Here is a 72,089-nt window from a genome sequence, read left to right on the forward strand (position 1 = left end):
CCATTGGAAAGGAATGACCCCCACAGTAACTAAAACAGCTATGTGCTGCAGTCTTAAGGCACACGCTGCATTGGAAAATCCAATATTCCTGAACTAAGACAAAAAAGAAAGGATTAGAACCCAAAACAACACTTACAGTCTTTTAAAGCCATAGCTAACAGACTAAGGATTGATTCTATTTATTTATTTATTTATTTATTTATTTATTATTATTATTATTATTATTATTATTATTATTATTATTTTTGTAATATTTGAAATACTTGATTTGTTGTTTTTCTTTGTGCTTCTTTACGACCTTTGTTTATGAGATTGGGTATTGGTTAATGGTGAAAACATTATGCTGAACTTTACTGGAAGTCATTTCAGTTTTATTTTGATTTTATTTTGATTTTATTTTTATTTTTTAATCATGATGTAGAGATTAAGCAATACTAATTCGTAACTACCAGTGTTAGTCTTTTACCTTTTACCTGGTTAAGTTTGTGTGTACCAGAATCGCAGTAACAGTTTCTAGTAGAAGGAATGCTAATCTTGAGACTGCAGTGTGTCTGCACACAATCACACTCAAGGCTAATGTGTTGAGTGTCAAGCTTCAGGTGCCTAATGCTCTCAATCTGCTGCTTAATGGTTGCAGAAAAAGGTTTTGTTAAACTTCAAATGCCAAAAGTAGGCCATCTTGAAGTCTATTTGTTTAGGTTGCTTTTGTACTATCTCCAACTTCAGTTTTTCAGTGTTAGTTTAGAATGAAGATGTCACCAATGTGGTTTCTTATGCTAGCTCTATGATGAATAGATAAAACAGTTATTCTGTGCTTAATAGTGCAAATCTTCCAACACTCCGCAACAATAGTCTTTTATTCCCCGGTGAAACTCATGGCAATAGCCTTTTGTACCAAGCAAGCTAAATTACATTTTACAACTTTCAAAATATTTCACATATTTATGTTAGCATTTGAATGTAATCTGCAACTTTGATTCATGAGGATCCAAAAGGTGCACCAATTATTTAAACTGACTGAACTAATCAAAATAGACACTAATTCAAAAACTAAATAGTATATGCACGCCTCAAAGAACACCTAACAAAGATAACAAACTGAATACCTCAGCCCACAAGACAAATCCGCAACCAAGCAATAAGCAAAAGCCAGCAACAGCAAAGTAACCTGAGAACAAAGAAGCATAGCATGAGCACATCAACCAATACAACTAATTCATAGTTTTCTAAAATAGATCATTCTAAAACAACAATGAAATTGCCAAATAACACAAAAAACTGTTCCCTTCATTACTCGGAATAAGATTGACCCAAACGAACTAACCCCAAAATCTACAAGACATGGTGAAGGGAATTCAACATATTTCTCAAAGGGGAAAAAATAAACACCCATAACCTCAACTTTAAATTACACCTGCAATACCCATCTACCAATGAAACCCACAAAATGTTTCTGTTCAAAGAATTCAGTTCCACACAGTGGAGATCACTTAAACGCAACAGACCACATGCATAAAAAAAAACAGCAACTACTTAAAACCCATTGTTGTTGAAACAAAGCCAAGACTTACGATCACTAAACAACAATCAAAAGATAATTAATACCTAAACCACATCAAAAGAACTCCAAATCAAACTCCCCCACTGAACAAACATTGACATCTTAAAACTAACTACCCCACCAGCACCCCCCACAAATTCATAATAACCCCAAAAACAGCAGCAGAAATACAATACACCACCCAAACAATTATCATAATTTTCATCAAAGCACAATGTATGAATATAAAAGTTCTGAAGTTCAAGTCAGTAGATTTCAGTTCAAGTAGGTTTTAGTTCAAGTAGATTTCAGTTCAACTAGATATCAGTTCAAGTAGATTTCAGCTCAAGATGAAGATTTCTGGTATCACGTCCCATAATTAAGCAATTGTTCAAGCATTTTAGGCAATTGGGAAAATGTACAAGACTACTTTAGCATTTTCGTGTTAATTTACAAAGAATTCAAAAGCAACTATAGAAGTAAAATATGGCATTACCTAGATCAAAGTTCCCAGAAAACAAAGGCAAGATAAGCTGCTCATATATATAGCATAAGGATTAAGGAACCTAACCCTCTCCAAATAAACCCACCCCAGAAAAAGACAAAGTATGGTTATAACCCGATGGGTAAATGTAATATCCAATATTTTTTTCTTTGGAAAGGAGGAAACAAAAGGATGGTGAACCAGATACAGTACAAGTAAAAAAGATTTCCTAAATAAACAAGTACAACCACCTCAGTACAAACAATTTCCTAAAAACCCAATAAATCCATAACATCACTATCACCATACTGCACAATTTATGGACTTTTTCCCAACCCAAATTGAACATCAACAAAACTGATCAAAATCAAATTTCTCTTAATACTAACTTAATAATCCACACACAACAAAAATTATTACCATAACTCACCGCATAAGCAAGCAGAATATGTTTAAAGTAGAAAGACCTATGCACTAACCTCATTAATAAAGACAGACAATCGCAGTAAGCTCCTGCGCATGTAAACCGCCCAGTGGAAGCTCTAACTCCATTAAATAAACCTTCCCCCCAAATAAACATGAACAATTATCTGCAAACCAAGAAAAAGAAATTAGTACCAAAAAAAGGAAAAAAACACAGAACAATTGTTTTGTAAAAAAAAAAAAAAAAAAATCAAGAACAACAAAGAAAGGAAAAACATCACCATGTACAAAATTCAAGCTTTGAGAAATAACTTACGTGTCAATCACACCAAATTATCAAAGGAAAAGGAGGAGAAAACAGCTGAGCATCATACTGGGTTAGTACTAATTTTTGTGGGTTTAACTAATTTTATGTCTAGTTGTCTGTATTTTACTAGTGATTTTGTTGTTAATTTGCAGTTGTTGGTTTTTTTTTATTATGATTGTGTGCTGCTTTGATGTTCTGTAGTGTTAAGGTAGTGGAGAAGGAACAATTGAGCTTAACTGATAAGTAAGTTTTTGGGTAGTTCTATGTTTTTCCCCACAATTTGCTCCCAAATGATACTGGTATCGGTTTTATTCTTTGTTTTGTTGAGTTTGTGCAATGCACCAACCACCACCTCCACACATTCTGACGTACAATAGAAGAAGAAGACAAAAACAGCAAGCAACACAAGGCAACACACACCCACTACCATGAGTGGAAACAGTTTCTGAAATTGCAGGCAGCCTTTTATCTTTCACTGTGGTAATTTAGCTAGATGACAAATATTAGTAAATGCTTAACAATCAAGGCAGTAGGCCAAAGCTTGTAGAGTTGTAGCAATCAAGTAGTATAAATAGAATAGCCTAAGTAAGAGGGAGGAAGCAAAATATTATTGTAGTGAGTTCTTAGAGAGTGATGGCCTAAAGCCATTTACGTTGTACGCAAGCCTTGTGCATTATCTATCAAATTCACCTTCCGACCATTTATTTTCAGTTTGTTGCAATTGGTATCAGGGCCAACACGCCTCTAATGGCGCCGATAGTGCCGTGGACCGAGTTGCAGCCCTCGACGAGCGTTTAGAGGAAATCAGCGACAAGGTAGGGGATGGAGAGAACTCCATTCAGCAGATCTTGATGACGACGATTCGCGAAGGAATGTAAGCCATTCAAAACACTTTGATAGAGAGATTCAACAAGAATCAAGAAGAGGCAGCCCGCAAAAATAGAGAAGCTATTGAAAAGTCCAACCGCAAGAACATGGTTGCCATTAACGAAGCAACCCAAAAAATTTGAAGGTCGCGTGCCCTGAACCGATTAGGAGATACCAAAACCAACAAAACGCTCTTACGAAGAAAAACCAAGACAAATTTTTTGACGAAATCAGAGGAATGATGGTGTAGGGAATATTTCAAGCATTATCCCAAACTTGAACCCCACTGTAATCATAAACTTAAGTATGGTGGCGTCCAAAGGGAAGAAAACAAGAGCAAAACAGTCGCCAATAAGTTTTGGACTAACATGCAATCATTTGATTAACCCTAAACCTTTTTAATCTATGTTAGTTTAATATTAATGCACAAACAAAACTATTATTAGCGATCACTCATTTGATGCTATCTCTCAAGGTGCAAGGAGTAATTCATCCTAAACTATCTCAATTGTTGACTCAATGATGAAAGTATTTGGGTAACTTAGGCGCGGAGGATAAGCACTTCATACTTTTTGATACAATGATGATTATGAGTGATGTGTGGTATGACAAAGCATGCTTCAACGTTATGTTAAGACTTCATGACAAAGGGTTCCTAATGGGAAGGACTATTTGGTCATGTATCTGTGATGTGTGTGAAAGTGACCCGAAAGTTAGGCTGCAAAGGCTAAGTGTATGGAAAAGTATTATTTGATAAGAGTCAAATAATGATGACTCTTAGGCTAGGTAGGCTAATGATGTAAGGATCAAGCCCCCAAGTCTAGCTCTAAGTAAATAGGGATGAGCATTGGATATCCCTTGACATGATCATAGCGTGAGTGTGTGAATGTGAATATGAATGCATTCTTATTATGGCCGCACCTCATTGTGAGGTTGCCTACGTATCCGTTAGGAATCAGGCCAAACGTAGCTCTAGCCGAACCTCGCACAAGTGTGTGTATTCCTCAAAAAGGTCTTTTTAAGAGTTGTAACGTGGTTAGGCTAAAGGTTGAAGAAGAAGGGGATAAAGGCTCAAGACCCTAGATAAGCCCCCAAGGTATGCAACCTTGCTTTTGAATCTTTGTATTTTTATGCTTGAGGTTTCTCATTTTTTAGCTCTCTTTCATTTTTTGTTTATTTTTGCTCTCTTTTGCTTTTGTACTTTTTTTATTTTTATAAGTGTGGGCAATCCCGATCATGCGGTCTATCACTCATTTGGCATTCATGTTTCTCGGGCACGGTACCGAGCACTCGATAAGAGACGCAATCTGAGACATGTTCTTATCAAAGACATTTTCATATCAAAGACATTGGAACACTTGCCCTTTTTGTACACTTTTATTTATTTATTTATTATTATTTTTTTTGTTTCACTCAAGCTTTGTTCTTTTGAAAATTGCATAAGTTGCACACTATCCCTATCCCAAGGTTAGGTAGATGTAGGTTGAAGAAAGAAAGGTCTATCGTTAGACGAAGCTCAAAGTGTTTTATCAAAAAAAAGGGATTATATTTAAAGGGTAAGAGATATGATATGGCTACAAGAGGTGCCTCTAATCATTACTATACCTTGTGTTTAATTCAGCGATTTTTTTTTTTTAATAATGCAATGCAATGATCATATACAAGAAATTAAAATGCTCATTTTATTAAAGGGGAACAAAATAAAAATACTATGTAATAAATCTAAGGTAGACAAAGGGTGTCTATGCTAGACTTATTAGGGAAAGGTTTGAAAAAAGAAGAAGAAAGCATGAAATCTTAGTGAGAAGCTTGCCTTGTATTTTGTCTCATCATTACTTTTTTCCTTGTCAATCATATGACTCAAACTCGATTCAACATGAATAGATGGGAAGAGATCATGAAAGAATGAAAAGAATGATATGCATGGGGAAAGAATGTAGTGAGTGGGAAGATGATGTAGATGGAAGAATTAGGAATAGGATGGACCCCCAACTCAAATGACGGAGAAACGACTCATACATGAACCTAAGACATGGTCATGGTGACATATACAAAGTGTGTGCTAAGACTAATGAGTGTAGGTGACATGTTAAGACTTGTGTCATGACCATGTGGCTAGACTATGTGACTAGACTCAAGCAAAGACTAAATTAAAACTTCACGTATGTGCACTAAATTGGACAGGCTGTAGTATTTTAGTCATAACTTTTAATCTGTGACTCTGATTGGGACGAAACCAACGCCAAATTAAAGATAAAACTCGGGGCTACAGATCCATAGATTATACGACTCGTAACTCTTCGTAGAAATCCGGCTATGACCAAAACACGTTGACGCATGTGCAGTATACGGGAAAAAAAATCCGGGTTGACTTAAAGGAACTATGACTCGACTTAAGGCATATTTATTAGTTCAAAATAATTAATTAATTAATCAAACAAAGTCCTTTAGTCATTGGTTCGTTTTTTTAAGCATATTTATGATCACAAGTCAAACCAAACGGTTAGTTTACCACATAATAAGTATGCACAAGTAAGGGATGCACAAATAGTCAAGTAGTCACAATATGATGCAATGAGTTTGCAACCTAACCATGGCTCTAGTTCTCTAAAGTTCAAGGATATGGGTTAAGTCAAAGAGGGTCCATGGTTATGAGTCCAGATGCATCGCGCGGAAGCCTAACCGTGAAGGGTTGGCGCGTATGGATGGGATCCCGCAAGTTAAAAACTTGCTTCCATGGTTTGGTGGATTCACAAACTTGCATGTACCCGTCGTTGCCAGGAGCGTTCGTTTGGGTAGATGAAGCGTGAACCCCCAGAGGGTTATGTTCATATGTAGAACACATATGGGTTTCAGAAAAGTGAGAAAAGCTCAATCAGGAAGTAGAATCGAGCCAACAGTACTAGAAATGGTCAAAACAAGAAGGCAGAGTTCTGGCTCGGTATTGGAAGAACTTGGCGCCAGACTACAGGGACTGTCGCTGCAAAAGAACCCAAGTCGCCAAGCGACAGAACTGTTGCCAGGCGACAGAAGCTCTTTACAGGCGACGGTCTCTGTTTTCTAGACGCTAGTTCCTACATGCCTCAGCAGGTATCTGTGTTCTTAGAATTTTCCAGATTTCGCAGTATTATTTCGATTCTAGTTGTGAAAGAAATTTCTCAAATTTCCTACGTGTAAAATCCTATGTTTTTGACTCATTGGTCTATCCAATGAGGACCTTTTTATGCATATGACAATAATGTTAATCAAAATTACTCACATGAAATACTTAGAATTTTTCGAGTCTCATCCGCTCATTCTAAATCATTGCCAAAATAAATTTCAGGAATTAAAATAGAAATCCTCCCCAGTGGAGTCTCCAAAAAACTGTAGGGAATATTTCAAGCACCATAACCCCAAGCATGAACCCCACTGTGATCATACACTAAAGTATGGTGGCGTTCTAAAAGGAAGAAAGCTAGAGCAAAAGAGTCGCCAACAAGTTTTAGGAACTTGTAAACCCAAAAACGATCCAGAAGATCATCAACTCCATAAGGTCTTGAACCAAACAGGGTTTGGGGATGAGGGTACGAATCCAATCTACAAAAGAAAGGACCCGCCCTATAAAATAGGCCACTACTTTGTTCTACTCGTATTCATGTGCGCTTTTTGACTAACATGCAAACATTATATTAACCCTAAACTTGTTTATCTATGTTGGTTGAACATTAATGCACAAATAAAACTATTATTGGCGATCACTTGAGTTAAAATCACATTAGCCTAAACCAAATTATTAATTATCCTATTAAGTGTTATTTCAAGTACAAATTCTCTTTAACATGCGCAAAAGGCGTGATCAAGCAATAACAATAAAATAAATAATATAATATCAAGCAACATAATAATAATCATAATCATAATAACATAATCAAAATCATGTTAATAATAAAGCTTAAATGATAGCAAGATCCTAGGCATGATACTAACAAGATTAATAACAAATCCTAACATGTCACTAAACAATAAAGATCAAAGCTTTAAACCTAACATGCTACTAGCATGCTATCAGAAGAAAGAAAAGGCACCCTAAACATGATACTAGAAAGCATAAAAACATCCTAACATGATACTAGGAATTAAACATTAATAAACATGCTTTCTACATTGTGAAAATAATAGGGAGTAAGCTAATCTACTTACTTTGAAGCCTCGTACCTCTTTCTAATAACAAAATACACAAGTTAGTTAACTTCAATGAAAATAATAAAATTAAAGAATTAAATAAGAATCAAATTAAATAAAGTTTTGACTAGATTTGGACCAAACCCTCATAAAATATTAATCCTTTCACGTCTAGGGCGAAGGCAACTTCGAACTTGGCTAGGTGTTTTTAAGTATTGTGTATGCGGAATTGTGTTTAATAAAAGACTAGTTTAGAAAAAGAGAAAGAAAGAAAGCATATATTGCTCAAGAGAGAGAATAGAGAGAATTAATGATTCTGAATGAGAGTTGATGATTGAAAAAGGGGAGATATGACCTTTATTTATAGGAAAAAAAGGTCAAAGAATAACGAAAATAATCCGAATTGGAATCGAAATAAAACTCGTTGACAGCAGTTTTTGCGTATTTTGTTTTAATCATATCTTTTGATCCAGAAGTTCAAATAAGTCATATAATATGTCGTTGGAAAGCTCTTGAAGTCTACTTTCCAATGCAATTGGAATCAGATTAAAATCTTTTGTAGATAAAAAGATATGGCCAAAATAGTAAAAGGTTGTCAGTTTTGGATAGAGTTTCGTATTCCTTTCATATCTTTTTCGTTATAGCTCGAAATTAATATTATAATGTATCATTGGAAAGATAATTTCAAGATCTATCCAACCATATAAAATTTGTATAAAAAAGTAAGAGGCACGAATATAATATCTGACTGTGTTTGGAAATTTTTAAATTCAAATATAATTAGGACTTTAAAAAAGAAAAGTTTTATAGAAAAGAAAAGTTTAGATTTAAATTAAAATTCCATGATCTTATCTTTTCAAAAAAGGATAATTAAGATCTTTTAAAAACTTATAAAATATTCTAATCGATCCTAATTAGTTTAGAAATAGGATTAAACCTTTGGACCCTCCTCATGATCATTGGGTCGTAGGTAAAATCCGGTTTGGGCCCAGTTTAGTATTTTGGCCATAACTTCCTCATTTTTCATCGGAATTGGGCTTATAATATATCGTTGGAAAGGTCTTTTCAAGTCCCATCCAACTACACTATTATTGGACCCTTATCATGGACCAAACTAAATTGAATTGGACGTTTCATTAAAAACAGAAAGAAGGATTTTTAATAAAAACTAACCGGAACACTAGACTTTTCACACTTTCACCTCATTCGATTATGGTTCGACGCGAAACGTATTCATCACTGGGTTTGGTTTTGGGGAGACACAAATGGGTGTCTACAATAGGTAACCTACAGAAACGCACAAAATCCCTTAAGCTACAGAACTCAATGACTAATGACAACATCTACGTATCCAGTGAAAACTTTTTAATTTACATCGCCAGCATAATGGCAGATAGTGAAATCACAACGAGCTAATGTAGGCTTGCTGAAACGCTTATGGTGTTTGAACGTCTGGTACAGCTTTTGGGCAAATGTTTCATGCGCAGATCTTGGGAACATACTGTCCAAAAGGGGAAAATTCATCAAAAATATAATATTTTTTAATCAAGAGAATGCTAAATTCCTGTATTTATAAAAAAACATTTGTCACTCTGCTTACCAAGCTTCATCCAGAATGGAAATGATTCCACCAGGTTTCTGACAAAGAGAAGTTCACAGATGAAAAAGACGTTACTTGTGAGAACACAGTATAAATTCGCAGCAGTGCAAGATACTTAACAGGCTATATCATACACTGCCTATACAGCAAAAGAGTATTCAACCATTCGCCAACCAAATGAACAGGAGGAAGATAAATAAAAAATTAAAAAAAAAAAGAGTAACCAAATATTCACAAAGCGACTGAAGGGTTTTGATTATGTGTTCAGTTTTTGGGACTATCCCTACTCCCTAGAGAATAATTTTAAAGGATTACAAAAAGGACAACCCCTCCTTACAATACCAGGAAACATTCAGCACACCAACCTTTTCAATAAGATCCAGAACATCTTGATTATCAATGAATTCAATGTAGCTCCAATTTATTTCTTCTTTTCCATATTCCTCCTATTCCATCTTGAAGACATGCTGCATGACATATTTTCGATGTGTTGCCAAAACATGAAAAAGGGAAGGAACAATTCTCAAGAAGGAAAATGTTCACTTAATCGCTTATTGATACAGAAACCTGGTTAAAATGTTGCTGAAGCTTCTCATTGGTTAGATTAATGCAAAATTGCTCAAAACTGCAAAGGCACCAAACTTAGTGGTCACAATGACTTATCATCAAAATTTAATAACAGGAACAGGTAGAAAAGTAAAGAGTAAGACTTTACAATTTCAACTGACAGAAGAATGATCTTAACATAATTCCATAATACCATATAATTGAATACATACATTTAAATTAAGATCAACTAGATATAAATTATAAAGTAATACTTCGTATCCAATTCTTTCCTTCCCTGCCTTACACTCAGCCATAATGACATGGGAAGGATAAAGAAATAGAAAGTGAGTTAAGAGTTGAGTGTCCCTAAAGAGCATGCATCATTCATCACAGTAACAAATTCATTAATACAAAAATTCTAAAAAGACAACAAATTGGATGAACAACAAAGGAAAATTTGTTAATTACTACCTCAAAAAAGGGTCTTTGTGAATTACTACCCCTAAGAAAAAAAGTTGTTAATTATTACCTTAAAACTGATTAATTCTAACAACTACTACCTTTTTTTACTAATCAGCCTACTTAAGCTTTTAATGAAATTATTATTTATCTAATTTCTAATTAGTAGCTCTTAAACCTTAATTAATTAGGTAAACCCTAGCACCACATTCCCACCACCATTGCACCACCTCCGGCGGCCCCCCTTTGGCCCCTTAACACCTCCGAAAACTCCTCCACCATGAAACCCATTCCCCGCGCTCAATCCCCCACCACGAAACCCACCCTCATGTTCCCCCACCACAAGATCCACCTTCTTCCTGTTCCCCCACCACGATTTTCACCTCTATTCTGCTTCCCCGACACACAATTCCCACCCCCTTACCTTCCATCACCACAAAACCCATCCTCCTCTCATTCCCCACAACGAAACAAAGCCCTATTACGTGGCTGGGCTGTTTTCGGGGGCTAGAAGAAGGGAGGGGGTGGTATTCGGGGTTGAGGAAAGGTAAGGAGATGGGTTTTAAGGGTTGGGGCAAAGGGAGGGGAGGTAATTGCGATGGATTTCGCGGTGGGAGTGAGTTTTGTGGTGGATGACCAAGAGGGGGTGGTTTTCGTGGTGGAGGAGCTGCCGGAGGTGGTAAAGGAGGGCTGTCGGAGGTGGGGAGGCGGTGCAAGGGCTTATCAAATTAATTAAGGTTTAAAAGCTATTAATTACAATTTAGACGAATAATGATGTCGTTCAGAGTTTAAGTAGGCTGATTAAGAAAAAATGTAGTAGTTACTAGAATTAATCTGTTTTAGGGGTAGTAATTAACAACTTTTTTTTTAGGGGTAGTAATTCACAAAAGCCCCCTTTTAGAGGTAGTAATTAACGTATTTTCCAACAATAAATGATGAGATAATCATCCACAAAGTGGCTACTACCATTGATTTCCATATATGTGTTAAGAAATGCATAACAAATCTTTGAATGATAAAAAAGTAGTCACTCCATTAAAAAATATTGGGAAATTCTCTTTGGTGAACTCCAAGTTTTTAAGTTTCCAAGTGGTAAACATTCTTAAATTTTATTATCAATGGTAAACCTAAATTTTGATTACCATTGATAAGTGTTATTTTAATAAAAAATCCTAAACTATAGTTAGTTTTTTTTTTTTAATAATTAAATTATTATAGAAATAATTTTCAAAAAAAAAAACAAAAAAAAAACCCCACCCAACCAGCAGCCCCGACCACCAGCCCACTCACCAACAGCCCCTCCCCTAACGGCGGCCACCGGCCACCTCTCCCCCACCCCTACCAACGTCGGCGCCCAGCTCTAGCTTCGCCGGTGCGCCGGCCTTCGATCCCCCACCTCCACCTCCTCACTTTCTCCCAACCATGAACCCCACCACCCATTTAAGGGTATCGAAACCAAACCCGGAAAATGGGTTTTGGTTTTCTGGTTGTTTTGGGTGGGTTTTAGGGTTTCCGTGGTCGGCTCATAGAGGAGGGGGTTTGTCGAGGAAGGGCGGTGGTTTTTGTGGTGGTTTGGGGTGCGATTAGGGCGGCACTCCCCTACCTGAAACCCGTAAAAACCCTCCCCCAACCACTTTGAACTCCGAATCAGGCCCTCCTCCACCCTCGAAACTTCGTCGCCTAGGGTTTCGAGGGTGGGAAAGGGTCGGATTTGGGTTTTAACGTGGTCGGGTAGGGTATATTGAGGTTTCGAGTTGGGTGTTTGGGAGTTTCGGGTGGTGGAGTTTCGGGCTGGGTGAGAGAGGTGCGGGGTGGGCGACGGTGGGGGAAAGGAGAAAGAGAGGAGGTGCGAGAGGTGAGGGAGGCTGGGCGTCGCCGGTCGGAGGTTGGCCGCCGGCGTGGGTGGGTGCAGGGGAGGGGGAGGGGGAGCTGGAGCTGGAGCTGGCAGTGGGTGGGGGGAAGGGGTGATTAATTTTTTTTTTAAAAAAAAATTTAGTATAATTATTAAATTATTAAAAAAAAATAATTAAAAACCTAACTATAGATAAATGTTATTGTTAAAAAAATAAAAAAAAACCTAACTATAATTAAATTTTTTATAAAATATAATAATTAATGGCACCATTAATAATTATAAAAAGTTTAGGAGTACCAAAGATAATTTTAAAAAACTTTGTTTACCACTTAGAATTTTAAAAACTTGAAGTTCACCAAAGAGAATTTCCGAAAAATATTTGATCAACATCACATAAAGGTATATGAGTTCACTTTTACTTGCAATATATCCAACAAGGTGTTACGACTCAATTACGAATTGTTTTCCTTGAAATCATTAACCTAATTTATTCAAAAGCATTTAAGTGAGTTAACTCCTCTATTAAGATACGGATACGCACCATAAATCCAACGCAAACATATAATGCCTAATAGGACGGTATCTTTTGCACAGAAATGATATTGTTACTAGATAATCTCATGCAAAGCTGTAGTCTTTTTAGAAGTTCGGCTTGCAATTCTAAGCTGCTGTTCAGATTTTACAATAAACAACAAAGCAGCCCAAGCACTTAAAAAGTCCAAGTAAGATTCCATATCAAAACAGAACGACAGAATTTTCCTGATTAGGAATTCAAATTTTGAAACTTCAGTCATATATGGACCAAACTTGATATTAAAAAATTACACGACTACAATTTTTTTTTTTTTTTTTTTAGATTTTCCATTTCTAATTGGCACAGTATTTTAAGAATAATGGGCCAAGTGTAACAATTCATTTGATTTGACAAAGCATCGGCTATGTGATAGACTGATAGCATAGCCCATGTGGCCTACTCATAAAACTTACCAAAAAGACAAGTGAAACAACTATTTTAAAATACTCAAATAAGGGGTACAGAACAACTAAGAAAACGAAGATACGTAGTAATAGAAAATTAGAAACTTTTCACATTCTCTATTGTCAACATGTTCACTTGATTTAACAAGCATAACTGCAATATGAAACGATACAAATCACTATGAGAGAGTAATTGCAGCAAGAAAATGTTAGTAGCTTCGGGACTGAAGATCTATCAGTCTAAGAGCAAGTCATTGCATAATGTGCACCATGGATTTCAACTAAACAAGCAGATGTTGTTGCCCCATGCTCCACCACACATATTCCCGTTAACCATAAAAAGTAAAGGCATACCGGTTAAGCACCTGTTTGTCTTGAAACTCTCAAATCCATAGATGTCCAGCACTCCAATTATGAACTTTGAATTAGAATCTTGACCAATTGATGTGTTAATATTAATAACAAGCCTACAGCATAAGATGACAGAGAATTTATACGGAGGAGAATCTAATAATACCATGATACTAGTAATCACAAGTCTAAGTTCTTACCAGTCAAACAGTGTAGAGTATACAACTTTAGCCAAGGCATCTCTACTAAGGGCAGCAGACTCCGGATCCAGAGATTTGGTAATGGTTTCATCACGAGTAACCATTATGCGTTTATAAAGAGAATCTTCAAATGCTTGTGGATCACACCTGAACAGCATAACATGTTATAATTCCTGTTTGAAAATAACACTGAAGAAATTTTTTTGCTTCCTGAATTGGTGTTCAACAAAATCAACAGAGTGCATGTTTTACATGAAAAGCTCAGCAGCAGTTTGCAGATGGAACCGGGACTTCTCATCTTTGGGCTCGGATGAATCCATTTCCCTCCCCTTTGCAAATTCAATGTTTCCTAAATGAAGAATTGCTGCCACAACCCGAAAGATTCCATCCTAAAAATCAAAAATAAAAATTTAACTCATGTAAAATTTCTACAATGTGGGTTATCAAACCAGGGGAGGGGGTACAGAGGGAATATAAATACCTGCTCATCAGGACTAAGCCCAACCACATCCATAGCTCTTCCAATTGCAAGGTATTCTTCGCCATCATCAACCCCCTCCAGCTTGATACAATTCGTTTGATTCAGATAATGAAATGTTTTCGGATCTCCCAACTTGTATTTTTGAACAACCTGAAACCAAGAGCCATTACTGAACATAATTTACATATAGGAAAAAAAGTAATAATGCACAAAAATTCCTCAGCAAAAAAATTTCGATAAAGTTTCAAGAGTAGCTCACAGCAGCATAGCATGCTTCAAAGAAATTGACCATATCAATTTTCTGAAAACCTGTGATCTAGTTCTTACAAATGCACAGCTGCATGCTAATCAGTGTGTTTATAATCAAGACTAAAAGAAATGACACTGCAATAGATGAAATCCTTTTGCATAGCGGCAATGGTAAGTTTTGTTAGATAACCTCACCCAAACAACATACAGGTCTTACATCATACAATCCTGGTCCAGTTACGAACAAAAGAACATAATATGGCCCAGAGATAAAACCAAGACACTCCTCTCTCTCTCACATCAAGGTATTACCAAGATAAAGTGACACAGCAAGAATTAAACATCTACATCATCATAAATAGGACAGCTATCTATATGCCAATTCAAAAGGTGATGTAGAATAGATCTTTTAGACATATTTTTGTCAAATGAAGACGAGAAAGAAGCTTTGGATAGCAAGGGGTACTCGCCTACAATAAATTTACCAGACTGATATAAGTCATTGGAGGCCTGCCTTCTACATTTTCCTAACTTATAAATGACAGCTAATAGCTAATATTAAAGAGGGAAGCCATTGCAATCTACTTACCTCTGTTGGTGCGGCACAGAGCATGTAGAAACAATGATAATTTCTCTCAGGATCAGATACTTGACACACACGAGATCTTTCCAACAAATATGTTCTTATTGCTGCTCCAGAAATTCTTCCAATCTGGTCAAATTGGAGCTCCACAAACTTCCCAAAGCGACTACATTTTTGACTCGTTAATCAAACAAGTGCTGCTTCAAACGATTATAGCATCTACAGAAAATATTTAAATTAAATTACCTGAGTTGTTATTTCAGACAGTTTTGGCATTGCCAAATGCCTACAGAATAGGATTAGACTGCAATATGCAATTTTATGAACAGATTTATTAATAAGTCAGACAAGATGAAGTCAAACGGCAACTTACCTCATTTTCCATTCTATAATAGACATGAACTTAAACCAATTAAAGCTATATTTAATTGAGGGGGAAAGCATTATTACCTCCAGAACTTTCTGTTCAATACTTCTTCCCTCAGATGCAGCAACTTTGTTTTTTCTGTTCCCCCAATATAAGCAAGATAACGCATAAGCAATTTTGTTTTTTCTGTTTTACCTGCACCACTTTCCCCACTCACTAAAATTGACTGGCTGATTCCCTCCTTCATCATAAGCCTGTAAGCAGATACAACACACTGCTGAGCTTCATAAACAGGTACTGAAGTGATGTTCCATAAGCCAATACTCATCACCCAACAGGTTTTATTTTTCAAAAGCATCCCAAATGAGTAAGTAATGAGAAGTTGCAAAGAGAAACATGCAGGTTCAACTCCATATTCCCTCTTGGTATATTTCTAGGATTGAGAGCAATAAGAAACAAATAACCTTATACAAGATAAAACAGTATACAGTACCTGTAGGAAGCGTCTGCAATCGCAAAAGGATGTGGACTTAGCTCACCAAAACTTGCCCCCTTGTATTGTTCCATCATATGTATGTCATACAAGTGAGGCAGTTTTCTGAATGGATTTACAGCTATCTAAATGTTCCCAGTATAAGTCTGTAGACACAAAGTTGTTTATCAGGACCAATGAGGTCAAAAGTCACCAACAGATTGTCAAGAGACATTGCGTTGATGCAATGGAAGGGATCACATCACACTAGAGCTGATAACACTCTAAGGTTATGCTCTGTAGCTTATTTTAGGTCCTCAATTACTATGGGAAATCAAATCAAACTACATAAAACAATCAGATCAATTAATAACAAATTATAGCACCTAATTATAGAATAATACTAATCTCATCATCCACAATTCAACACCATTGTTATAATTTAATAAAATAATATTTCAAAAAACAATTGTTATCAGGACGTCTATAAGTCACTCAACACACAAAAAGTCCAAGTGTGAAATTAAATAATTAATTACCAGAAATTTCTCAGTTTGAGTGCCAAAAAATACCCATTAATAGCATGTGTAACACCCCATCAATAATTGGCGGTGTGCAAGCGACTAGTTGAGGCTAATTTTGTCTAAAAAATGGTCTAAACATTCAACAGAGATTGTATAGATACATTCATAGAACTGATCACATTCGCATCTCAATAAAGTTGATAGTTGATGCCATTATTCATCAACTACTCCACCACAAACATGAATGATACAGCTAATTATTTATTACATGGTAGTATGGTATACCTATAAATTTGCACTTATACAGGAAAATATACACTTACATATATTTCATTGATGTATCTAGACTTCAAATTCTGCAATATTCCTGACTCGTGTAAATAAGCCAGTTTGTCATGTCATCTACTCCACATGGAGGGGCTTCTGAGTCCTTAGGGTAAACATTTGAAGCATAAACTACAACCTGCATATTACAAGGAAGCACAAATTCATCATAACAGACACTATAGAGTATTAGAATTACAGAATTTACAAAAATGAACATTGCCATTTTTTTAGTCACTAAAACTCATCTAACAAGAGAAAAATCATTCTCAAAAATGAAAATAAACAGCCAACAAAAAGAACTATAAACAATGCGAAACATAAAAAATATTCAAGTGGAAAGTTAGCAGCCGTGTGCACATGCACAATTGTGTACAGCTCATGGTCCACGAAAGTAGAGAGGAATCATATATGCCTACTTTAAAGAATCCTTTACGTTGTAACCAAGGCCATATACATTAAGATATATCCCATGAGACCAGGAAATTCAGCACTCACTGTTTTTCCTGAAGTACAAAGGACCTTTAAATTTTCACCATTAATCTCAACTACTTCGCCATCTATACAGACAACATCAGGGTCCTCAATCCAAACAAGATATCCGACAGCTAAACTGACTGAAGCAGCCTGAAAAATACAATAACAATATTTAGTTCCATTTGGGGTTGTAGCTCCATCTCAACTTGAGCACCAGTTTATATAGCATAAAATTTCTAAACAGTTTAAAGTATGCAAAAAACATTAAATGGCAAAGTAAGAGAATAAGAACATATGACTAGAATGTCAAAGAGGTAAGAGTATGCTTGTTATATTTAAATGAATGCTATTTTATAGTCACTAAAGCTTTTCACATACCAGTATAGCACATTAAAAGTTTGAACTTTAGTTGAAAATAACTGTGTATTGCATTTTATATTTTATATTGACCCTCCATTAATCACCGTTCAGCTCTAAATCAACTATAAGGGGTAAGAGTAGCCATGTTATCTATAGAGGAATGTTATTGTATAGGCTAGTAAAACTAATGCCTTTCATATAGCATATCAGCACTATATGCAGATCATCCTCTTTTGGAAACGCGATATCAGGCATAGCATTTACGAGGTCCACTGACCCAATCATAAGGTGCAGGGTCATTGGCACCTAGGAATTTCACAGCCTAAACTCTTGGTTTAACAACTAAACAGTAAAGATTGGCTCAAAAAGGCCCCCGAGCCCCTAGTTGCAGGTTGGGTCGATATGAAAAGTTCTGCCTTTCCCTTAGTTACGCCCAAACTCTACCACCCCCAATATGTAAACCTTTATGATGTAATGGGAGGAAACACCAAAACTAGGATCAGGATTCAGGAACAATAATAAACTCTTCTCTCCTTCATCCTTTCTATCATAACTTCACGAGCAATATAGAACTACGACAAGCTCGAGAAATAAATGCTAATCAAAATTCCAATTAAATTCATTGGGCAGCTCATCTAACTCAACATTCTCAAGTACTCAACCTTCTACGAAAAAAAAATCATAACTTGAGCACCCTTCCTAATCAATAGATACTAAATGCTCAAAATTCAGATATTCTTCGCTTTCATTTTGGTAGGAAAAAAAATCTTTCCATATCAATTTACAGAACACACAAAAACAAAAAGACGGAAGAACTTTAATGAGCATACTAAAATCGAAAAATGAATGATAGATCAAAAGCAATACTCCAAGAAATCAAAATGTATAAATCACTAAATTTAGCAGCGTGACATTAATAAAATAAAATTCAAAGTAAGCTCAAATTATTCCTCAAATGTAGTAAACACATTGCTCAAATGAAGAACAGATCAGTCAAATTAAGTCAATAAACAGTGTAAATTTGTCCATTAATCAACTCTAATTAAACAGATGCAACTAAAATCAACAAAATCACAAAAATACAAAAATTCAAAATTATTACAAACCCTATAATTAAAAACAATTAAATGAAATTATCATTTTGCTTTAATTCGGATCGAAGTCCCCTAGTTGCTTCTCGATCTGGGTTTCTTTTTCTTCTTCCTACCAATCAATCCCACTTCATTTAAACTCCAAATTTCCAATATTTTTCCCAAAAAAAAAAAAAAAAAAAAAAAAAAAAAAAAAAAAAAAAAAACCCAAATCAAAACTTCAAAAATCGCTCCTTTTTTCTTCAAATATGCCCAAATCCAATCAATGTTGAATAATTTAGAGAATGGGAGACTAAAATCATGGTAATTAATTAAGTAGAAAAATGGACAAGAAAAATACAACCTTTGCACTTTATCTTTTAAAAATCCAACATTTATTTTATTCCTCAAAAATCCAATTGTAAAAATTGAACTTTGTTTCGTCCGTCAAAATTAATCCAAACTTTTGTTTATTATCTATCGCTCCCAATTTTGGGTATTAATTTCTATTGCACCTAAATGACTTGCAACCGGTCAATCACGTAAACATTTGTGAATAAGTTTTTTTTTCACACATATAAATATGTAATTGATTGAAAAACAAACAGAAAAAATAAAAAGAAAAAATATAAAAAGAAAAATGTAAAAATAAAAAACTAAAAAAAAACCTAAAACCAAACCCAGCCACCAACGACCACCCAGCAGCAACCCCAACGGCCAGCCCAACGCCCACCCCGCAGCACCCACGGCCAGCCCAACGCCCTTTCCCTCGTCGCCGCCCAGTCATCCTTCCACTATCCTAAGGTCGGCGACGCCCGACCACCCAAAACGACCACCAGAAAACGCACCCCCATCTCCTTGAAAACGACTAACAGAAAGCACTCTGGGAGGAAGGGTAGGGTAGGGGGAGGGGTTTTGGGGGTGGGGGAAGGGAAATGGTGGCTTGGCGGCGGTTTTTAGCAACGGGGAGGGGATTTTCGGGGGTGGGGGAAGGAAAATGGTGGATGGGCGGCGGTTTCCTACAGCGGGGGAGGGGTTCGAGGATGGGGCCGATTTTTTGGCAAGGTGGGGGTGGGGGTTGTGGTGTTATCCAGGCTGGGCCATGGGTGGTTTGTGGGTTTTTTTTATAGCCAGTTATAGGCTGACATGTGTTTAGGTAACCTGCTATATCAGGTTGGGTGACCTGTTGGGTGCAATAGAAATTAATACCCCCTAAAGTTGGGAGTGATAGATAATAAACGAAAAGTTGGATTAAGACGAGACAAAGTTCAGATTAATGGGAGCAATTTTTCCAATCCAATTTTATACTCCACCTTCTCCAACAGATCATTTGACCTTTAAACAAGTTAAAAAGTTTCTTTTTTTTTTTTTTTTTTTTTGGGATTTTATCACTGGTACTCTCAAAGATTTGACTTTCATCAATGGTACACATCATTAAGTTTTGACTATCAGCGGTGCCCCTAATATTTTCACTTAATTGCTACAGTGATCATTAGGTCATTAAAACGTTAATTAAACGTTAAGTTGGGGTTTTTGGCGGGTTTAAACGGTGCGGGAGATGAAAATACTGAAAGGCCCCTACCCTAAAAACTCCCTCCAAAATTCTGTTTCTTTTTCCATCCCTTTTTTTTTCGATTTTTCCCTCTTTCCTCTGTCTCCTATTTAAACTCTCTACTTCTTTAGAATTCCCCTCTTCTCTTCTCTTCATTCCTCTTTTAAACTCATACACTTCAATGGCTTCTTGTGGCAAGGATGCATCTTGAAGGAGCATTAGTTGTGAAGGTGCTTGGTTTAGAGGCATGAACTGCAATTGCCAACCACCAAGATATGCAGACATTAGGTTTTTGAACTCAATATCGAATCCTAGAAGGCCCTATTATTAGTGTATAGTAGGCTTTGTGAGTTCTTTATGTGGGTAAGGGAAGACCAAATTATAAGGGACATTAGAGGGAGGCAAGGAGATGCAACATCTTTACATGCATGAAGGGCTGAATTTGCAGAGTTTATGCACAGGACTGATGAATTTGCTGATTTAATGTACATGGTGGTGAAATTAGTTGTGATTATGTATTTGGTGTTGCTTTTAGTTACTTTGAATTAGATGAGCTTAGTTATTGTCATGTAATTGCTAAACTCTAATGTACTTGCTGTTTTATTTTGGAATAAAGACATGGGGTTTTTTGTTTATTTGTGTATATTACATCAAATTATTTGCATAGTGAATAGCAGCAAATTGCAAGAATGAAACTAGTGCATTAGAAATGGCTACTTTGCAAAAAAAAAAAAAAAAAATAAAAAAAATAAAAAAAAATAAAAAAGAAGAAGACTTAATCATAAGTAATTGATGCCAAATAAGCAAGGTCAAACATGCGCACAAAACTTGTTCCAAAAAACAACTTAATCATAGTTTTAAGTTGATGGCTAATAAGTAAGATCAACAACAGTGCTATAACACTTGTTCCAAAATGATGAGCTTTTAAAGAATTGTTCCCATCCAAAAGTAATTAGTTCCCTAAGATTGTCATTATGAGTAAAACTAGCAGAACATGACAGTTTAGGCTAGCATGCTCCATGGCTGTGATTGAGACAAGTCTTGAGGTTGGCTGGACATTTGAGATGATGAGATCTCTGTTGCAGCTTCTTGAGCTCTGGACTGAGCAGCAGCTTCCTTGCAGCCTTTGATTGATCCCTCACCCTTGGATTTTTAACCACTAATGCCTCACTTGCTTTCAATTCCTTCCCAGTTAAACCCCCTTTACAAGTCTTTTTGTTGTGGCCAAAATTTCCACAACTGCTGCATCTCACAGTTCTTGCCCTCTTGCCGGGTTGTTCTTCACTCTCTTCCCTTCTTCTATTTCTGATGGGCCTTCCAACACCTTTCTTCATCTTTTGTGGGGCAATCTGGTTTGGGTGGTTAGGATCAGCAGGTGGCCATTGAGAGAAATCAGGTGAGGCTGGTACAGGTATAGCAGGTGGTGGGTGTGATTCATTTGTAGGAGGTGGTGGTACATCACCTAAAGTACCAACTAGTGTGGTGGTCTCACCATTAATATCCTAAAGAGAAGCTTTAGGTACATAGCTTGGGTCATTTAAAAGGGGGGGGGGGGGGTTGAGTCTGGTTCATTTGTGGGAGGTGGTGGAAAGTCCCCTACTTCAGCAACTAACTTGTTTCTTCTAAACTCGGAAACTAGTTCATTCATGTAACTAGATTTCAAAGGGTTAGTAGCAACAAGAATCTAATTAATTTTAGCCTTAGGGAATGTCCTAAACATCCTCTTTACACCACCACCATCATCAATAGGCCAATGTTTCCATCTATAAGCATAAGCAAAAATAGGATTGACTATAACTACACCTCTTTTCTGTAACTCATCCTCGAAGTCTATGATCAAATCCAACAGATTACAACAGTCAACATCCACTTCAATACCAACTTTATGCACCTTATACTTAAATCTGAACAAAATTGTGTCATCCATTCTGCAAAATTATATTACACTACCATTTAAACACTACACAACACAACAAATCATCATAAACTGAAGAACATCACTATAATAAACCTAGGTTAAAAATTTGACAGTGTTGTAGCATGCATCACACAAACACCACATAATCAAATTATATATGTAAAAAAAACATACTTTAAGCATCCACAATGCATAAATTGCAACTCTAGCATGAATTCAACTAAAATCAAACAACATTACATCATAATTCCATATTCAAACTCATAATTGAACCCCCTATCAAAATAGCATTCATTACACTAAAACATAAAAATTTATACCAAATAATTAACAAAATCAAGATTGAAATTGAGTACTAACCTTAATCCGCAATTTGTCACAGCGATTCTTCACAAATTTTGCTTCAATTAGGGCTTTCTTGCGAGCTTTAGAACTGGGGAGAAGTTGGACGATCAAATTTTTTTCCCTTCTTTTGTGATAAATGGTGTTAGTTGGGCTTGGAGGGATAGTTAATGATTAGGGGCATTATCGTAAACTCACTCGCTGACCTTATTCCTCACAAAATACCCACACTTAACGTTTACAAAACGTTTTGGTCAATTATGATCACTGTAGCAATTAAGTGAAAATATTAGGGGCACCGCTGATAATCAAAACTTAATGATGTGCACCATTGATAAAAGTCAAATCTTTGAGGGTACCAGTTATAAAATGTCTTTTTTTTTATTCTCTCACCCTCCCTTCTCACTCCTCTTTCTCTCTCCTCTCTCCTCATAAACTAAAACAACATAACCAGCACACACCTCCGCCGCCGTCACCTCTTCCACCACCACATCTGACATCACTTACCCGACGCATGGCCCCACCCCGCCCCATTGACATCCCTACCACGCTACCCAAAACCCAGAACCAAAACCCTTTTCCCACTCCTACCTAGGTTCGAAACCTGCGATTGCTCTAATTTTGGGGATGCAATGGTTAAATGGTTGAATGGTTGATTGAATGGGAGTTGTTGGGTGCGGTTTGCGATTGGTGGCGATGTGAGGCAATAATGGCCGTGGAGGTTTCCTTAGGGTTGGTAAATTGTTGCGTGAGGTTGAGCTTGTTGGTAAATTGTTCGAATGGTGGAAACAATTGGTGGGATTCAATTGCGTGTGGTGGTGGAAATAATGCGGCGGCAGCCGAATTAGTGGTTAGTTTGGGATAGGTGTGTGTATTTTGGGGAATTGTTGTGAGTGACATGGGCTGTAATTGGTGGCGATTGGTGGTTGTAGTTTGGGGCAACAATTTGGTGGTCGATTGTTGGCTAATATCGGGCGAAATAGGTGGTTAGTTGCTGCAATTGCGCGAATTGTTGGTGTTGTTAGCGAGTTGGTGTTGTTGGTGAAGGTAAATTGGTGGGCTGAAGTGTGTGGCTGTGCGGTTGTGTTGCTGGTGTCGAGTGTTGGCGAGCAAGGCGGCTGTGGATTGGTGATCGGTGGCTGGTGGGTGGTGGGGATGGGGTTCTGTAGTTGAAGCCCACCAAGCGTGAAGGTGGCTGGTGGTCAGGGTGGGGATGGAATTTGAATTTCTTTTGTTTTTTTTTTTTTAGTTTTTTCTTTTAATTTTTTTTTAAATTAAAAAATAATTAACCTATTAATAGCTAACACGTGGTAACTTACAAAAACCGGTCATCAACAGGTAATGGATCTGTTAGAGAAAATGAGGTATAAAGGTTGGATTTTTCAGGAATAAAATAAAGGTTGTATTTTTAGGAGGAAATAGTGCAAAGGTTGGATTTTTCTTCACTTTCCGTCGCCCATCTGCCGCCCGGTCTAGGCTGTGCTAGACCGACCGAGCGCGAGAGTGCGTCTGAGTTGCTGTTCTGCCGCCCGGTCAGGCAGCCGCTGTCCTATCGGGCGCGAGAACGAAGATATTAAATCATTGCGCTTTTTGCTCGATCGAGCCACCTCCGTCCAATCGGGCGCGAGGCCGATGATTTGATGATGGAGGTTAACCGCCTGATCGGGTTGCCGTCGCCCGGCAGCGCACGATTACGGTTTGGATTGGTTTTGACCGTTAACGTCATTTTTCCTTCGTGAGTTTTGTGTAGTTTGGCTTCTTTATTTGCTTTAATATTTTATATATTTTATAGAATGGTGTTACAAAAAATCTTATCACAAAAAATTATGCTCCGTATTTCAAACAGGGGAAGATAATTTTATATTGTACCTAACTTTTATATGTAGCTAGCACAACATGTGCCCAGTTATCATAGGAGTTATCTATAATATAATTACAGAGTCATTTAATGATATCTATAATATTATTAAAACTCATGGGATTACATGTTGACGACATGTGTCATACTTTCATCATAAAATTTATGACATAGCACCACATAGATGATGACATGACTACACCTTAATAGTTGGATAAGATTTGAACCATTACATCCCTTGGAATTCTCAACTTTTCATTACCAATTTCATAATTAATAGTACTTTATTACTTAATTAATATTCATATGTGAATTGTAACTTTTTATAAAGGATTATATAAGTTTTTAAGCATTATTGCAATTCGCTACTTGATTGTGTACATCTCTTTTTTTTATCCCCGACTAATTTTAACTTTTTACTTTTATTATTACAACTTAAGGTATTGGTTCGAAAATAATATTTAAACTCAAGGAAAATTTTTCATTTGGTATTTAAACGTAACCTGGGGCATTGCTCGGGCCCCAAACTAGTTTCTCCAAAACCTCAATTCTCAACTCTCATGAATTTATTTATTTATTTTTTTCTATTTTTTTTGGGCTATAACCACCCATTAAGTAACTTCCATCATTTTTTGTTAATAACTTCCACCTTTTCTATTATTTTTCTTTCCAAATTTACATGTTACGTATATAACGTGCGCTAGCACGGATACACTCTAGTCTATAATATAATTACAGAGTTCGTTAATGAGATTTCTCCAAAACCTCAATTTTCAACTCTCATAAATATATTTGTTTTTTTTTCTTTTTTTTTGGGGCTATAACCTCCCATTAACTAAATTCCATCATTTTTTGTTAATAACTTTCAACTTTCCTATTATTTTCTTTCTAAATGTACATGTTACGTATTTACCGTTCGTGTTAAACACGGGCCTGGGCCGCACCCGCAAACCAAGAGAGAGAGTCCACTTCACAAGTCCAAGGAGGTTCCATCCCAAAACCATATGGCAATAGGAGGAGTAGCCCCTTAGCCTTATAAAGTGTTTAACTCTCTTTTCTTAAACCAATGTGGGACACTTACATGTGGTGACACTTGAGAGGTTTATTATTCAACAGTTCGGATACACTTTAGCTTTATTAATTTTATAGAGGCTATCCATTTAATTTTATAGAGGTAACTCCGTTAATGTTATAAGGGTTATTCCGTCAGTGTTGTTGCAGTTACTTTGTTCTTTTACAACTAAGCAACTAAATTGGTGGCTTGTCGCACAGAAAACATATTGTATTTTTTTTTTTTTGAAGTTTATTGGAATGACATTAAGGTAGTTATGGAACATTGTGTAGAAATATCAGTCAATTTACGTATCCATGCATTGCTAATATTTACTCAGTCTGTACCTAAAATTTACTCTCCCTTCCCTTCGTAAAGTAGTACATTGCTAATATTTACTCCGTCCGTACCTAAAATCCCCAACCCTTCGACAAATGAGAGTACGACTTGATGCAGTCCGTCTCTAAACACACTTTGTTAAAGCCAGATTCCATAGAGATGGATATGCGTGTCTCATAGCTAATGCCTCGACAACATAAGCATAAAAATTACCCATTAAACGAAGACAAGTAGACACCACCACGTCTCCCACCGAGTCTCTTGAAACACCAACCAAACCTACACAATTTGTCCAAGAAACCGCAACATCAGAGTTCACTTTAACCAGCCCATAGTTCCATTCCATGCTCCACTTGTAGAGTTGTGGATGAGTGCATTCTTTTATTAACGGAGTGTCAAAGTGGTGGCTTTGACCAAATGCATTCTAAGTAGATTTCTTATTATTTATACTACCTCCGGTCAAATTTACTTGCAACATAAGAATATTTTATTTCTCACAAATAATACCCCTTTGTTGCGAGTAAATTGGACCGGAGGTAGTAATATGTTATACCATAGATAACATAAAATGCGCACCAAAAAATAAATAACATAAAATAAACCATTCTTTTACTCCAACCTTCGTATGCAGATTCTCACAATATAAATCTAACATTAATAACTAATCATTTCTTAAAATTAGAGTGTACCTGTGCAATGCACGGGATATATATTCTACAGAATGATATTACAAAAAATTTATAAACAAAAAGAATAGACATAAAATTAACATTTAATACACCGATTTACTCATGAATTGTTGATTAATTCCCAACTTAATACTAAAAAAGTATGTTAAATGCTTATATGCAACCCTGAACATTACTCTAACAAAAATTATATATTTCAAATACGGGAAGTTAAATTTTATATGATAACTAACTCTTATATGTGAATCGTCACACCGTGTGGCCACCTATTACGAGAGTTATTTTATCAGTTCTATAAGGGTTATCCATTCAGTGCTATAGAGGTAACCCCGTTAGTATTATAAGTGATACTTAATAATTGCACTATCCTCCAAATAACTTCCATCTCTTTGAGCAAGGAACCCACCACCTTTTTCAGTCACCGGAGTTAGCTATTGGTGGTAAAAAACAACTTTAATTTTTTTATTTGGTGGTAAAATAAAACTTTCAGAAGATTTGGTGGTAAAAAACATTTTTTCAAAATTTTTTGGTGGTAAAAGTCAAAATTTCCTTATAATTTATGTAATTTAATACTCGTAAAACAAATTTAAATTATTTTTGCTATTATAAACTTTTGTCTTAAAACACCAGACATATATTACTCACATAACAGCTCCATATTACACTAACCATACATTCAAGATTAATCCCCTTGTTCTTTTTCCACCACGATTTTCTTTTAATATACTTGTATTTTAAAAAATAAAAGTGCTTGACAAGGGAATAAACGCGTCGTCAATTGTCTATCCCTAGATCAAATACAATTTATACAACCTAAACAAACCTAATACGAGTATAAGGCAAGCATAGGGGTCGAACCACAGAGAACGGTTAAACACCACCAAATGTTATCGACAATTAAGCTAGTCCGGAATATGAGATAAATAAACTAAAGTCTAAAAATGGTAAAACAAGAAATAAAACATTAAGGGAAATGGTTTAGGTATAGCATTCACTTGAACATAAACAAAGGCATAGAAATTGAATTAATTATGAACTAAACATGCTCAAATATCGAAATAAAGGGTCCAATCTAGCCGCCTTCCGGGGTCAATTGGCTTCTCCTAACATAGCCTCTATGTTTCCACATTAGAACCATATACTAGGAGGTACTATTAAATAACAATCGATAATAATGAACCTTAACTAAGTCAACTTCCGTTTCTTGTTAGCAAAGATTCACCTTTAATCAACCAACAATGTGCACTTGCAAGAAGATTAAAGAATATCAAGCATATAAAGACTTTAATCACAAATAAATCAACTCTAAACCTAGAACATGCTCAAGATCCAACTACACCACAACCATCCCCTTAATGGGGAAATTACTCACTAATCATGATAATAACAAGATTAATTAACAAATAACCAAGAATCAACATGATTAACAAGAAATACCAACAACTAAAATAATAATCAAAATAAAGCAATAAAAATAGAGGAGAGAAAGTTAGAGATTCTCATTGATTGAAGATGTAAATCAATAGAAAAGATGATCAATTTCTTCTTCAAAATCCAAGTTCAACAATGGTGAAACCCTCACTTTCTCTCTCTAAACTACCCTAATCCTAAGCTAAACCTAGAGAGAGAAGCTCTCCTAAAAACTAATTAGAGAGTAGAATAATAGCTAAAAATGTTCTTCCTTTAATTACCCCAAAAATGGGTATTTATACTCACTTAAAAAAAACTAGGAAAAATAGAAAATAAAAGAAGAAAATAAATAAATAAAGAAAAGGAAATAAAAAGAAAATAAAAGAGAAAAGAAATAAAAGAGAAAAGAAAATAAGAAAAGGAAAAGTAAAGGAAATAAAAATAAAAGAAAAAGAAAAAATAAACCCACAATTTCCCCCAAAAATCACGAACCATCAGACCTTTCTCCTTCTTCGCATTCTTGGCTGCTCTGAACTCTCATCCAACATCACGCAACATCATCTTTGTTCATACTCCATCATCATCAGCAATTATCACTCAATCAAGAAATCGTGGCCGTCCAATTCTCATTAAAAATCACGTGAAAAGCTCGTGATTGACCCTCGTTTGTGCGCCCGCGTAGACATCGCACAGAGGTCGCGCAATTGCTTATGCCTAGACTCTGTTTTTGGACTTCAATTACGTGCGCCTTCTGACAGGGCTGCGCGGCCGCGTGGTTTTGTTTGGGAAATCGCTGCTGATTTGCGTGGTGAAGGAGGCAGCAATGGTGGAGTGCGTGGTTGTTGTTGATGGTTGTTTTGTTGTTGTTGCGGTGGTGGAAGAGAGCAGGGGAGGTACGAATTTTGGGGTGAATTGAGGTTGGTGGTAGATTGGTGTTGTTGCTGCAGTTTCTGTTGCTGTTGCTGTTGTTGGTGGTTGGTAAGTGAGAACGGTGGCGCGGCTGTTGCGGTTGGTGGTGCTGTGAGGGTGGCAGCAGGTGAGTGGTGTTGTGAGGGGGCGCAGCGGCTCGGTGTATTGGAGCAGGGGAGCTTGGTTTGTGGTGTGCGTGAGAACAGGGGGTAGTGGTGGCTGTGATTGGTGGAGCTGGTGGTGCGTGGCTGCTGGGTGTGGCTGATTGTGGTGGAAGGAGGCAGCAGCGGTGCTGGTGTGTGTGGTGTTGCTGCTGATTGTGGCTGGTGTAGTGGGTTATTGGTGTTGTGAGTTTGGTGGGCTGTTGTGTGGGTGAGGGAGCAGGGGAAGTGAGGTGAAGAGTGTGTGGTGAAGGTTAGTGAAGGGTGCAGTGATGGTTAGGCTGGCAGCAGAATTAGGGAAGAGCAGCAGCTTGTGCATTTGCCTCGAACCTCGGACCTCCGAGCACGATCCTACACAACCAAATAAACATAAGGGAGAATCGGGACATAAAATAAGATAAAATAAATAAAATAGAAATAAATAAAAAATGAAAATAGAAAAAGGACGAAATAAAATAAAACCAAGACAAATAAAATAAAATAAATAAAATACAACTAAATAAAATAAAATAGGAAAATAGACTAAAACTAATAAAATAAAGAAAATAAACTAAAACACACAAAGTTACCAAAATAAACTAGAAACTTTATTAAAGAGAAAACAAGAGAAAAAAGGAAAAATAAGGGAGAATAAACACGAAAATAACCTAGACACTACCCCTAGGAGTGACATAAATATCACTTATCAGTGCTCCAAATTAAAATTGAATATAACTATATAAACTATAAGTCCAAATTTTGCCAGTGCTATAAGATTGAAGGGGTGTAATTTATTTTTGTCGTTTTATTTTTCTTTTTGCAATTTTAATGATTTTGGGAAATTTATTAAATTTCAATTACTTCCATTTTTATAAGGAAAAATACACTTTATAAATCCCAACTATTGTCCATTTACCTACACCAATCCCAACTACTGTTTATTTTTTAACAATCCTAAGTATTGACCTAGTTTGCCTAGAGCAGTCCCAGCAGGTCATCAACCTACATTAGCAGGTAAAAAGCACACGTGGCATTTATTCAAATTTTGACTTCCTCCCTTAGCTGGCAAATTTTTCCCGTTATTTTCCCTTCTCTCCTCTCTTCTTCTCCCTTGTTTCTGCTATTAAAGTTCTTATTTTTTTTTTTGCGATTCCTTCAATTAATCAATGGCTGGTGGAAGAACTTCACTTGGTGGGTCCCCTCCTTCTTCTTCAAGCTCTAGAGGGTTATATGCTAACATGAAGTGCAATTGTGGGCTAGATGATGTTGTTTGTACAGTGAAGAAGGGACCAAATGTTGGTTGTAAATTCTTTGGCTGCCCGAAATGGCCAGTAAGTTAATTCCTAAGTTAATTGGTTGAAAGTTTATTATGTTGTGATTGCATTTTTGGGTAATGAACATATGTTGAGATTGCTGTTGTTCTTTAATTTCGAAAGGATGCTGAAATTAGGGTTTTGTTGCAAATGTACAGGACACTGATTGTAATTTCATGAAGTGGGTGGACTGTAACAATGGGGATGACTTGAGGTTTTAGATCTTTGAAAGGGAAACAACAATAGCTGAGTTGGAGATGCAGAAGGCTATGCTAGAAGACAAAGTCAAGAGATTGCAAGGAAAGAAGGGAAATTTCGCAGACGAGCTGCAAGAAATGAAAGCTGAAATTACCCAACTTAGGATTGAACTCATGCGTTGTTCTAGGACTGAATCCAATTTGACATTGGCTCTGTTTTCTTCATGGGTGTTCTTTGGCATTGTTGTTTGTATTTTGAAGATGGGTTCTTGATTAGGATTGAACTAAGTAGCTTAGTATTTGTTGAAACATTATGTACTCATGTCAATTGAGAGTACTTTAGTGTGTGATGTGTTGATATATCAACATTGTGGTTTGATTTTCATTTTGTATTTTGTTAGTGTTTATGCAATGAAATAAAAGTTGACATTTGAAAAATATATGCTTCATATCTTATCATACACAAACATAGATTCATGTTAGAGTAAAGTAGTAGATTCATTTAAAGTCAAACAAGTCCAAAATAATTAGCCAACATGCACAGGTTACTACAAGTACAAAAGAAATCTTGTTCCATACACAAAAGGACACACAAAAGGACATTGTTTCATACAGACACATCCTACATATGCTACTGAGTTTGATGATGCTTGGTTGTTTTGCGGCTTGAGCTATCTCCAGTCATGACATTATAGGCTTGCTGATTTGATGCTGCTCTGGTCTTCATCGTGACAGCTGTTCCAGATAGCTCCTTAGCAGATTTCCCTCTAACCTAGAAGACAAATACACAAGTGTGGTTAGTGAATTTTAACAGTGATAAATAAGTAATGACAAAGATTCAAGTTAGTCTAGGTTACTTACATTTGGTAGTACAGACCCATCTACACCAAATAGGACTCCAATCCCTATAGGAGCTCTTCCTCTTTCTCTGCCACCCCTTGTATTGCCTCTCCCAGCACCTCTCCCACCCCTTGTCTGCCCCCTCCCACCAGATCTGCCACCCCTACCCTCTAATGCAGATTGTGATGCAGCTGCTGCAGAAGTCTGTGACTGACCTCTCCCAGTCTGAGGTTGTTGACCACCTCTTGCACCCACTCCCCCTCTTATTGCCCTTCCCCCTCTCCCAAGTTGAGTAGGTTGGGCAGTTATGTCATGATGTGGTGGGGCAACCTGTGCATCAGCAACACTAGGTTGGGGTGGCTGGGAATCTTTCTTAGGTCTTCCCCTAGATTTCTTTGTGGGTGGTTCAGGTGGGGCCTCTGTAATATCCTTGTGAGGACACTTTATTTTGTTGTGGGTTGTGGACTTACACACAGAACAGGACATTTGTATACCTGTTTTGGTTAAAGTTCCTGGTTTTTTAGGATTCTCATAGGGGTCCTTAATCCTATTCTTCCTAGGTCTCCCTGGTCCAATCTTAATTGGAGGTGGAGCTAGGGGGTAAGACACTTTGGGCCAATATCTCTCACCTTCTAGAGGTGGAATAGAACCTGTGACAAGTCAAACCAATATACATGTAATTTCAGTGATGAATTGAAGATCCAGCTATTTATGTGAAAAAGACAACACTGTAACAAGGGAAGTTTACCTGCATAAGCTTTCAAGTAGTTTTCCCTAGTGTAACAGGGATCCACATAGTGCTCTGCTTCTTTCATTAGGAAGAATATGCATGCACATGTAGGGCTGTGCAAAAATCGGTCCAGACTGTATTTTGGACCTGGACCGGACTGGACCTGGATCAGCCCGGACCGGACCTGTTGATTCCGGTCCGGTCTTCGGTCCAAGAAAATAATGGATTTCGGGTTTCATGTCCGGTCCGGTCTAAACCCGGAAAAATCAGGTCTGGACCTGAAACCCGGATTTTAATAATAATTAAAAAAATATTAATATAAATTTTGAGAATTTTCTGCTTTGTATTACTCACTGACTTACCCATTACCTTACCCTAACATTTTCAAACTCAAAAAAACTTCTCTCCTAGTCTCCACTCTCCAGCGCAGTCACATTTCACAATCACCCGAACACATACTCCATTTTTTCCGGCGAGTTTGAGCACCATCGATTCAGCGTGTGCCGCTGCATCTTCTTCATTGGAACTCTCAAAGTCGAGTTATAGCTATGTCTCGAATCGCTGCTTTTTGAACCTCATTGTTCGACTTGTACTATGTTCAATTACTTATTACATTTCGATTTTGCAAGATAATTATACAAAGTACCTTTCAAATTGCTCATTAATGGTGAATTCAAAGAAGAAATTAATGGATAATTTCATTATTAAGGTTAGAGTTATATTTGCTTGCTGTCAAGACTTCAGTTGGTAAAGTAAATAAAACAAAGTACCAAATACGTAGTATAGTTATCATCTTTGCATTTAATATAGTAGATCTAGGAATAAAAGTATATAATAAGCTTGTTTTTTTCGACAAAATGCATAAAGATAAGCAGCAGGCCAAAGCCTTCTTATTGGCTTTTATGTAACTATATATTTTCAAAGGTAAAAACAACAAAATTGTTGAAACAGGTCTAAAACCGGACCGGACCTGAATTTTCAGGTCCGGACAGGTCCAGACCTGATTTTTTCAGGTCCGGTCCTCGGTCCCCAAAATTTCCAAATTCCGGTCTTCAGGTCCAAGGGGTCCCGGTCCGGTCCGGTCCGGTTCTGGACCTGTGCACAGCCCTATGCACATGCATGACAGCAGGGAATGCCAAGCATATCCCATTTCCTACAAGAACAACTCCTGGTTTCCAAGTTGACAACTACCTGATCCATATTGTGAGAGACAATGAACAAAGTCTCTGAAGATGGGAAAACTTCACAATAGGCAGCCTTGTTCTTCTCCTTGTTGAGCTTAGACTGAACTCTTGGGCAAAGAGCAGTTGTGCACTTCATCATTTCACTTCTTTTCTTCACTATCCTTTGCATAAGCATAGCTCTGATGTCTTCCAGGCAATGCAGAAGATGCTTTGTCCTAGCCTGAATTATATACCCATTGAAGGTCTCAGCTATGTTGCTTGTGATAGCATCTGTTTTAATTGAAGTTTTGAGGTAAGCCTTGCAAAACAGAGAAGGATTGTAGCTTTTGAAAGCTTCAGCTGCATCATTGTTGATTACAGCCAGCTCCTGCAATCTTTCTTCAAAATCAGCCATGTTGTAACTCTTTGCAATCCTCCAAAATTGCAACTTGAGTTCATCTCCTTTGTAAGTCTTATGCCAGTGTGCAAAAACATGTCTTGCACAGTGCCTATGTTCAGCTTTGGGCAACACAGTGGAGACAACAATCAATATGGCCTTGCAAAACTAAACACAACAGATTTTCAGCAAATTTGACAACTTGATTTAATAGAACAAGATTGAAACTGCATAAAAACATAACAAAAGAGCTTACTTGATGCTCATCTGAAATAATAGCAACCTCTTCACCTTCACCCAACTGGAGACAAGCTTGGATGTGTTTGAAAAACCACTCCCAGCTTAAGTTGTTCTCCCCTTCCACTATAGCCCATGCCACTAGGTACATTTGGTCATTAGCATCCCTGCCTACTGCACATAGGAGCTGACCACCCAGGAAGGTCTTCAAGAAGCAAGCATCAACAGCTAAAACCTTCCTGCAACCCTCTATCCAACCCTTTGCAAGACCTTCAAAGCACATAAACAGCCTTTGGAAGACTGGTGGAGGGATCTTTTGCATAACAGTCACTAACTCAGTGTGACTACCTGGGCTAGTTTTGTTCAATGCAGCTAAATACCCTCCCACTTTAGTGTAGTGCTCATGCATGGATCCATGTAACAGCTTGTGGGCTGCATACTTGACCTTATATGCAAACACTCTAGTCACTATTATCTTGTATGCCTTCTTAATACAGTCCACTATTTCTTGTGCAGGCCAGTGGGGCCTTGTTTTGAACACTTCCAGAAACTGTTCAGCAACCTAATTTGCTTTCAACTGCCTGTTCTTCTTCATGTTCTGTAACAAGTGTGCTTGTTGCGGACACTTTTCACCAAAAAGGCTGCCTTGCCAGTATGCCAAGATGCATACAATCTAAAAGGGCATCCTTTAATGCACCTTGCCTCAATTCTTTGACCCCTGTTCTTGTTGCTGTTACAGATCACTAATTTTTTTCCCTGAAAGACTGCATACTTTGCAACTGCTTCTTTAAAGTCATCTCCCTTAGCAAACCTCAAACCAACTCTCCAACTAAACTGTGAGAAATATGTGTCTGGACTCACTAGCAAGCTTGATCTCTTTCTCAAGTTCCCCTCCACTCCTTCATCATCACTAGGTGGTGGTGTGTTTTCTTCCTCAGCACTCTCATCATACTCACTTTCATGCTCACTGCCTTTAACTTGTACTTCCTCAACTTCAGGTGCCTTGCTCCCCTCAACAGCTTCTTTAGCCAACTGAGCAGTAGCTTGAACTAGTTGTGTGGTACAAGCCTTTACTCTTTCCCTAGCTTGGTCATACTCTTCATCACTCACATTAGAATCATATAATTCCCCATCATCAAAAATTGCCTCATTATATTCTTCCTCCAGTTCTGCATCTAATCCATCTAATCCACTTTTAAAATTCTCAGCTTCCAATTCACTACCATCCTCATCACTGTCTTCATCAGTATACACTTCACCAAAAACAGAACCTTCACCTCCAACAACCTTCCCTGCCTGACTACTCTCAACTAATACACCTTTCCCTTTATCTATTAAAGGGTTATACAAAGGGTCTCTCTGATCTTCCTCATCACTGTAAAAACCATCAACCAAATGGTCTAGCCTAAGTGGACTATCAGGCCTGTCATCAAGCCAATCATAATCATCATCTGCTAAGGGTTGTAAGGTTTCAGCAGGAGAGACTGTTTTTGTAGGTGTAGTGATTTTTTTTGGAGTATTTTGCTTCAAAAAACCTAGATCTAAGGTATTAATACCAGTCTAGGTAGGGAGGGGTTGGTTTGGGGCATCTGTTTGTTTGGGTGGGTGGGAAGATGCTTTTTTGGGCAGCTCCTGCTCTACACTGGGCAGATCTTTTTGAATTAATGGTGGGGCAGGTGCTTTTTTGGTCCTAGGGCTTGTCCTAACTTGAGTCAACTTAGTTGGTGGGCCCCTCTTAGGTGTGCTTTTCTTTTTTTTTGACTCAGATATTTGTGGGGCAGATTGGGAAGCTTGTGTAAGTGGTTGGAAGTGCCTTTGCACTTCTGGTTCCTCCGTAAGGTCAAGCTCTGGTGACTCATCTCTATGCTTCACATAAAGCTCTACACACCTATACTTCAAACCCAACCTTCCTACCTCCATAACATCAGCATCATCATGTACTTTCCTCAAACCATTTGTCATGCTTAACCCAGGCAGCAAGTAATACAACCCAGCAACATCTTTACTCTCACCACAACATTCCTTAGCTAACTCTTTTATATCAAAGAAACTTAGCAAATCTGGGTCAATTTCCTTAGATTTACCTCTGCCCCCCTCATACACCAAATCACCATTACTAAGATGCCTGAACCACCCGCTGTGCCAGAACTTCAAACAAATATTATCACACATTTCAACCTAACAACTACCACAAATAATCACAATTAAGCCCAGAACATAAATCAATAACAATAAACCCTAATTCCAATTACCAAAATAATTACATGCAACACAATACAATTCGACAATTTAATCGCATAATAACACATAATTTAGCATAATTCGACACAATATTGGCGATTAAACGCATAATTCAGCATCATAAAGCAACATTTTTTGCGAAAATCAAGAGGTCTAGGGTTTACCTTGAAGCTGCAACACTTGTCTCCTTCAATGGTGTCGCGCACAGTCCTCCTAACACCGACACTCCTTTTTTTCTACAAATAGAAACTCTATTTTTGGTCGAAAATTACCAATAATGGTTAGTAAATTATGGTTGACAGTGTTAATTGAAGGGATGAAGTATTAATGGCGGGTTTCAATTTTTTGCAGAAGGTGGTTGAGGGAGATGGTGACGTGGCACTTTTGTTTGGGAGGGAAATGAAATAAGGAGGTCCACTAAAGTCTCCCTCCAGGTCAACACTCCAAAATACTTTAAAAAATAAAAGAAAAAAAAATTTGGGGGGAAGGTTACCTTTTGAAGCCGGTTGCCAGTCAACCTGGACTGCTCTAGGCAAATTGGGTCAATACTTAGGATTGTTAAAAAATAAACAGTAGTTGGGATTGTTGTAGGTAAATGGGCAATAGTTGGGATTTATAAAGTGTATTTTTCCTTTTATATATTTAATCATTAAATTGCCTAATACTTTATAAACTTTTACCTTAAAAAACTTATTTAGCACATAATGAAAGCTAATATTAATAGATATTGATAAATAATTATCAAAAAGTACACTGTTTGATCCTTCTTTAACATTAATTAAATTTGCTTAACATTAACGTTTAGATAATTTAACTATCTAAGAAATAAATTTGTCAATTTTAAAAACTAACAAGCTATATATGGATTACATAATCTTAATTACCTTAATTTTGTTAATAATAGGCTTAAAATTTAAAATAGTTAAGGCCCATAAATTGTTTAAGAGAGCTTGTTAACGAGAGTAAAAGAATGGAAAATGCTGACATGCATATGTAGACATCTACTTTTGGCATCCTGTCCCGACAGGAAGTGCAATGACAATAAATAAAGCCATCTTCATGTTGGATCAAAGTGAAGAGCACTTATGGATAACTGGTTAAGCTACAAAACAGAAAAGACTAGCCCGAATAAAAGAACAAGGCCAATTCAAGGTCCAATTAACTAAACCCGATCATAATTAGGCTTAAGCCTGTGCTTAAAACCCAATAATGACGGATTTAGGAGCGTCTAGGTTAAAATTTAAGTTGCTGCAAAAATTGTCGCACGCATCTCACAAAGTCGCGCTCGGCAATCGCGCGCAACTGAATAAGTTGCGCGCGGCACTCCGCGCAACTTCTGGAGATGCGCTCGCGAAAGATTCTGAATATCAAAATATTGGAAAATCGAATCTTATTATAGAGTAGCACGAAAGATAAATAGTTGCGCGCGTCATCCGCACGCGACTTATTTACTTGCACGTGACAGCCGCGCACAACTCATCCAGTTTCGCGCGCCACCTACTGTGGCAAAATGCTCTTAACCCTACACCTAATCATTCCCTATAAATAAGACCTTAATCCGAGGCTTAAACACACAGAAAATAACCTAAAATCCTGGCAGAATACTTGTGAACTTGTGCTTCCTAACCCTCTTGTCCTAAACACTCACCCCTTTTGATAATTTGTTACTACGGTGGAGGTTCCCCAACAAGAAGGAATCCATAAGTGTTCTAAACGGAGATCTAGCAAAGAGAAGTGGTAAATTCCCGAGCACTTAGTAAAATCACATCTATTTTCTTGTTTAAAAGAACCTTAATTAATTAATTAGTGTTGTTTGATCACCTTTAAAGTAATTAATTAATCAATTCCACATAGTATCTTTCGTTAAATAAAGATTAGAATTGAATAAAATAATTGTTGGTTGATCACTTAAGACAAGGCGAATATTGCTTACTTTTTTTTTCTTTCACGAATTTGATTAAATAAGTATACCGACATTACGATGTAATTTCTACGTGAATTGATGTGTGTAAATAAAATCAACTAACATAGTTTTAGATATCACGTTGCATATATTGTTTGGAAATGAAATTGTGCAAAGGAAGAGCTAGTAGAGGCCGCACTAGGGCTAGGATCGCGATTCCCCTCTAAAGGGAATGTTATCTTGGTACCCTCGCTCCCAAACTCATTTCTGGTTTATGTAGACCAATTTGGGCATGGGTAAACTTATGATTCATGCTAAATATCCCTTGAACTCTACTTGGGAGAAAGACATGAAAGAGGTTTATGGGTTTTCCTAAAACTCATTGGCGAATCCTACTTGTTCCTTATAAAAAAGCGTGTATGATAGAATCATATCTAATTCAAGGTCTCCCAAACAATCAGGAATTCAAATCCTAATACAACAAATGTAAATTCCTAGGATTTAAAGGGCCATGTGTATCTAAGGATAAGGATCCCCTACGATGGGAACACCCTCCTTACAGTGGCGACTCCACTGGGGACTTAGAGGTTACATGATTAGTTCGTAGTTATGGTCCAAGGTTTCCAACACCTGGTTGCCTATGGGTTGTAACGAGAACTAACTTGGATAATCTCTAGTTAGAGAGCGAAACTTGAACGTATAATATCTTCCTTTTGCACAAAAGTAAAAAACAAACAAGCAACATTGCATCATGCATAAGTATAGCACACTTAAACATTGGGTATTGGCTCATCGACTAGGCGTTGCCAACACTAGGCTTCTATCCCGAAATCAATAACAATCATCCTACCCATATTGCGAACAAAATGTTGGGAGGACGATGTCATAGGTCAACTCGTTGAGTGATTGATTTGTGCGTCGTTTCTTAAGATATGGTACCTTGGACACCCAAGCCTTTTTTGACCTTAGAATGGCAATACGTGAATCTTGACTTGTGGCATGCTTATGTGATTATGTGACTATATGCAACGTGGTAGGATAGTCTTCTTTCTTTTTCTTTTTGGTTCGATCTAGGTTCCCAATTACGAAGTCGTCTCTTCGTGATTTAGAGTCATATTCGAAGGGTAACAAAAAAATAAAAACAAAAAAAACGATGCAAAAAAAAGGTAAAACAAAAAAAAGCGCTCGAATTAAAAAAAATCATACGAGCAGTGATGTGTGTCATAAATGGCACACATTTGATGAGAATTTAGGTCTTTTTTATCCTATTTTCATAGCTTTCTTGCTCAATAAATGTTCAGTTTTATGCTTTCTCTCTCATTTCTACCTTTCTATGGTTTTCTAGTATTTTCTCTTTTATTTCTTTTATTTTCGTTATTTTAGTTGTTTTCTCTTTATTTTAGATTTTATAGATTTAGTTTTTATTTTAGTTTATTTGATTTTATTTTCATTTCATTTCCTTTACTTTATTTTATTTTCATTTTATAATATTTCCTTTCTTCTATTATTTTCATTTTCATTTTATTTCTTTTACTTTTATTTGTTGGTTTTAGTTTTATTTTACTTTATTTTATTTCTCGGTTTTATGTGTGTTTTGTAGGTGTTGGTTCCAAGTCCAAGTTGGTGCTAACTACTGCATACTTGGGTCTTTGTCACCATCATGGTGATGATGATGATGGTGAACTTAGCAACCAGAAACTACAGCAACAACTCCCCTGTTCCCGCACTCCTCACAAGCAGCTGCTGCCCCTTCACCTCCAATCCTCACGAAACACCACCACACACGCAGCCACACAAGAAGCCCCCGCAACATCACGCGCACCACTCCCTCACCACGCAAACACCAACCAGCCCCTGCTCTGCCGCAACCACCAGCTGCTGCCCCCTCACCTGCCACGCATCTCCGGCACCAGTTAACCACCAATCACAGCCACACAAAGCAGCCTTGCTGCCCTTTAATTCCGCCACCAATCTCCCCCAATTCACCAAACCAGCAAACTCCATCACCAACTGCAATTACCTCCAATTCGCCTCACCTCACGCATCAACTAGCTTCCCACACCTCAACAGGTGCGGCCGCATTCGCAGCCCCCGCGGCCGCTCTCAGCTGGGTATGGTATGAAGGAGATGCGTGGGAAGGAAGCTTAAACCTTAGGCCGTTGATTGATGATGATGAGTGGGTGTGATTGTTCGTGATTGGGGCTTGATGTGTGCGAAACATGGGATTAATTCCCACATTTGATGGAGCAGCAAATTCATGAAGAAGCAGGGGATCAATTCCTTTAAAGAAGCAGCTTCCCGTTTCCGCTTTTTTATTTCTTTTATTTTGATTTCTTTTTATTTTAGTTTTCTTTTATTTTCCTTTTAATTTCTTATTTATTTTTACTTTCTTTTCTTTTCTTTTCTTTTCTTTCACTTTCTTTTCCATTTTATTTTCTTTTCTATTTTATTTTCTTTTAATCCTTGTATTTATAAATACCCATTTTTGGGTAGAGAGAGAACAAGTAGAATTAGAATTTAGATCATTTTCCTAGCTTAGTTGAGAGCTTCTCTCTCTAATTTTTAGGGTTAATTTTAGGAGTAGATTTTAGAGAGAGAAAGTGAGGAATTTCAATGGTGATTAAGAGATTGAAGATCAAAATGTGACAATTGTATTGGAGATCTACTCTATTATCAAAGAGCATTTCTAAACTCTATCTCATTTATTGCTTTGTTTAATATTCATTGTTTGGATTGTTGATTTTGATTGGAATTTTATGATTTGATGATTAATTTTGGATATTCATGTTTGTATTGGTAGAATTGATGATAATGTTTGAGTAGTTGTTTGGTTAGGGATTTGGTGAAGCTTATGATGTAATGAATTGATGTAAATTGGGGATAATTGATGGAGTTGATGATGTGATTAAACTTGGTTGATTGATCATGTGCATGTGTGTGATTAATTAGAGAGTAGCTAACTTTGATTATCGCACTAGATTGCATTGTAAGTTCACATTGATACGGACCATTGATTTGTGGCTTGCATTTACACGATTGAGGTGTCTTGTGATGTTTCCTAGCTAGAGTTTATCCTAGTTGACGCTAGTTAGACCTCTAGGAGAATAGCTTGACATGCTCTTTTGGTTGCATGATTGATTTTCCCTCACATTGCTTGACTTAGTCGACTTTCCATTCCAATTTGCTTTGTTCATTGCTATTATAAGTGAAACCTAATCCCTAGCTCTTTATTTGTTTGGTTTCTTCGTTTTAGTAGTTGTTAGAGTTACCTTTATCTCTTGTCTTCGACCTAGCTTAGGCATATAATTGGAAGCACTTAGGCATTACCGTTCCTTTGGGTTCGACCCTTGACTTACCTCTATACTTGTATTTAGGTTTGTTGAGTGGTTATAAATTTTGTTTAGCTTAGGGAAAATTAGCCCAACGACCTAGTTTTCCCCACGTCAAGCAGGTGGCGCGCAACTCACTGAGTTGCGCGACCCCTCCCAGCGCAAGTTATTTCGTTGCGCGCAACAGCCGCGCGCAACTGAATCACTTGCGCGCGCCCACTGTACGAATCAATATTGATTTTCAAAAAAACAAATTGACTCGTTAAAACGATATCTTTATTCAAGGATTGTTAAGGGCGATGTTATCCGTTCGAATATATCTTGCATAATTTTTTCTCTTTCTTTTTCTTTCTTCCCCTTCTAAGCAAGCGTATCGGTTTACTTATTCTTTCGTACTTCTTTTAGGGCCGGTTTCCAATCTTGGGAAAGAAGACTCCCGGGCACTCGCCTTCTACGTTTACCACCCAAAGATCAATCCCTTTTAAACCATTTTTCTTCGACAACTAGTCCTAGTCCAACAACAATGGCAACCATTGAAGAACTTCAAGAGGAGATTCTTCGTTTGAGAGAAGAAAAGGCTCAAGAAGCCGAGGAGAAAAGAATTAAGAAAATTGAAAAGCCTAATAAGAAAAATGCTGAAGCCTTAGCCTTCCAAGAAAAGATTGAACAATTATCCATCAAAGAAAAGTCATTGGAGAAGCTAGTTCTTCGTTCTACAATGGAAAACAAGTACTTCGACGCAGAGAAGTTTGCTCCTCCCGCAGGACTTGCTTTACCAGAAAATTTCGTAGCTACGGACTTGCCAATATTTAAGGTGACCAATAATCCACAAAATCATTTAATGTGTTTTATTGGCACCTTGGCATTAAAGGAAGTTGATCCTAAGCTTTATGCTTTCACTTTCCCTTTGTCTCTAGACCCAACTGCAAGAGAGTGGTACTATGGGCTAGATCCAAAATTCAAGGCAATATGGGAAGATGTAGTTTCGGCTTTCATTACCCAATATGAGAGTAACGTAGAGTTCATATCCACTCTGCGTGAACTCGAAATGCTTAAGCAAGGCGACGATGAAGGTTTCCTTGCTTTCTATGGTAGATGGCGAGAAAAGGCGGCCCACCTTGCCCAAAGGCCACACGAACTCGAATTAGTACAAAAATTCATTGACAATTGTCATGAAAAGTACAACAAACATCTACGTTACCTTGGTTTAGACACTTTTCAAAAAGTCTATTCCGTGGCTACTAGGATTGAAGATGATCTTGCTAAAGGAAAGGCAAATACACCCCATCATCATCATCAACCTAAAAATAACTACAAGAAGGGGAATGATAGCACATCATCTTTTATTGACGTATTTGCAACCACCACGCAATACAATAACACAAATCAATATAATGATCCTAGAAAAAGATGGACAAGAGAAAGAAAATTTACTCCATTTCCAGTGAGCTATAAAGAATTACTAGAAAAATTAAATGAAAAAAAGGTTTACTTGCGCCAACCGGACCAACACCACCCACTCCACCAGAAAGAAGATTTGCTAATTAGGATGACAATGCTTATTGCGCTTATCATAGAGGCAATGGACACGATACTGAACGTTGCTTTGTATTGAAGCACAAAATACAAGATTTGGTAGACGATGGGAGAATTCCCACGCCTAAACCTAATAATAATGCATCCCCCTTAGGGGTGTTTCACATCAATGAAGACCATATGGGAAGTGATATGTTCAATCCTTTGAACTATATCACACCTATAGAAGAACCTCTATCCACAATACTCATAGGGGCAACTAATGAAGTATGTGGACTATGGGACGACGAGTTTCAAGACTTATATGACTCTAAGTATGCCGCCGTCCCACCTCCATCTTGTTTACAAAATGAAACAAATAGAGCGCTTGATTGGGATCATTACTTGGGGAAGTCACAAGACTTATCAAATCTCTCCTTGTATGAACAATGGCATCAAGCTCAACTCATAGAACATCTTGAAATGGAGGCACGCTCAAAGCCTCTAGAAGAAAGTTGGTTTATGAGTCCTACAACTAATCCAAACGAGATAGATCATTAACTCATTCTGGGCGAGTTTGCGAAGCACCACCACCAAATGGATCTTTGACCACACAAAATCAAACTCAAGGTCAAATGCAAAATACAATACTACCTCCACTTGAGGTATAGGATCCATTGGTCAAACAACTTCGCCAATCCAAGGTGAATGTTAGCATTTGGGAACTCCTAAGAACTTTTAAAGAACATAGGAATTCCCTTATGAATGCTCTAACGACTTTGTTTATAAGCACAGACACAACCCCTCAAGATCTCGTTAGCTTGCTTACTAGCAAAAAATCCGACAAATCAATCATTTTCACTAATGATGATTTGCCTTCAAAAGACACTACCCACAACAATGCATTGTACTTAACTGTGAGATACAACATCCCTCTAACTTTGGTACACAATGGGTCAGCTGTAAATATGTGCCCATTGCGAACTGTAAAATGCTTAGGCCTTAATCTAGAAAAAGATTTTCAATCAACAACACAAAGCATTAGGGCCTATGATAATTCGAGAAGATCGGTGTGTGGAACTGTTAAGCTACCAATTACCACAGGCCCAATACAAAAGATGGTTGAATTCCACGTTATGGACATAAAACCTACATTCAACCTTGTACTTGGATGTCCTTGGATACATGAGCTTGGAGCAATACCATCCTCACTTCATCAAATGATTAGGTTGAACTATCAAGGGCTTCCTATGACTATACATGCTTCTCCACTTAAAATAGCAATAAATGATTAATCACTCTTAGAAATAAACCACGATAATGATGAAGATGGCATGTGGAGATATGCTGCGGAGCCAATCTGCACAATAAGAATGGAAGAAAACTTGGAAGAACCTTTGAAGCTTGATCCATATTCCACCCGGATAGTAAACAATATCTTACTCAAGAGTAGTTACTTTCCTGGGATGCCTTTAGGAATACGAATGAAGAAATCTATCTTACTTCCTATCCCAAAGAAAAGCTTCTCCTTTGGACTGGGATATAAACCAACTAAAGAAGAATTAGAGTCTCACAATTCGAAAAACAAAGCACGTAGAGACAACAAGAAAGGGATAGTCACTATACTCCCATCCTACCAAAAACCCTTAATCGACAATTCATTAGGGAGGGAGAAGACTACCCATGCTATGACTTTCCGGAATCACTAGTTTTGGAAGGAATCAAGAAGCCTGGATTTGAAATATTTCACGATTGCTATTTCTTGAATGATGATTTTAGTATCGTTAAATCAAAATACCCAATTCTAGGGTGCTATGATAGGCAAGCGTTTAACTTGCTAATTGGACTAGAGCAAAATCATATCGCTACAATGACCAATCAAAATGCCATCCAAGATGAAGCTTTTGACCCAACTTCATTGATCACCCCTTCTAATGAAACCTTGGAGCATGGATGGAGGAAATCTTTCAATTGGACCAGTCACAAAGGCGATAAGCTGGAAATCATCACAGGCGAACGGAAGATGTTTGAAGAATCGGACGACGAATCTATTATAGACTCTAGGGAAGTTGAAAATCTAGGCCTTGTGGCCATTACCGAGTCTTTATTTTCTAGTTCTAAGGATGAAGATCCCAAAAAGGATTCTTCTCTTAATGTACTTTCTTGTGATTCTAATAATATGAGCTCTATTTCCGAGTATATGCCTTCCATTGAATCTTTCGAATGCTATAACAATCAATGTAATGAAGATGATAATATTAATAAGTTGGTTGAACTAATGAATGAACGAGAACAAAAGAACCCTATCATTGAAGAAACTGAAACAATCAATATAGGAACTAATGAAAACAAAAGAGAAGTCAAAATTGGCTTAACTCTAAATCCGGAAGAGCGATCGACCCTCATATCGACGCTCAAAGAATTCGATGACGTGTTCACTTGGTCATATAAGGACATGCCTAGAATAGATAGGGAAATTGCAGACATACCATTCCCTTGAACCCTACCTCTAAACTAGTAAAACAAAAACTTCGACGAATGAAACCTGACGTCGCGTTAAAAATAAAAGAAGAAGTACAAAAACAATTGGACGCAGGTTTCATTCGCGTATGTAATTATCCATAATGGGTAGCGAACATCGTCCCTGTCCCTAAAAAGGATGGACGAGTTCGCATGTGTGTCGACTTTAGGGACCTTAATAAGGCTAGCCCTAAAGACGATTTTCCTCTACCACATATTGATATATTGGTAGATAACACGGCTGAACATGCGATGTTATCCTTTATGGATGGATACGTAGGTTACAACCAAATTTTAATGGCAAAAGAAGACGAAGAAAAGACATGCTTTATCACCCCTTGGGGTACGTATTGCTATACAGTCATGCCATTTTGTTTAAAAAATGCAAAAGCTACTGATATGTCCATTTTATATAGTGATTTACCCCCATGCCTTGGTCATAATTAGTAGTGTTTTTGGCTCTTTCGAACCACTTTTATTACTAATTGGTGTTTTCCAGGGTTTTCGTAGTTTTGTTTGAGTTTTGTAGGAAATTGCATATTTGGAGCATTTTCCTGGATTTACGAGGAGCGACTACGAGCATTGGAGGAACACGACCACTCATGTTAGCCCAAGACCGGTTGGAAGAAGCAAATCGGTGATTAAGGGCTCGGTATTGGAAATCCGGAGGCATATAGACCGAGTTCAAGGGCCCAAGGAGGAAATCCGATTGGGCCAAGGACTAAAGGCCCAATCGAAGTCCATTTGTGTGCCCAAGAAGAAGTGGCCCGGACCAGGAGCCCCGCCCAAAGGCGCGCCCGGCCGGGCGGGGCGAAACAACGCTCAGCAAGGGCTCGGCCCGGAGCACGTGACCGGCCGGGCGCGAGAAGACCTTCAGCATTAAAAAGGTGCGCCCGATCGGGCGGCCTCTTGCCCGACCGGGCGCGATTATTGGAGGATGATTGTTAAGCTCCGATTAGTTTGTTTTAGCGTAGACTTCCTTGCTTAGTATTAATGTAATTTTATTAGGCAAGTTTAGACACTACTCTACTCTCTATTCTTATTTTTCTCTCTCTACTTAGATTTTCTCTCTCTAGACTTTTATTTTTCTCTTGCTCCAAAACTCCGTTTGTAATTCCCTCGATTCGGTACGATTTCTCTTTTATTAATCTCAGTATTTTTATTCTTTCAATTCCTTATGTCTTGTTTAATTGATTTGATTAGTTTAGATTTAATTATGTCTGAGTAGTTTACTTTCTAGGGTTGTGGGGATCCATGAATAATATGAAGGGGTAATTTATTGTCGTTAATTATCAATGCTAGATTAATTTCCTATTCATTGGTTTAATGCTCTGTGACTAGATTTGCGCGAATCTATTATGCATGAGTTAGACAATATTAATTCGAGATTCGAGAGATGAGAATTGATGTTTAGGTCTAGAGTCAATAGGCAGATTAATTTATAAAGGGTGAAGTCGAGATTCGAGAGATGAGATTTAATACCAGTAGATTAATCCTGTGATCGTAATACGTAGCGAGAGCCCTTTATGATCTGGTTAATTGGTGCATTGATGATTGACTATTATTGATTATTGATATTGCATGATATTATCTTATTGAATTGTTTTAACGCTTTATAATTATGGCTTATAAAAGTATAGCAATATTAAATTGATGAATCGAGCAGATGTTAATTTAATATTATAGGCTATTTTCATTAGGACTTAGATCTAATAAAGTGCGAGAGCATGTTAGATCCATGTCATCTATGCAATGTTAATGGTTGATTATTATGCTTTACCCTGGAGTATTATTTATTGGTGAACCTATGCCCTAGTCTTCTTTATTATTGATTTTCTCCTTAAACTTATTCTTCGTAGTTTAATACCTTTTCACAACAACAATTTTGTTACTTAATAATTTAGATTATATTAATTAATTAGGAATAGAAAGACTAGTTTCCCTGTGGATTCGACCCTTTCCTTGCATAAGTTAGAGGACTTAGGAATTATTTTTTTATTAGGTGATACGACTTTAGCCTGTCAAAATTTGGCGCCGTTGCCGGGGAAACAGTTGTATTTTTATTTCTGATTGTTTTTGTAGTCTAAATTATTTTCCCTCGTCCCGGAGAACATAAGTTCTTTGGGACAGTTCTCATATTTGTTGTCTAGTTCTTTGTTTATGCCCAGGTGTTCTAGATCAGGTTACATTCCATTCGATCCTGAGATCGAGCGCTCTTTCCATAGGCAAAAGAATTTATACAGGAAAATACTGGCGAGTTCTGGTGGTGATATTCCTAGAGACCCTTCATCTGATTCTAGTGATCCGGACACTTCTTGAGAATCAGAATTGGAGATGGCAGGAAATCCACCTAAAAATCTTAGTGACTATTCTTGACGTGGGTAAATCTAGGTCGTTAAACTAATCCTCCCTACGGTCAAACAAATTTATAATCACTCAACTACCTAAATACAAGTATAGAGGCAAGTCAAGGGTCGAACCACTAGGTACGGTTATGTTCAAGTATTTCTAATTTACGCCTAAGCTAGGTCAAAATCTAAGGTGAAAGGTAGCGCTATTCTACTTCCTAAACCAAGAAAACATATGAAACACTAGGGAGTGGGGATAAACATGCATTCATGATAATCAAGCTAATTAGGGAGTCAAGCAATCTAAGCAATGCAAAGACAAATAGTAGGAGCAATTAGGAGCATTCAACTAATCATCTTCACACTCTCTAACATAGATTTCTCTAGTGCTAAACAATATGAAAAACATAATCAAATACTCAAATAATTATGATCAAATCGATATCAAGTGGTCATGTCAATCAATTCAATCATGCAATCAATGCTAGCAATCATGGTTAGCTACTCCAATCAAACTTATGCAACATGCAAACCTATATGAATCAATTTAATCACAACACAAGAACTACTCAAATTCCTAAACTAATCTCAATCCATCAATCACACATGTTTACCCAAACCCTAGCAAGTAAATTACTCAAGAAACATGATCAAATCTACTATCAACTATAGAGAACAAGAATCAACAAAATATCAAGAACAATTACTCTAATTAAACATCAAATATCAAAATCAATTCAAACAAACATCAAATTAAACAAAGCACTTGAATGAGATAGAGTTTAGAAATGCTCATTGATAATTAAGATGATCTCCAACACAATTGTCACACTTGCATCTTCAATATCTCAATCACCATTGAAATTCTTCACTTTCTCTCTCTAAAACTACTCCTAAGCTAGCCTAATCTAGAGAGAGAAGCTCTCAACCTAAGAGAGAGAAAACTATTCTACAACTAAAGAATTACATGAATGAAGAAAAAAGGAAACCAAAAACTATATAAACAAAAGGAGAAAAGAAGCTTAAAAACGTAAAAGACCCAGAAACCCGCGCCCGCGGAGAAATCGGCCGCGCCCGCGGAGAAATCGGCCGCGCCCGCGGAGGGGAACGGACACCCCGATAGCCGCGGCCGCGGGGCTAAGGCCCACGCCCTCGGGGAGCCCTCAGGACAACCGCGGGTGCTTACTGCCCAAATACGGAAGTTTTGGAGCAGCAGCAACCTCGCGCCCGCGGGTACTGTAGCCTGCGCCCGCGACAGTTTTCCTGGCCAACTTCAGAAGGCTGTAACTTTCGATCTAAGAATTGTATGAAGGCGCGCGACCTATCATTGGAAAGAACTTCAAGTCTAGTTTCCAACCCAACTTGAATCACCCTAATCCAATTTGTAGAACTTGAGATATGACTAAAACAATGCACAAAGGTTCGATTTGATACTTTGCAATCCTTCGTTTTCCTTTGTTTCAAACTCAAATTCAATTCCGAAAAGTGCATATTGATCCTAGTGGGTGCTATTTTCAATTCCCATGCATATAGCCCGTGACGTACCTACAAAACAAGACAAAGAAACGGAGAAGCAAGATAAATAGCAGAGAAATGAATAAAATGATAAGAAAACCATTAAAAGCATGCATTTCTCTAAACTAACACAAAAACACGCGAATCGAGCATTATTCTCTAAAAACACGACATAAACGACTACAAAGGAGCATAGAAATATAAAGAAAACATAGCCTAAAGGTGCCATAAATGGCACGGATGAAATTCCCCCAAGCTAAACTTTTGCTCGTCCTCGAGCAAAATAAAATCCAACCTAAGGGAAAAAATGATGACATTATTCAAGCAAAGAAAGAAACGAGAAAACTAGAGAAGATGGGAATATACACTAACTCACTTTCGTAGGAATCACGGTCAATTTTAGCAATTAAAGACAAGCCATTTAAACACCTAGATCGCCCTAAAGGACGAGTGATGCTCTCGTAAGGGTATCCTAAGACTTTACCCATAACTCTCATAAAAATACAAACAAAGCAAAGCATGAAAAAGAAAACAAAATACAAGAAAAACAAACAAATGTTCATGAAAGGACTTTTACAAATGTACAAGCACAAGTGAATGCAAATCTTTCTAAACAAGTAAGGGAGTGCACGCTATGAGATACCTAAGGTTGATTGAAACATAAATATGCTAAGCATAGGAACTAGTTATCACACTTCACTTTCATCCAAAACGGTCTTACCGCGTTCCCCCTACTAATCTCATATCTCCCCTTAGTGAGCATCTCATAGATTCCGCGAAGGAACCGAAAAAAGATCAAAATTTTAGGCTACTCGACATCTTAACTTCGCATCCCCTTTCCTTAGGCAATGACCCATGATTCCCTCCCCCGAATAATGACTCAACTTTCTAGGTCAAAAGGTCTTTCCCCAAGGTTGTAACGGAAGGCATAAAGGGTGAAGGTAGGCTAAATTTTTTAAAATTTGGCGGTTTTCCTAAAAAGTGAAGCAAAAGGGTGATCAATCCTTAACAACACGATCAAGAAATCACCAAACAAAAGCAACACCCCCAAGCTTATTTGAAGCTATACTCACAACAAATATATACAAAAAGCGTAAACGATTCTCCCTCAAGCTTATATGAAGCATTGTCCTCAATGCTTAGAAGGAGAAAAAAATACATTAAAATATTTTTGAATTTTCACTTTTTTTCAAAATTTTTTATTTGTTTTTTTTTTACTTAAACTTGCAATGTCCTCGCCTTTTGCTAAATTCGGACGGCTTTTTCTATAATGCAATTTATTAGTCCATGCCTTTTATGTTTAAGGACGGCTTTTACACAAACACTTGCCATTATTCACAAAGAAAACTTAACACAATCTTGCACTCATAAAAACCAAACATCCAACTTCACCACCACAAACTCCATCAATTATGATCAATTTGCTTCACAAAAACAAGAAAAGAAAGAAAATGAAACAAAAGGCCAAAGATCTAAAGATGTGGCTTGAAAAGAAGGAAATAGGCTCAAATGGTTGCAAGAAGGCAAATGGAACCCAAAAACAAATATGAATCAAACTAACTTAAAAATGAAAAATACCACCCCGAAAAAGGTGCCTTTGTCCTCCCTAGATAGCTCGGTCTCGGGTTTAAGAATCATACATCAAGCTTTATAGATTAGGCTTGCAAAGTCAAGGACCCATGCCGCTCATGCAAGAATATGATGAAAGCTTGAACAAATATAAATCTCACATGGTTGTAGCAAAAACTCACTAAGGTTGTCAAATCGAAGATAGGGAGCAACTACCAAACATGCCACAAACAAGTAGATTCCGGCTACATGATCCCCCTAGTTCTAGACAACTACCTTAGCATGCTTTATCCTAGAATCAACCAAATGTATTCTCAAACCGTGCACACCACTATCAATTAGGAAGAAAAGCATTCAATTATACAAGTTCAAATGTTATTATGTCCAATGCAAGAACAAAGCAGAACACATTGCAAATTTGCCTTGATAGAAACAAAAATCTTTTTGGAGTTCTTCAAAATAAAAGAAATTGGAAAAGGATATACAAAGGTGCATAGCATACATGAATCAACATCCCACCAAACATGATAGGATACCCTCCCCCAAGCTTGAATGAGACATTACACTCAAACATAAATCATATAATCCATGGGAGGGGAAAACTAGGAGATCAATCCAACAAACCAACATATGTCCAACAAGTCATCATCCACTAGAGAAAGAGCAAGGAAGGATATTACCGGATATAAGGTGGGTGTAAATACCCGCAGATGACCCAATTACCCTTTCAAGGCTAATTTCTCAAGAATTAAATCTTGTTTCCATATGCTACCAAAAATAGGAGTCGAACTTCCTCAATTCTAGATCCAAATCGAAGCAGCGAAGTATATCAACTCATGTACCTAGCAAAAGGCACACAAAAATTTCCATGAGAGAAAATCTATTCTACAAACAAAAGAAAATCTATTCTAAAACATGGTTTACTTCCCGAGAAAGGCTTGCTTAAGGTCCAAGCTTGACCACTCTAGTAAAATAATATTGCAACGATCGCAAGAGCTTGTCAAATGCACTACTACACATTTCATATGATCAAAGGTAGGCAAATGACGGAAGAAAACATGCAACAAGATCATTGCACGCAAGTGAGAAGGGAGGTGCCAAAATAAAGAAGAAGAAGGATCAAAAGGAAAAACAAGAAAATAATAATAAGAAGAAGAACGGGGAATAAAAGAATGGAAAGAAAAAGAAAAAGGCAAATCCTCCTCACTAAAATATTTTTGGGTGGCAACATCACCCTTTTCCTCAACAATAGACGAATGAGGGAAATTAAGATCATCATAGACAAGGGAGTCCCCAAAAGGCTTATCAACAAAGGAAGGGAGAAAAATAGGGCAATATGGGTTGTGGTCAAACCTTTGAGAAAAAGGGGTATGAGAATTAGGCAAAGGGTTTGCGACTCCCTCAACACAAGGTCTCACATCGCCAATGAGGGCATGAAAATCAATCATAGAGTCCTCAAATGAAGTCCTCTCACAATCGACATCTCCCTCAAGCTCAAAAACTCCAAAGGACTCAACCTCATCCTTCTTTGCACCACAATAAACAACCTTTCTTTCCACAAACTCAAAACCTAAGTCCTCAAAACCGTGCATGAATGGATGCAAATATAACTCAAAATCATCTCTCTCCCATGAAGCATCATCAATGAACTCACTTAGAAGGCTATGGGTTTTCATTTGACTCTCAATAAACACATTGGACATAACCTCAAACAAGTCCAAACACTCATGGATAGAAGAGTCACATTCTTACACTTGAGACCCATCATAATCAACCAAGGAAGAGGAGTTTAGACTCACAAAATCATCATCACTCTCAACTCCCTTTCCTTCACTCCTATGCTCAACAATAGGATCCTCACACACTCTTGGTTGTTCAAAATGATCATCATCATCATCCTCAACACCCACATCAAATTGAGATTTTTCACAAACAAGCATCAAGGATGACAATTGGCTTTCTAACTCATCTTTTCTTCTCTTTCCCTCCTCAAGACGCTCCTCATTCTTTTTCATTATCTCTAATTGACCTCTCATAGATTGAAGAATCATCTCCTTACTAGTCCCAAGATCATCATCAAGCTCAATGTGCCTAATTTGAGATTCAAAGATATCAACAAGAGATTCAAAAGATGTAGAAGGTTGAGGCTCAACAAGAGGTGAAGAAATACAACCAAGATTGGAAGAATCAACATTAAGATCATGAGCATATACATCACATTGGGGAGTGGGTGCAAAATCAAGAACATGAGATTCATCATTAAGGGAATGAAGCACATCACAAGAAGGCATAGTAAATAATGAAGAATATTGAAACACACCATTAGCATCAACTTGAGCATGTACTTCATCATTATGAACAAAACGGGAAATAGAGTTGAAATCATGTGTTCTAGGTTCACTAATGGGATCATGTGACATATCATGGGAAATCATGCTAATATTAGAAGAATCAACACATTGCATATCAATATTAGGATCATGATTACCCCTATCATAAACATCTTTAGCAAACCAAACATAGAAATCCCAAGCATCATCAATTGACAATGCTCTAAATTCACCATTATGCATGCATTCAACTTAGCTTCATCCCTAGTTTGCTCATTCAAACCAAAATAGCACATCTCACAAGCCTCCCAAAGGCTACAACAATTACAATCAAGAAATCCCTCTAGTCTATTAAAATATTCACAAAAAGGCTCATTGTCAAATTGAGGAAATGAGAGACATGCCATTTTTATAAAGCAAACAAAAGAAATAAAAGAAAAGTATACACAAAGACCTAGACTCAAGCAATCAAAAACACTCAAACATAGACACCACTCCCCGACAACGGCGCCATTTTGACGTGGGGAAAACTAGGTCGTTAAACTAATCCTCCCTACGGTCAAACAAATTTATAATCACTCAACTACCTAAATACAAGTATAGAGGTAAGTCAAGGGTCGAATCACTAGGAACGGTTATGTTAAAGTATTTCTAATTTATGCCTAAGCTAGGTAGAAATCTAAGGTGAAAGATAGCGTTATTCTACTTCCTAAACCAAGCAAACAAATGAAACACTAGGGAGTGGGGATCAACATAAATTCATGATAATCAAGCTAATTAGGGAGTCAAGCAATCCAAGCAATGCAAAGACAAATAGTAGGAGCAATTAGGAGCATTCAACTAATCATCTTCACACTCTCTAACATAGATTTCTCTAGTGCTAAACAATATGAAAAACATAATCAAATACTCAACTAATTATGATCAAATCGATATCAAGTGGTCATGTCAATCAATTCAATCATGCAATCAATGCTAGCAATCATGGTTAGCTACTCCAATCAAACTTATGCAACATGCAAACCTCTATGAATCAATTAAATCTCTCAATCAACATTGAAATTCTTCACTTTCTCTCTCTAAAACTACTCCTAAGCTAGCCTAATCTACAGAGAGAAGCTCTCAACCTAAGAGAGATACTCCCCCATTTGGGGGCATTCACAATCATTTATTACACCCTACTTTCTCTCTCATAAGAGAACTCTTGAGCTTGGAATCCAAGCAGATCTCCACCTCAAATTCTGCGCTTTTTACTCTCCTTCAAGTTACTAACTTGAGCGTTGGAGGCGGAGCACCACCCAACCGGTGTCTTCGTTGATTTTGCAGGTACAGAAGCCAGCAGGACCAGTCTTCGAGTTGTAACTCTCCCAAGGGACAAAAACACCCAAAACATTTGGCACCGTCTGTGGGGAGAGTACCTCAAGATGGTTTAAAATTCTGTACCAGTTTTCAATTCTACCTCTTTACGTCCGGGTACTCAGACGGGTAACCCGGAAGACTTGCAACCGGTTATTCAGTCGGAAGGATTTGAAATCCCTCATTCTCCACCTCAGCCTCAGCTAGAGGTATTCACTGAGGAGGAGGATGAAGAAGAAGACAATGATGTGGAGACCTACATATCTAAAGATGGTTCTCTCATCTCTAAATCCATCCGTTCCAGAGACCGGCTGGAACGAAATCTGGATCAGGCGGGCCCAAGCAGCCGGCCCACTGGGAGGTCAGACGGGGAAACCTAGAAGACCAGAGGAGAAGCTCCAGTCACCCGGAACGAGCTCATGAAATTCATGAACTCCTTCAAGGGTGAAATCAAGGAAATGATCAACAACAAGGCAGGCTCTTCCAAGAGTCAGCCGGCTAAAAAGACTCCCAATGATGGGAAGAAGAAAAAGCCGGTCAAGGCAGGCAGCCAACTCCTCATCCAAAGGAGAAGGCAGTCGCAAAACTTGACTGGTCTAAGATTCTAATGCCCCGGCGACCCCAGCCGGAGGCCAAAAAGACATCTACCTTCGATGCTAGAGAAGTCATCAATCGAAGGAGGCAGCAGCAGTCTGAGTCAGCTTCTACCTCAAGCTTTCCAGACAGCTTCAAGGAAGCTTCTGCAAGGAACTCTATGTCCTTGCATGAGAGTCGGACAGGCGGTATATCCGTCAACACCGAACCTCAGATTAGATAGGGTCTATGCCATACGCACCCCAGGCGCAGTATGGGAAATATGACCTCCAGTTCATGCAGTCACCTCCATTCGGAGGTCAGGCGGCATATACTAATGTCCAGCCACTGGACTGGCAGCTCCGACTGATGAGGCTAGGCGAACAGCCGTCTGCCTTTGCAGCCAATATAACTGAGGCGGCTCAGCCGGCCAAGGTTAAAAACATTTTGGTTGGTGCTTATGATGGCACCACCAACCCTGAAGATCACCTGATGGCATACACCTACCTAATGTGTTTACAAGGTTGGGACGATGCCACCTGGTGTCGTTATTTTCCGGCTACATTGAAGGGCATTGCCCAGCAATTGTTTGGCAACTTGCCAGCCGGATATGTTGATTGCTTCAAGAAGCTAGCCTTCTTGTTTGCCACCAACTTCTCAATGAACATCCCTGCTAAGAAAACAAGTTTAGACTTGAGCACCATTAAGCAGGGAGAGAGAGAAGGGCTACGCTTATATGGCAGGCGGTTCAACCTGGTCAGAATTCAGATCCAGGGGCTGTCTGACGAGGTAGCATTTACAGACTTTTTCAAGGGTCTGAGGGACGGGTCGACGTTTAAGTTCGACCTTGTCAGAAAAGGGGCATTTACGCTACAGGCGGCCCTGAGGGAGGCGGAAAGCTATATACAAGCAACCGACCTCTGTACGCCTGGTAGCCAGTCAGACTCCAAGAAGTCTGACAAACAAAAAGAGAGCCGGTCTGCTCAGCCGGCAAAGAAAAAAGAAGAGAGAAAGAAAAGAAAAGAATTCTGGGCGGTCAGTGATTCTGAGCAGCCGTCCCAGAAGAAGAAGAAAGAGTTTAAACCGTACGTTCCCCGATACGAGTTTAACATAGATTGTAACTCCATCCTCATGGAGGTAAAGGACCGGCTGTCCATTGAGAAGCCAAATCCAATGAAGAGTTCCGTCCAGTCTCGGAACAAAAACAAATATTGCCAATTCCATGAGAAGGTTGGCCATGACACCAACGACTGCTTCAGTTTACAGCGGACGTTGTACCGTCTGGCTGACAAAGGGAATCTGAAGTCCTATATTTCTAAGTCCCCAGCCGGGACAAAGAAGAAGAACAAGGGTCAGTCCTCTAAGGCTACCCCCAGCCTGCTAGTAGTTCGGAAACCGACAGGGATCCGGTCTTCACCATAGCAGGCGGATTTTCTTGTGGTGGCCCTACCATCCGGGGGACCAAAAGCCATCTTCGAAAGATGGATAAGGATGATGAGGAGCAGGCTTCTGCTAGCTCCACTTTTCCGGATGTCCTCATTACTGAGAAGGACCGGGGCAGTGTCCGCCGCCCGCATGACGACCCGGTTGTTATTGAATGCAAGGTCGCCAACCAGTTAGTTGGGCGCATCCTTATCGACATCGGCAGCTCGTCAGACATTATCAGTCTCTGGTGCTTGCAGAAGCTGAAGTACAACTCCAGCAGCATGCATCCGGTCACCCACCCCTTGGTTGGTTTTGGGGGTAGGATGGTCTACCCAGCCGATAGAATTGACTTGCCCATCCGGCTGGGTGAGAAGGGCCAGGGACGACATATTGTCGTTAGATTCTTGGTCGTTGAGGAGTTGACTGCCTACAACATCATTCTTGGGAGGCCAACCCTCAACGAAGCCAAGGCTGTAATCATTACTTCTCTCATGCTCATCAAGTATGAGAGGGATGATGGTTCTGTTGGTTCCCTGAATGGGGATCAGAAGACGGCCAGGGAGTGTTACCTCTCATCCGTCAAGGATACTGTGGCCGCAGACGGCCAAGGGAAGGAACCAATAGACCTTGACAATGTCAAGGATGCTCCTTCACCTCCACCAGCAGCCGGAAAAAAGAGAAAAGCTGCAGAGCTGGCGGTGGTGAAGAAGGAAAGGAAATAACAATCACTGACCGGTGAACGGCCAGAGGAGCTCCGTCCCCAACCGGTTGGTGAAAGTATTGATCTTGTTCTGGACGACAGCCGTCCAGAGCGAACTGTTAAGGTTGGGACGGTTGCTAATGACGATCTAGGTGCAGACTTGCACCTTCTGCTGAAGGAATTCAAAGATGTGTTTGCCTTTGAAGTGGAAGATATGCCAGGCATCAGCCCGGATCTCGCTGTCCACAAACTTGCCGTGGATCCAAAAATGAAGCCCATCCGACAAAAGAAGAGAAACCACGGGAAGGAAAGAAGTCAGGCGGCAGCTGCCGAAGTAAAAAAAGTTGTTGGATGCTAGGTTCATTCGGCCTTGTAATTTCCCCGACTGGGTGGCAAACGTTGTGCTTGTAAAGAAGCCGAATGGTACCTGGCGGATGTGTGTAGATTACACAGATCTCAACAAGGCATGCCCAAAGGATAGTTATCCACTTCCAAAAATTGACAGCCTGGTCGATTCAACAGCCGACCATGCCTTGATGAGTTTTATGGATGCCTATTCCGGCTTCCATCAGATACCTCTGGGGAAAAAAGATCAAGAAAAGACGCCCTTCGTCACTGATCAGGGGTTATTCTGTTATATTGTGATGCCGTTTGGCTTGAAGAATGCGCCGGCTATGTTCCAACGGATGATTAATACAGTCTTCATTAATCAAATTGGGAGGAATGTAGAGGCGTATATTGATGACATGATAGTCAAATCCAAGCAGCAGGCGGATCACCTTGCTGATCTCCGAGAAACCTTCACCACACTCAGGCGGCATAAGGTTATGTTAAATCCTAAGAAATGTGTCTTTGGTGTTGAGTCTGGGAAGTTTCTCGGATTCCTGATTGATCAAAGGGGGATAGAGGCCAACCTTGAGAAGATATAGGCGGTAATTGACATGAAGTCACCCCGCACTGTCAAGGAAGTTTAGAGACTCACCGGTTGCCTGGCCGCCTTGGGGAGGTTCCTCAGCCGGTCAGGTGACAAATGCCTTTACTTCTTCCAAGCAATCAGGAAGAAGACTAGATTTGAATGGGGGGATGATGCTGAGGCGGCATTCCAAAAATTGAAAGAACACTTGCACTCTTTGCCAAGGCTTGTTAGTCCTTTGCCAAGAGAGAAGTTGTACATGTACCTAGCCATCTCAGACCATGCTCTCAGTGCCGTTCTCCTTGCTGAACGAGACGGTACGCAGCTCCCAGTATATTTCATTAGCCATGTGTTGAAAAATGCTGAACTTCGGTACCCTATGGTGGAAAAATTTGGTCTTGCTTTATATATGGCCTTCAAAAAGTTGAAGCCATACTTTCTGGCACATCCGGTGGTAATCTACACCGACCAGCCCCTCAAGCGGCCAATGTCCACTCTGGAGTAATCAGGGAGATTGTTGAAATGGGCTATTGAGATGCAAAGTCTTGAAATCTCCTACGAACCAAGGAAAGTAGTGAAAGGTCAGGCGTTTGCTGACATCATTGTTTAAATGACCCGTCCGGTTCTCCCGGATAATGTTGATCAGGTTTGGAAGGTGTATGTTGATGGGAGCTCTACAAAGAACGGCTGTGATGCAGGCATTGTTTGTGAATCTCCAGAAGGAGATAGATATGAGTATGTACTACGGTTCAAGTTTCAGGCCTCAAATAACGAGGCGGAGTATGAAGCTCTGTTAGCCGGAATCCGCATGTGTAAGGCAGCAGGGGCAACAAAGATTGACGCCCATTCTGATTCCCAGTTGGTTGTTAGCCAGTATGAGGGCACTTATGAAGCGACCCATCCGGCAATGATCAAATATCTTCAGGTTGTCAAAGATGAGGCTGGGACACTTGAGGAATTCAGATTGAATCAAGTGCCCCGGTCAGATAACCACCCGGCGGATGCACTGTCAAAATTGGCATCATCCGCCTGCCATGATACGCCTCGGTCAGTCTTTTGGGAAGTTCTTGAAAAAAGAAGTATTTATGAAGAGGCCATTGGAATTCTGGATCGAAGTTCTACTAGGATGGATGGCATCCGGGCGTATCTTGCTGATGGCACGCTCCCTGATTCACCTCAGGAGGCAGCCGTCATGAAAAAGAGGGAAGCAAACTTCGAGTTGAGGAACGGAGAACTCTTCAAGGCTGGTTTTCTCAAGCCCTTGTTGAAATGTGTTACCCCAGAAAAGGGGAAAGAGGTACTCGAAGAGCTGCATGCGGGATTTTGCGCCTCCCACATAGGCGGCAAGTCCCTAGCCGTCAGAGCCAGGCGGCATTATTTTTGGCCTACCCTTGAGGCAGACGCCAAGGAATTTGTGAAGAAATGTGATAAATGCCAGAGGTATGGCAAGCTAATACATCGCCCGGCTACTGATCTGACGGCAATCCACAGCCCAGTCCCGTTTGCTAAGTGGGGCATGGACATATTGGGTCCTTATACGCCTGCTCCAGGCGGAAAGCGCTATACTTTGGTGGCTGTGGATTACTTCACCAAATGGGTGGAGGCGGAGGCACTTAAGAATATCAAGACAAAGGATGTCATCTCTTTCATATGGAAGAATATTATTTCCCGGTTTGGGGTACCTATGTCTATGGTATTTGACAACGACCCTCAGTTTGAGACGCCTCAACTCAAGACTTGGTTAGGAGATCAGGGTATCTCAACTTACTTTGCCTCAGTCGGCCGTCCTCATGCAAATGGTCAGGTTGAGCCATTCAACAAACTCATCTCAAACGGCATCAAAAAGAAAATTGAAAGAGCCGGTGGTCTATGGGCTGAAGAGTTAATTCATGTCCTTTACGCCATCCGGACAACTGCCAAGGGGTCAACCGGGGAAACCCCGTTTCTCATGGTATACGGGGCTGAAGCCGTTTTACCCATTGAACACTATGAGCCTACGCTCAGAGTGATGCTCTATGATGAAGAGGCAAATTGGGAGGCCATGCGGCTGGCATTGGACTCCCTCCCGGAACGCAGGGGCAATGCTGCCCTGCGACATGAGATATACCGTCTGAGAATGACGCGAGCCTACAACAAAAGAGTGCACAAACGTCCTTTGAAAGTGGACGATTTTGTGTTATGGAAAATGGAGGCAACCGGTAGGGCCAATGAGCTTGGAAAGCTAACTCCTAATTGGGAAGGCCCCTACCGGATCTATGAAGAAGTTAGGGATGGCACATACCGCCTGGAAACCCCAGACGGTAGACGCCTGCCTAAAACATGGAATGTAGACAACTTAAAAAAGTACTACTTTTGAGTATTGTAAAGTTTTTTGTAACAAGAAGTATTAATGAGAAATGCTTTTGTTTCATTTATTGTCTTTTTATTTCCGTCTGGGTTTACCCATACTAATGTTGAAAAGTTCAGTAGCAAATTTAATATGTGAATAACTTGAGGCCAATGGCCAGATAAAAACTAAGTGTGATACTTAGTGTATGAAATCAAAAGTCCACAGTGACAAGAGGCTAACAGCCGGATTCTTAAGCTAAGCACAAAACCGTTTAGTAGCTATCAGCCGGTCTACAACTAGACCTGAGGCCAAGGGCCAGATGGTTGTCCATTTTCTCAAATTCGTCTATTCCAGTATGGCTATAGGCGTCCGGCGATACCCCCTCCGGGTGCAATCGTCGCAGAGAACAACCACCTTGCTCGTTCAATAAGCCCATGCAGGCGGCAAAGATTGAGTGGCTAAAACAGTCAACTCATAGCTGTCTGCCCATTTTATTTCTCCTAAGTAATTTTTGGTTGTGAATTCTCTAGCTGCCTACAAGTATCAGCCGGAGTACCATTGTAAGTTTTTTACTTAGGGAAATTTTCTTCAAGTTGCGCACTTTTAGGGCAAACCCTTTCTTACGTAATGGCTATAAAGAATACCCAGACGGTTTGATACCGACTGGGGCAGAGGTTGTATGCCTGTTATTTGACCGGCTGTGTACTTGGTTTGGGGCAATCACCATTGTGATTGATTGCCTTACAAACATCTCATACTCTTTTAAGTATGAGAAGTTTCCAAGGCAATCAATCCTCTTTTTATAGGATTAAACCAACCACACAGCCGCTCAGGGGCAAGGATAGCCGGATATGTACCTGTCGCATGCTTCTTATAAGATAGGCAAAATCACAAGTATATATGCAAAAGTGAAAAAACTGCAAAATTGAAAAATTGTGCAAGTATAAGAAAAACCGACTGAGTCGGTATACTTCATAAATAGAAATTGGCTCAAAGGCCAAAATAATTGTGACCCGAAATCACATCCGGTAAGGAAATCATTGTTACCCGACCCCATAGTCGGTAAAGGATACATCAGATACTCGGCACACAGGCCGGAAAGGCAAAAGAAAATTAAAAAGAAATGTTGATTGATTGGCATACTGCCGCTGAGTCCAAGAGTTTGATCACTCTTGGGGAGTTTGCTGTTCTGGCTGCTTGAGCTCCGGTTGGTCCTGCGCCGGGGGAAGGTCCGCTTCAGCATTCACAGCCTCTTTAGGCTGGTTCTCTTGTACTTGACCTTCTGCCTGCTCCCCCGCCTGCTCGTCCTCGTCATCGGAGACATCATATCCTTGCTCATCAGCCCAGATCTTGAAGCGAGGCGGTGCTTCCTCCCCCAGAATTTGAGCATCATACACAACTGTGGCGTAATCGTACCTCAGCTTGTAGTAATCAAAGTCTACTTCTGGGTTGAGGAGTTTCCAGGCTAACCTCAGGCGGGCTTCAGTATCTCTCTCATTCTCCTGGACCAGTCGGGCTTGCTCCTTGGCAATCTCCTTGGCAATCTCTTCCTGGTGCCGAGTCTTCAGGTTGGCCAGCGCCACCACCAACCGAGAATTATCAGCCCGGAGTTGGGTATTTTCTGTATCAACACCCTCCAACGCCTTGAGATTAGATTCAGCAGTCTTCAGTTTCTGCTCAAGGTCGTTGGCCCGGTTGTTCGAAGCCTCGTTTGCAGTCGTTAGAGTCTGAACCAACTCCTCTTGTTTCAACTCCAGTGCTTTAATCGAAAGTTCAGACATATAATGTGCATGTTCAGTAGAGTTGAGATTTTCAATTGCCCTTCTTTTGGCGTCATTTACCTCTTCCTGCTTCCACCTGAAGGGCACTCGGAGCCCGTCTACTCTCAGCATAACCTGAGTAAGTAAGCCGGAAAAGTTAGTACTCAACACAATGAAATGAAAACATAAGCCTAAAAGTCAAGGTAGTTTACCTCCGCCAGTTGGCCCATTATCCGGTCAAAGTCCACTACCTGCAAATCAGGTACTGAGCCCTTTTCTGTCCGGGTGAGGGTCCTCACCATCCGTTTGGCAAAGTCTGGGAAGTCAGGTGCCCCGGAGGTAGCATCTGCACCAAAAGAAGTACTTGGTGAGAGGGAAGCAGCATATGCAGCATTCATCCGTCCCCAGCTACTCACTGAGCCACCGGATGGGTCTACCTAAGTCTTGACCCTCATAAAGTCAAGTGGGTAAGGTATTTCAATGGTAGCCTTACCTTGAGTTCTGGGCTGAGGAGTGGAACCCTCCCCAGCCGCTGCAGTGCCGGCTGCAGCATTGAGTGGCACGCCACTCTTCGATGCCTCCTCCGAGGCACCCGGCATTTTATCCTCCATCTGCTTTGAGCGAGACCTTGGAGGGGGATTTGCCACCAGTCGTGGGACGATCTGGTTTAGCAGCAGAGGTTGTCTGGGAAGGGGTCCGTCTGGGGAACTTGGCAGCCGGAGTTTTGAGCTCCTCTCTAGTTCTTTTTACATGTTTGGAGAAGGAGCGAGGAATGACTTTGTTGGCGCCCTGCAATGAGGAAAGCAGAATGTTAGTAGCCGACAAAGTACTTAAGCAAATTTATTAAACAAGCATTGGGGCAGGCGGTCTTACCCCGCCTTTCTTTGCATCCTTGGCCTCCAAGGACGCCTTCTTGGCCATCAGCTGCTCCTTGCGCAGCTGGGCAACAGGCTTAGCCGGAGTCTTTGCCGGGTCCACCATCCTTTTAGCTTCGGCTGCAAGTTCAGACGGAATATCAGTCAAAGAAAAATATTTTAAAGGAAATTATTATTGAAAGCAAGGCAAAGTTCTTCAAGTATAGGGATCTACCCTGGGGAAACATTGTGCTAAGCCCACAGGCGGATAGGAATCTCTCATCCTTGGAAAAATCCGGATGGGGGATCCAGTTCTTAGGGACAATTATCTCAGTCCCGTCGTCCATGGGCGCAGTGGTGGTTTCAAAGAAACCGGGATCCATGATCTGCCGGCGAGCTCGTGCAGAAAGCTCCGGGAGAGCGCACTTATAAGGAGTGCCGGCTCCTTATTGTACCGGCGTAGCGTCCGGGCTTGTGCAAGGGATGGGGAGGAAATCAAATAAAACCATTCCCTCCATCCAGCCCATTTGGACACCTTGTCCAAAGTTATTTGATATTGGGGCAAGGTTGTGAGAGTATACCAAGCCCCATGACCGCCTGGGGCCCTGCTCAAATAGTGCATGTGAGCAAAGGCCGAGAAATTAGGCTCTATGTCTTGGAATTCACAGGCGGCAATATAGCTGAGTATATTCCCCCACGAATTTGGAGTTAACTGCCAAACCCCCAGATCATACCCCTTGAGGATCTTCCTGATCCCAGTATGGAGGGGGAACCGGAGGCCGGCTTCGATAACCGCCTCGAAGCAGACGAAATAGTTGTCTGCATTCGGAATATCATCCTTCCAAGCCATAACGGCGTCTGCAGGCGAAACCGTCATATACCACCCGTTCCCAAATGGGTGCTTTTCTTTGAAGGCTTTGAAGCTGCTCTTCAGTAGGGCTCTGTCAGCCGGCAGCATCCTTATTTTCCTAGGGTCAGGCTTGTCTGCGGTCTTCGCCGGCACTTGATAGTCAGCCGCAAAGTTCTCTTGTGTAGAGCCGGAAGCTTCCGACCCTGATCTCTCAGCAGCCTCTTCGCCGCCTGACCTATCTTCTTCTTCTTCTCTCTCAGAGGAAGAGGCGGCCTCTTCGCCGCCTGATTCCCTCACTTCTTCTTGTGAGGAGGAGCCACTTTCAGAATTCTCCTGCTCATCCGGACTCTCATAGCCCTCCTCCCTTGTAACCTCGTCAGCGCGCACTCTTCTAGCGCGCCGGTGCCTCGGCTTGATAGCTGTTTGTTTAACTCCGGCCATTGTGTCCTGCACAGACACAAAGAGGGAGGGATTTGGGGATGAGCAAAGGAGATCTGATTGTCTGGAAAGGGCACCCCCGGTTCCAGACTCAGCCGTACCAGGAGACCGGCTGAGCGTCCTAGGCCGTGCCGTGTGTGTGGATGAAGAGTCCATTTATTTTGTCTTGAAAAACGAAGGTATACAAGAGGAAAAAGAATGTATACAAGTAAAAGAAAATTGATGAAAGGAAACGGGTAGTTACCTTACTTTGAAAAAGCTCTGAAAAATCTGAAAACAGCTACAGCCGGTGACCGGGTGTTCTTGAGTGATCACGCGGGAATCTTGAAATGGCAAGTACGCAGTCGGGGTCAGAACACCTCTCTCTAAAAACTTCTCTTTCTCTCTAGAAAATGAAAATTGTGAATGAAGTGAGAGGAGAGAAGGGGGGGTAAACTCCTATTTATAGGCAGGGTAAACGAAAAAATGACTGTTAACCCTAGCCGTTTTACTATTCACCTCTCACAGGTTGACATGTGTCACAGGCACCACGTGGCCTGCCACGTGCCACCTGTGAGGGGCAAATGTTTAGGGGATTTTTACCCTATACTTGGACCAATGAGGGGCTGCCACGTGTCAAGGGCTGGCAGGTCACCTCTGACCTATCCCCAGCTGACACGTGGCCTCCCCAGATACATTCTCAGAATGGCGGCTTACAGAGGCCCAATTCCCCAAATGCATTGATTGCGGCGCAGCCCACCATCCTTAGGTCAGATGACCTAGGGGAGGGCACTTTTCCCCATGAACCTATAAATAGGGAGATACTCTCCCATTTTGGGGGCATTCACAATCATTTATTACACCCTACTTTCTCTCTCATCAAAGAACTCCTGAGCTTGGAATCCAAGCAGATCCCCACCTCAAATTCCGCGCTTTTTACTCTCCTACAAGTTACTAACTTGAGCGTTGGAGGCGGAGCACCACCCAACCCGTGTCTTCGTTGATTTTGCAGGTATAGAAGCCAGCAGGACCAGTCTTCGAGTTGTTACTCTCCCAAGGGAAAAAAACACCCAAAACACTTACTGCCCAAATACGGCAGTTTTGGAGCAGCAGCAACCCCGCGCCCGCGGGTACTGTAGCCCGCGCCCGCGGCAGTTTTCTTGGGCCAACTTCAGAAGGCTATAACTTTCGATCTAAGAATCGTATGAAGGCGTGCGACCTATCATTGGAAAGCTCTTCAAGTCTAGTTTCCAACACAAATTGAATCACCCCTAATCCAATCTGTAGAACTTGAGATATGACTAAAACAATGCGCAAAGTCCTATTTGATACTCTGCAATCCTTCGTTTTCCTTTGTTTCAAACTCAAATTCAATTCCGAAAAGTGCATATTGATCCTAGTGGGTGCTATTTTCAATTCCCATGCATATAGCCCACGACGTACCTACAAAACAAGACAAAGAAACGGAGAAGCAAGAGAAATAGCCGAGAAATGAATAAAATGATAAGAAAACCATTAAAAGCATGCATTTCTCTAAACTAACACAAAAACAAGCGAATCGAGCATTATTCTCTAAAAACACGACATAAACGACTACAAAGGAGCATAGAAATATAAAGAAAACATAGCCTAAAGGTGCCATAAATGGCACGGATCAATTCTCAGCCGTCTTTGGCGCATTTTCCCCATATTTCCCCTACGCCAGATCTCGAGGGAGTTCAGTTCGAGATCAAGCCCCAGTTCATCACGTTGATAGAAAGGAAGCAATTTAGTGGAGCTAAGGGTGAAGACCCTAATCTACACATTACCGACTATTGTCAATATTGCAACACTATAAGGCAAGCTGGGGTTATGCAAGACCAAACAAGAGAGATTCTTTTTCCTTTCTCCTTATGTGGAAAAGCTAAACTGTGGTTTAATGGTTTAAATAGAACTGCACTTGGCATTACTAATTGGGAGACTCTCGTATTGAATTTTTATAACAAGTATTACCCTACAGAGAAAACAGCTCTATTGAGAAGCGCGATTCAGAATTTCACCCAAGAGCCAGACGAAGCGCTATACGAGGCTTGGGAGAGATTTAAAGACCTGCAGAGAGAGTGCCCTCACCATAACTTAGCACAGTGGCAGCTGATTCAAGCTTTCTACAATGGGATCGGAAATTCTTCTAGAGCAATTTTGGATTCTGCAGCTAATGGGAGGTTTATGAACCTCAATGTGGATGATGCAGGTCAGGTTATCAAAGATATGAAGATTCATAATTCTCAATATGGGAATCCTAGAGGTTTTGCAAACAAGGGAAAACACCACGTCGACTCCGTATCCATTTTGCAATCTCAATTAACCTCTACTTGTCAAAAATTGGATAATCTTACCACTGCTAATTCTAAAATAGCTAATGTTTTTGCAATTGATAGTAATGCTAATGATGCTTTCTGTGAAAATTGTGGAATTGTAGGTCATTGGGAACATAAGTGTAGGAGTTCCATGGAGCAGGTTAACGCTTTCCAGTCCATCAAGCAAAATAACCCATACTCCAACACCTATAATCCAGGGTATCGGAACCATCCTTATCATTCCTACAGGAGCACTAATGTGCAAAATCCCACACCTCCACCTCCACAACAACCACAACAATCAGCACCACCACCACAACAGAAATATTACCATCCCAATGCTGGCCAGAAAAACCAACCACAAAATCCTCCACCACCTTCTAACCTAGCTTTATCAAAAATTAGAGCGATGTTAACTAGTATGCAAAAGCATATGGAGAGTAGAGACTCACAAATTGACTCGATTATAGCCCACAATAAGGTCATAGATACTCAAATTGCATAGTTAGCCGCTGCTCTTCAGGTTCGCCCACAATGAACCTACCATCGCAACCAGTACAACCCTCAGAGCAGGCGTTTACAATTACCCTCAAGAGAGGTGCAAACTATGATGGGCCTCCTATGCCCAAAGATGATGAACCTGTTTTAACAAAAATTGCTAATCCTGATTCCTTTATACCAAAGGATATTAATCCTAGCCCTGCAGGGCTAAAGGGTAGAACTAATATTTCTGATGTTGCATTGTAGGGAAAAACTCCAGGGAAGGTTGTAACTCCTGACAAGAGAAAAGAGGTGCAACAACCAATTATCAAACTACCATTCCCAAATCGACATTTGAAAACCAAAGTGGATAAGCAGTTTGGTAAATTCCTTGAGATGGTGAAGGATTTGTAGGTAACAATTCCCTTGACAGAATTAATTACACAGATACCTGCAGATGCAAAATTCATGAAATAAATATTGACTAGGAAAAGGTCTATTAGTGAGGTAGAGACTGTCGCTTTCACTACTGAATGTAGTGCCATACTACAAAATAAATCTCCACCCAAACTAAACGATCCCAGTAATTTTTCTATCCCTTGTCATATTGGTAATCTAATGATTGATAATGCATTGTGTGATTTGGGTGCCAATGTTAGTGTCATGCCATTATCTGTGTGTTTAAAGCTAAAGGTGGGTAAATTAAAGTCTACTAATATTACTCTGCAAATGGTTGATCGTTCTTCTAAATACCCCATAGGCATTTTAGAAGATGTCCCTGTTAGAATAGGTAAATTTTATATACCTGTGGATTTTGTTGTTCTTGATATGGTTGAGGATTTGCATACCCCAATTATCTTGGGTAGACCCTTCCTTAATACTGCTGGAGCAATTATAGATGTAAAATGTGGTAAATTGACACTATTAGTTGGGGATGACAAAATTATTTTTAATTTGAATAATACCCCTAAAAGCCCCATGTTAGAGGAGAAGTGTTTTCGAATTAAAGTGGCAAAAAATTGTTCTAATGAGCCCCAAGCACTTGCTAAAGATCTCTTGGAGGCGGTATCGGGTATTGTATCTTCTACAGGTACAACTAACCGATGGAAAGAGGAGGTGGGCGCAATAGAGAGAGCCTTATAATGTGAAGGTCTTTGTTTTGAAGATGAGAAGGTGGAGACAAGTGCTCAAGAGGCGGAAACTGAGCTTATAGTGAGAGTTCCACCAGACCTTGATGTAATAGCTTAACCAAGTGAGGCATCTAACGGTCAAAAAGGGTTCTCAACCAAACAATAGAAAAGTACCACCAGTTCAAGTCAATGAGGACCCACCCGATAGGGTGAATTGGCTCCTTACCGGGCGTATTAGGAAGTTAAGTCGCAGCCTAAAAATTGCTAAATCGGGTGAAGAACCATCCGACCGGGCAAGAGGCCAAAGGGCTTAGCTTCTCATCATACTATGGTAAGAGGGTCGTGCGGGACCTAAATAAACCAGCGCTTGGCGGGAGGCAACCCGTATTTTTCTTGCTTTTTGTTTTTTTATTTTTTTTTACTTTTTCCTATGAGAGGAGAGAGGAGGGAATTTAACGAGTTTTATGAGTTTTTGGTACAGATTAGAGGAAAAGAGTTAGCCAAAATTACAAGAAAAAGGAGTCGTCTTTTTTGCTCTCGGGCCCGATCGGGCACGAGAGTCGGGGTTGGAAAACGTTGAAATTCGCCCGATTGGGCGGAGGAGCGCCCGACCGGGCGCGATAATTGACGTGTACGGACTTCAGATTCGCCCGACCGGGCGAAGGAGCGCCCGATCGGGCGCCAGAGGAGGGTCAAATTTTGAAGAAAAATCGCCCGACCGGGCGCGAGAAGTGGAATCCCAAATACCATTAGTTCGCCCGATCGGGCGAGGGCGGGCCCGAGTGGCCTTCAGTTTTTCCGCCCAATTTCTTCTTCCTAATCTTCCTTTCTTTCTCCTTGTTTCTTCTTTCATTCTTTTCCTCCATACTTTCTCTCTCTAAAAACTTAAAAACTCTCTACCTTCTCTCTAAGATCTCTCCTCCATTTCTTATCCAAATCCAATAGTTTTTTTATATTCTTTCTCCTTTCTTCATCCTCTACATCCCTATACAAAAATTTTCAAGTTTCACACAAATTAATTTTTGACCCACTTCCTAAAATTGCGGCAAAGAGGGCTAGGAGTTTTCTTGGAGGTAGCTCAAGCTCATCTCAGCAGTGTGACCCGGCTCTACAACTCCCGCAGTGGCCGACAATCAAAATCGCAACACCCGAGCAAAAGGAGAAACTAGAGGTGCTCTACGGGCGAGTGGTAATTCCTTCACGGTGGTTACACCGCCCTACTTTAGAAGCTCTAGGAATTTATGATTTTGTTAAAAGATTTATGAATGATATTGGTATGAGAAAATTCGTTGACATGCATTATTCTACATATCGTTAATTAACATGTGAGTTTTTGTCATCTTTAATTGTACAAAATCATAAAAGTGGTCCGAAATTAATTTTTAGGCTAAATAATAGAAATATTACTTTGTCTTTTGTGGAATTCTGTAAATTATTTGAGTTGGAACATGATTTGGATCGACAATGGCATGCTAAATTTAAAATGGAAGATGTGTAATTTGCTTTGACTGATATGCCTAATGTAAATGCACAACATGCTAGTGCTAAAATCGATCCACCATCCTGTCCCCAAAATGTGGCAAAGATTTGCCGGTGTCTGTTTCTTAGGTAGGAACGAACCCCACAACTGTCAGACCAATGAACTTGCTGTGATTGGCCATTATGTGTTTGGGTTCGGGAAGTTGAACATTGCTAGATACATCATTCATCACCTTAGCAGACACGGCACCGCTAGCAACACTGTCACTACCCTCATCCGTCTTGGTGGCCTTATCATTAGGATAGCCATCAAGAAAGCCGGTTTTGTAGAGAACGGACCCCACCGTATGACCAACATGGGAGCTGATACCTACATTACTGCTAGATACCTTGAGAAGTTGGGGTGGTTGAGGGTAGACGGTCACCAGGTCACCCATTGGTGCATTAAGGTAGGGAACGAGCACCCTTTGCCTATTTTCCCTTTACCTAACCCAGACTTGACCGCCTTTCCCTCAGGGCAGGAGTCCTACACCTATGCCCTTTTAGTTTCCCATGTTAGGGGGGATGCACCTCCAGTTCCAGAGCCACAGCCTCCACCAGTGACTAAGCCTATCCAGCTCCCACCTTCACCACCCCGACAGTCCTACTCAGTCCCCCACGGTGACTCTGACCAAGTTTGGGATTTTCAGAGTATAGGTCAGGCCCTAGGTCGTATTGAGCACAACCAGAATGACATGAGGAGGATGATTGGGTCCATTGACCATAGGTTAGGCTACCTAGAGAGGAACCAGGGTAGAGGGCTCTACCCCATTTATGATGACTATGCTCGTCGGGGCAACATTCCCGACGATGCTATTTACCCAGATTGGTTCCATCCACCACCCCAAGGATACGATAGGGATCCCACTGCCCATGGTGTTTACACAAACTATTCCTCCTTCCATGGGTACGGCCAGGACATTCCTTTTAGGGGAGGATTGGGGGGGAGTTATCATGCTAACTATTTTGGTGGTAGCTCTTTTGGTTCAGGTAGCAGTGGAGGAGCAAATGGGTCCACATGAATGGACCATGATGAGGAGGATTAGCCAGCTGGGCTAGTCTCAGGCCAATAAGGACATTGTCTGATCTTGGCTTGGGGGAGATTTTTGGATTTGGTATATATTTTCTCTTCCCTTTCTTTATTTTATTTATTTATTTTTTTTGGTGTATTTTCTTAGTTTAGATTTATTGCTTTCTAGTTTAGGTTTATTGCTTTCCTTATATGAAAAACACAAAAAATTAAAAAATAAAAAAATACGTTCCAATAAATTGTAAATCATGCTTCCCTGTGCCCTATACTTGAGAAAAATTGTTTTGATTCTTTGTTTTTGATAATGAGCATTGTGGATTTGTTGATCATGATTTGAAGTTTAATTGCTTGGATTCCTAAACATGCGTCAATTTTGTCCAACTACTTATGAATATAGTGCTTAACTAGTTGATTTGGTTAGGAATGTGTGATTAGTTCCTGGTATGTCAATGAATTTGAGTATTGGTTTGCAACTATGAGTAGTGTTTCATGACTCAATATTATGCACATGTGGAGGACGAAGGCATTTGTTCTTTTAGGTAGCCTTCAGATTTATATAGATACATTTGTTCCACTCTTGCTACCCATGTTGTTGCCTTGACTTATTTGTTGTTTATTAGCCGCATTACAAGCCATGTTTGCCCCATTGGTTATTTGTCCCAAGCTTGGCTTTAGGGAGCTATTAATGAGTGAGGTGAGGGAGTTTGTAGTGTGCACATTATTTGCACAATTTGGGTGGGTTTTGAGAAGTAATTTGTTCTTCATCATATTTTTGTTTGATGAGTTTAAAAGTTGTATATATATTCTTGAAAAATAAAAGTGTGATGAAAAAGAAAAAGGAAAGAAGAAGTTCAAAAAAAAAAAAATTTGAGAAATTTGAAAAAAAAAAGGAAAGTGAAATTCTAAAAAAAATAAAAAAAAAGAGCAAAAGAAAAAAAGTGTTTGATGTTTAAATGATCTAAGTGAAGATTGATCAAAAAAAAAGAAAGAAAAAAAAAAGTTGAGTTTCAATGTAAATATTTGAAGTTTGAGTTCAAAGTTTGTTTATTCACTCTAGTTCTCTATTATCATATTTTTGGGAATGAATTTTGTAAGTATTGGGTTTGATTATTATGATTGGAGTATATTTGGTGGATTATTGCTGGAGTTGGTTATGTTGGAGATGTGTATGATCATTATTTATTTTTAATCATGGGTTTATTAGGATTTGGCTCCCTTAATGCATAGCTTTTCTATCATATTTCCCCAAATTTATCCTACCCTTTACCCTAGCCTTACATTAATCGCTTTAAAGACCTTCCGACCTTGTGCATAGAGTTGTGTAAATGTGAAAGTGTTGTTTATCAATGCAAGTTATGACTTGACATATTCCGAGTCGA

General features: G+C 39.3%; 1 protein-coding gene, 1 non-coding gene and 1 pseudogene across 2 annotated transcripts in view; all 3 read right to left on the bottom strand.

Annotated features, from left to right (window-relative positions):
* The window catches only part of LOC145616944 (uncharacterized), a 5,677-nt gene extending 3,101 nt beyond the window's left edge, over window positions 1–2,576 (bottom strand). Inside the window, exons 1-3 of the mRNA XM_081671658.1 lie at window positions 2,523–2,576; window positions 1,107–1,168; window positions 474–551 (exon numbers count right to left, since the gene is read on the bottom strand). Of these exons, the coding sequence (XP_081527784.1) occupies window positions 474–551; window positions 1,107–1,168; window positions 2,523–2,576 (194 nt within the window). The remainder of the gene's footprint in view (window positions 1–473; window positions 552–1,106; window positions 1,169–2,522) is intronic.
* Window positions 2,577–9,012: 6,436 nt separating this feature from the next.
* On the bottom strand, window positions 9,013–26,090 carry LOC145616945 (myosin-8-like; annotated as a pseudogene).
* A 40,136-nt stretch (window positions 26,091–66,226) lies between these two features.
* On the bottom strand, window positions 66,227–66,333 carry LOC145618759 (small nucleolar RNA R71). The gene has a single exon (XR_014108012.1). It is a non-coding gene; the product is annotated as a small nucleolar RNA R71 (small nucleolar RNA).
* Between the last annotated feature and the right edge of the window lie 5,756 nt (window positions 66,334–72,089).

The sequence above is a fragment of the Chenopodium album genome, chromosome 26, assembly GCF_948465745.1.
Source record: "Chenopodium album chromosome 26, dcCheAlbu1.1, whole genome shotgun sequence".
NCBI classification, from domain to species: domain Eukaryota; kingdom Viridiplantae; phylum Streptophyta; class Magnoliopsida; order Caryophyllales; family Amaranthaceae; genus Chenopodium; species Chenopodium album.